The sequence below is a fragment of the Glycine max genome, chromosome 11, assembly GCF_000004515.6.
Source record: "Glycine max cultivar Williams 82 chromosome 11, Glycine_max_v4.0, whole genome shotgun sequence".
In the NCBI taxonomy this organism is placed as follows: Eukaryota; Viridiplantae; Streptophyta; class Magnoliopsida; order Fabales; family Fabaceae; genus Glycine; species Glycine max.
This window is the reverse complement of record NC_038247.2, coordinates 1,773,780-1,834,829: the sequence shown is the minus strand read 5'-3', so window position 1 is coordinate 1,834,829 and position 61,050 is coordinate 1,773,780. Positions and strand designations below refer to the sequence as shown.

The following is a 61,050-nucleotide window of genomic DNA, read 5'->3' as shown; positions in this document are numbered from 1 at the left end:
ATTGAAGTGCATGGGCCACGTCGTTCACGTGCTCAGAGTTCCCTCTGCCGAGATCGTATACTGGTATAATAAATAATACATCATAGATGCTGCACTGTTCTTCTTCTTTGTATCGTTTTTTTCTTTCTGGCGATTTCTTTATTCTCTGTGAATATTCACGGTGCTATTGTTTTTAATGAAAGTTGAACCCTGTAGAGAGGGAGAAGGGAATAGGATGTCCTCTTTATGGTAATGGTAACAAAAACTCCTCTTTATGAGGATGGTGAGCTTGTTGGTGTTATAACTGTTTCAAGTGACGCGGCTATATTAAACACTACAAATTCAGATAATCAAAGAGCTTACCAATCTGGTAACAATGGCCAACCTGGAGTACAGAGGTTAAACTTAAAAAGAATTCAGTGGCCTCCACGACCAATGATTGCACCGATGCCACATATTGCTTCATGTGTTTCCAATCTGGTTCTCATTAGTGTTATCACTACAGTTTTTTACAATTTCTTTTTTCTTTCTGTTCTTTTTTATTTGGGTTTCATTTTATCATTTGCTTAAATTAAATTATAGAACCATATTTTTTTCCATCTACAGGCATCAAAGCTTCTCCCAGTGCTGAATAGTACAGATAACACAGTTTCCAAGAATACTTCAACAGATGCAAATGATGAAAAACTAGAGAAGCGTGGCATATATGTATGTGTCTGTTCAGCTTGAAGATGTAGTATCTGAGTAGGTATTTCAGTATGAGAATATTTCAAGTTTTTGTCCCCTAATTTTGAATTTCAGGAAACAAAACCTCATTCCAGACATCACCATAAAGAAAACACAATTGTTACTGAGAAGGATGAATCTACTACAAAATTTGGTCAACCTTCTAAAATTGTAAATAAATCTCCTGTTTTTCTTTTTATTAGATACTCTAATTTCCTAGTTCGTGCTATAAATCTATACAAGGAATGCAGAAATTTAGTTAGAGACATGTCCGTATTCATTTTGGTTTGTATTAATAAAGTGATACGTCTTCTGAAATCATAAATTGGGAGGTTGAACCTTTCTGGGGGACTTCTGAAGCTTAAGTACCAAACTAATGCAATCCTCTTGTTTATGTTGCTATTTATATGTATGCTAGCAGAAACTGAGCATATACTGGAGGTTCTTACGAATTTGTGAATTCTGCATTGGTTTGGCCTGTAGTACATAATATTTGTTTAAAAATTCGTGTGTTTATGAACCTTCTGTGTAACTTTTTATCCAGTTAAGATTTATGATCATCTGTTTTATTAAATCACTTCAGGCAGCCAGAGTCCTTGCCAAGCTTCAAACTGGGGCACCTGCAAAATGTGGGAAGGATAATGGAAATATAAAAAAATAATTGTACAGCTGATAGTTCAGGAAGCAATAGAGTGAATAAGGAAAATGATTCATTTGGAGGTTTATTGCCATTAAATCAACACCAGGACGTTGCTATTGGAGCAGATAAAGAAGAAGATCTTAATAAATGCAATTCTTTATTTGCAATGAAGAGAGCAGATACAAATGTTTGTGCATGTAGAGCTTCCAATGTTGTCAAAGATAGTTAACTACTGTAAATAATATTTCTCTGTTTTATATAAAAAAGATGCATTGAGGTTTCATCTCATTTTTAGTTAACTACTGTAATTATATAATTTTGATCTCTCAAATTTCAATTACATAAACTGAATTCCTCAAATTTTCATTTAGGTATAAGTGTTAATAAATCAATCAAATCTAATAAAAAAGAAAATCGAATAAAATAAGATCAAAAAAATGGAAAAATGAAAATTTTAAAACTTTTTATTGGATTAGATGTCAGATTTTAGTTTAAAAACTCAATCAAACTTTATATATATATATCCACACATATTTATACTTTTAGTTCTTATATACCTATAAAATTATCACATAACTTTTACTTATTTATAAAAAAAAATGTTAATTAAAGATATTTTGTAGTAGACAGTAGTTATTTAAGTAAATCCATATCTTATTTAAGTTTTGACTCATTGTTTGAATAATAGATCATAAAAATCAAAGTGATTGAATTGGATAATTTTTTTCTTTAAAATCGATTTAATCTAATACAAATCACCTCTACAATCAAGTCTCTAGACCTTGGTTTAAGTCATTGTTTTGCTCAGAATAAAAACACAATTTTTTATTGTTTGTTATTATTACAAAAATAACCATTTACCATTGTTAACATAACTATTAGGTCAATGTCAGTATAATATCTTTTTAAATCATTTATTCACATATTCAAACTCTTTTTGACTTGTAGGCTTGTAGCCTAGTATATATATCATGCTCAAATGAAATTAATTATAAGCTCAATTATATTTATTTCTCTCAAATTAGAAAAATAATAATTTTAATTTCTCAAATTTTTTTAAAAAATATTTTTAGTACCTAAAGCTAAACAACATTAATAAAAATGATGTAAAGTGGATGTGATGTTAGCAATAGTTGACATGGGTTTACTTCAAGTTACCATTTTTGTTAATGTGACCTACTTTAGGGCTAAAAATATATTTTTTAAGATTTGAGAAATTAAAAATATTTATAAAATTTAAAGAAAAAATGAAGTTATTCCAAATTCTGAGAGAGTGAGAAAGCAATTAAAAACGGTGTTGGTGGACATGGTCGATTCCACGCCGCAAACCGGACAAAGAGCACCGGATGATGATTGGTCGTCATCATTCCCGTATTTAATTTATTTTCCAATTCAACTCTTGCAGATAGGTAAGCTATCTCTTCTCTTCTCTTCTTCGCAACCATGTTCTGAACCCACTCGCCGAATCGGCTTCTTTCAATCTCAACACGTAACAACATGGCCACCACAAGGTCATCGTCCGAGGACATCGTCGATTCCACGCCGCTTCTCGCCAATTCCGCCGGCTCCTCCGACGACCTCACCTCCGGCCGTCGATTCGCGCGGCGTCAGCGGCTCCGGCAGGCGGCTCAGTTCCTCAGGCAAGCGAGCGGGCGCCGGATGATGCGCGAACCGTCGATGCTGGTCCGGGAGGCCGCGGCGGAGCAACTGGAGGAGCGGCAGAGCGATTGGGCGTACTCGAAGCCGGTGGTGGTTCTTGACATCGTGTGGAACTTGGCGTTCGTGGTTGTGGCGGGGACCGTGCTGGTTTTGAGCGCGAGCGAGGCGCCTGGCATGCCTCTGAGGTTGTGGATTGTAGGGTACGCTATGCAATGCGTCCTTCACATGGTTTTCGTTTGCGTCGAATATAGGAGGCGGAGGAGGCAGCAACCCGCTGCCGCCTCGTCAGTGCAAGACAGGGTTGGGAGCAGCAGTGGGAATTTGAGTGTGTCTTCAAGAGAGGGTTCTGCTTCTGCCTCTGCCTCTGCGCAGAATGTGTTGTTGGGCCAACTCGATGACGAGAGTACTAGGTGAGTGAGTAGTTTCTTCCTCCTTTTTTTATATGGTAAATAATTTCGTGTGAACTTTTGGAATTCCGTCTTATATAAACGAAATTTAGTGAACGTGCGTGACTGTTGCCATGTTAATTTTATTTGTGAATGATAACACTAGATTAAGTGATGATGTAGTACCTGTAGCCTTCTCTTTAGTCTAGGGACAATTATTGAAAGCTTGTTGAATTTGAAGAGCTCTAAAGTCTCTCCCCAATTACTGAATGAATGAAAAGGGCTAATGATGTAAGTTTGATGGTAAAATGCAATGACGGAGATTGCCACGCGATCTAATTTTCTGTTAAAGGGGTTCTTTTGTTCAATTTCTCAAGGCACATGTGTAAGTGTGTGAGATTATGTACCAAAAGGAATCAATTTTGAACCACATGGGGTGTGACTGTGTGTATTTCAGATTTCAGCCTTGGTTTTCTTAGGCCTCGGTTGCCTATAGGCTACAGGAATTGGACTTGGAATTCAGCCTTGAAATTAGAAAATATGCCTCTTAATTTTAATTATCTTGTTTTGCATGTGTGATGAGGGCAAACGTTAGCACAGTGATAAGGTTGTTGCCTTTTGACTTGGAGGTTAATATGGACTTAAATCCTGGAAGTAGCCTCTCCGCTTGTGAGGATATGGTTGTGTATAACGACCATCCATAGATTCCATTAGAGGGGAGCTTTGCTGTAGAGATATCTCACATCAGTTCAGAATGGCCAAAGTAGCCTTTACAAGACCTGGGAAATCCTCCCCTCTTGATCTAGCTTTTGAGATTGAATTTTGCCTATTTCATTTCTTGTACTTTTGCATTGGGTCACCCTTTTGTTTAGCATGTGCATTAGATTTAGAATTCTGTTGGAAAGTCACCTTTATTGCAGTCACCCTTAGCCTGCCATTGTTGTGGCCTCTTTAGGAGCTGCTTTAATTATAACCTCAAGGGTGGTGTTTAGTTTAGTCCCATGTCAACTAGAGTTATGGTTTAAATAGAGCTTATGAAGCTTAGGCCATCCTCACATTACAAGCTGATTTTGTGGTGTTGAGTTTGGCCCTAAGTCCAAATTCTAAGATGGTATCAAAGCTTATCTTAGAATCATGTTTAGGTGTGAGGGATAGTGTTGGAAAGCCACCTTAATTGTGGTCACCCATAGCCCACCTTAGTTGCGGCCTTTGTGGTGGCTGCCTTATTTATAGCCCCAAGGGTTGTGTTTAGTTCCAATTTTTTTGGGTTGAGTTATGTCCTAAGTCGAAATTCTAAAGGCCGGTTTACTTACTTTCATTGTCTGTTTTCACTTAATTACAAAATTTACACCTTATTTTCAATTTGTCTCCTGTTTTCAAAGATTTGTACGAGAAACATTGAAGACAACTTCTTTTTTTGTTTCCAGTACAAATCTTTGAAAACAAGAAACAGAATCAAAACAAGGTGACAGTTTTGTAATTAAAAAGTGAAAAAAAATTGCAACTGAATGCCCGCTAAGTTTTTTTTAAAAAAAATTTGGACACTCATTCTAATTTTGTGTATTAATTCACTGTTTCTTGGCCAGCAGTGTTGCAAAGCATTTGGAATCAGCCAATACAATGTTTTCATTTGTTTGGTGGATTATTGGATTCTACTGGGTATCAGCTGGGGGTCAAGCATTAGCCCAAGACTCTCCTCAGCTTTACTGGTTCGTCCTCTCATTCAAATTGTTCATATATCTATTATTATTCATTATTTATTAAACATTTCACTTGTAATTTACTCATCTTTTGGAAAATTTGCTGATATTTTCTTATTTTAGTTGAATACTTTTTAGTTTTGACAGAATCTACATGCTTTGCAGGCTATGTATAATCTTCCTGGGTTTTGATGTTTTCTTTGTCGTTTTCTGTGTTGCACTGGCATGTATCATTGGAATTGCTGTTTGCTGTTGCCTTCCCTGTATCATTGCACTTCTTTATGCAGTTACAGACCAGGTAAGTCATGTTTGATTGGTCATTACCTGTTCTTGTTTTCAAGTCTGTAAAGCTATATGTATATAGTTTCTCAGAAACTCCAATTGGAAGTACTGTATTATGTATAAAATGGGTAGGAAGTTGCTGAGCAGTAATGATCTTTGAAGTAAATTTGCATATTTAACCATTTCAACATGTGTAATTTGGGCCTGTTTGTTTAAACTTATTTGTTAAAAAAAAAATACTTTTTTAAAAATAAAATAAGCAGTTTTCTGTCTTTTGGTGTGTTTGTTTGAATTGCTTTTGCTTTTAAAAAAACAGTTTTCTGCTTTTTTTAAGAAGCAAATTTTATCTACTTCCTAGAAAAGTGTTTTTTTTAAAAACACTTTTTTCACAATTGCTTTTTTAAATTTAAACAAAAGGACCCATTGTAATAATATAATTTGTAAAAAACAATGCTGGAATCTTTGCATTTGTAGAACACATGAATGGGCAGATTAAACGAGTGTTAAATTGGAATGTGTTTCGCAATCTTATCCAGTTTGACTTGTCCTACTACTGTACTAGTGTGTGCTAACATGACTCATTCTTACAGTATAACACAAACATAATGGATAGTACACACGTAATCCTAATATTAGGGTTCTCTCTCTAGGTCCTCTATTTTTGTGCACACGGGAAACCCTCAGAAGACTGTTTATAAATTTGTATTTTTCAGATTTTTCGGGGTTGAAGGTGTGTCAAATTATAGCATTAATATTATTTTATTGTAAAATGGGATCCGGAGAGAAAACCAAAATATTGTAAGTTGGATTTTTTTTTGCCAAGGATGGATTCTGCAGCCAAGACCTAATGGTACTTTTGTAGTTTGAGAAGCCAAGGAGGGAGTTGAAGAGCTTTTTTGATGTACAATTAGGAAAGATCAAGATTGGGCTTTGATTTAGGTGTCATAAAAATATAATAGCTTAGATCATGTGTGCCAGATCAAGCCATTTGCAGTAATGTTACTGGAGGAAGATTTAGGGACGAAATATGGTAGTTGCTGGGTTAGGATAGGTTAGCATAAAACTTTTTTTTTTTTTTTTGGGGGGGGGGTTGTTAGGCACCACATGTTAGAATACCGAGGTCGACACAATTCACATGTATAATTAGAAATAAAGGGGGAAATGGGGAGTGAGTTAGGACAGTTCTTGATAGATTGTGAGAGCAAGTTAGGGGACAGTCGATGTCTCTCATATACCTGGAATAGGAGTGTTAATGCAACTATTATGCTGCATTTTCTACGAGTGTTAAGGGAACTATTATCCCATTAATGCAGACCTGGAGATAGAGGTTTCTGTCAATGAACAGTTTTTTCCCCCCATATTCTGATCCAGTTCTATTACAAACTTTGCCATGTAACTTTATTTTCTGTGACTTTGTGGTTGATTGTGAACGTATCACTATGATATGGAGAATGCAATCTTGTTGGCTACAAGTTGGTTGATGACCAACATAAATGAAGTGTATATCTGAATTTGAGTTTGTGTATGATTAGTCACGGTGTCAATGTTGTGTAGCCTAGGACTATTTAATGGTAGATAAATTGTTATGTATTAATTGTCCTTGCCTGGGTAAAAAACAGGAAGGGGCATCAAAGGAAGACATTGAGCAGTTGTCAAAATTTAAATTCCGAAGAATTGAAAGCAATGAGAAACTTACCGGTACTATACAAGGACCTGTTGGAGGAATAATGACCGAATGCCAGGCTGATTCACCTATTGAACATGCTCTTGCTGAGGAGGATGCGGTATGTCATAAATTTTTGTTATGTATGGATGAACCTTTTGCTCCCTTTTCTGTTGGTTTTGTTGCTCCGTCTCTTAGTAGATATTGTTTCACTATATTCCATGTTTCAAATAGAGACTTTGTTGCATACTGTTTTTTAGTGTAACTATCACAGTTTTGATATGTAAAATACGAATTTGTCTTCTGAACACATTCTTACACTGAAGGATGGAATTTGTAAGTATATGTTTGTATGTGTGCTTGGCGTGAATGACGTATTCTCACCACCACATTATGGTTTGAATGCATGCTAGATAATTTTAATATAGTAACTCAGTGGCCTGACAATAATAGCTGCATCCTCAGTCACTCTGAACTCTGCTAATCTGAAAATTTTCACTTTTGGTGTTGTACTATAGGAATGTTGCATCTGCCTTTCTTCTTATGATGATGGGGTTGAGCTAAGAGAACTTCCTTGCGGTCACCATTTTCACTGTGTCTGTGTGGATAAATGGCTGTATATTAATGCTACATGCCCCCTCTGCAAGTATAACATCTTAAAAAGTAGCAACCTCAGTCAAGAGGAAGTGTAGAAGATCGATGTCAGGAAAGTTTTTGGCGCCCATGTTGAGGAATCTGCACACTTTCGATTCACAGCCATGTTAATATACTTTGATACAGGCCTATACAGTTGCTCCTGCTGCCGTTTGCTGTTATCATGTAATGATAGCTTTTTTGATTGTTTGTAGTTATTGTGGCTTCTTACTGGTTGTGTATATCAGTGTTGTTCAGTGCATACCGGCTATAATTATCTCAAGAGGCAATTTGGTTGTATTTTTTTTTTGGGTTTTATTGTCGTCATCATTGTTGTTGTATATGGACCCATAATGTCTTGCTTAAGCCACTGTGGAATGGTTTATCATGTCTCGGTATATGTTACCAAAATATTTAGCCCAACTGCCTCCATGCGTTTCACTTGGCAACTTACTTATACCCCCTATTGTGTTTATTTGAGTGTAAACAGAAAGAAAATGAAATTGAGAGATAGGAGTTTCCTAAGTGAGACTGCATTAGTTATTTGGTTCTGTTTTTTTATTTATTATTCTGATCTATAAAAAAAATCGAGATAGGATGTAAATATCAAATTTTTACTATTTCTGCTATAAATACAGAAAGAACTCAAAGGAGTTACTCTTTTTCTCTCGCAATTGGATAAAACCACATGTATCTTTACACATCCAAATAAATACACATAAAAATAATATTTATTTGCAAGTTTTTTCTGAAGTTTGTAAATATAATAGAAACTTCATCTATACTTTTAGTCACTTGATAGAACAACTACATGAATATGACGCGTAGTTTGGATTTTGTGAAAATTTAAAAGAACCGTGATTAATATATACCCAAGGGTGCATGAAGTAAACGATCTGTAAAAAAAAGGAAAAAGAAAAATAAATATAATGTAATATACGTGATAAATGATGTAATAAAAAAGAAAAATATATATATAAAAGAAAAATTAAGTAGACATTAAATATTTTCCATTTTAATAAAATTGTTTTATGGTGAAGATGATGAGATTGAAATCCTAATGAGATACATTTTTTTCAGATGTGTAAATATATACAGTACTCGTTTTGAAATACTCTTAATTTTATACTTTACTCGTTTTGTCAATGACTTTCAAGTTACAACATATGGGGCGGACCATACGATATTTTGTTTTGCTGAATGGAGGTCATATTATCATAGAAAATAATAATTATATATTCATCCAGTGTATATATTTAGTGAAAGATGTAAAAAGAATATAATAAATAATAAGATACAGTGAGAAGAAAAGGATAAAAATAATAGAATGAAAGAGAGATAGATTTATATTGTATAAATATATAGAATATGATTGCTATGATATCATAGTGTCCCAAATTCCCAATAGTCGGATGGAGACTTGTTTGATGTGTATATGATTATGATATGATCTAAATCTAGCAAAATTTCCAGCTTCCTGGTTACGGTGGAACTGAGAAAGTGTGTCTTTACACCTTACTGTGCCTAACTGGTTTCCAGTAAAACTTTGCGGTGTTTCAGTTTTCATGTACCAAATTTTCCACTTTGTTGCGGCGCTTACACTCCTTTATTACGGCTTTATCTTTTCCCAATTTTAGAATTAACAATTAGATTGATGTCCACGTCATCCCCTCTATATCCGCCATTTGCATCACTTTCCATTTTCCGTATGGAAAAAGCTAAACGTCCCACTCTATTTCTTCCACGCAGCATACATTCAAAATTGGGGTTAATTACTTGTATAAATATGATTAATTTATCTAATGAATTATTAAAACTAAATAAATATAATTGTATAGTATAATTTTTTTTACTTAAATAATTGCATATAATTATTGATATATGGTTAATATTTATATTTATGAAGCAAAGTTAATCATTATTAGACATTTCAATAACTTCACAATAATATTAACCACACGTTGATTATTATTTATAACCATAATCATGTTTATTAATTTTTTTTAATCTTTTATAAGACAGAGTTAATCATATACATACATATGATTAACAACTTGTGATTGTCAATAATTGCATGACACTATTAACCACTCGGAAGATATAAAGCTAATCACTATCAGACTTTTCATTAACCTCATGAACCTATTAAACACGTCAATAATTATATACAATTACGTTGATTTATTTTTAATCATTTATAAAACAGGATTAACTATATTGTGCACGTAATTAAACACAAAGGTTAGATGGACACTGGCTGTAAAATTTAAGTTATATGGATATTAATATTCTTTTTCATATTCATATGGAGAGAGAATGTAAGTAAAAAAGAGTTCATTTTAATTGTATATTCTCTTCTGTTAATTTTTTTAAAATTTAGAAAGAAAAAGACGTCCCAACTCAAGACAAATAAAATAAAGTTTTGGGACTCGAAGACTTAACGAGATAAATGGAGACTTAAACTTATGATCTGTCAAATGCTAAACTGTCTTATATTACTTGACCAATTCTTTGAGATTAATTTTAACTATATATTCATATATAAATAAACTAGTTTTGGTTTAAATAATTTTAATTATTTGAGTTATACAGTTGAATTTTAATTAACTTTTATGGTAGATATATTAAAAATTATATTAAATAAATTTTATTAAATAACGGTATAAAAATATTTATACAACGGCATAGCCATTAAAAACAAATACTATTGGCTTACATGCTGTAATTAGTAAATTATGATGATACAAGCGATTCATCACCAACACATAAGAGTATGTTTTTTAAAATTTTAATATTGTTTCAATGTTAGCTAATTTGAAGACAACCTATTGTCTATTCATAATTTGATATAGACAGAAAAAGGAACCCAAATGTTTTCCAAGAGAAAGTTAAATTTAAGTATTCACACTTATTGTATTCTATAGTTGATTTAAATATATTTTTGTTCTTTGATATATACTTGTTTTTTTATCTGGTCTCTACTAAGTTTTTTCTTTAAATCGAGTTCTTAATATTTTAAAAATTTTATCCAAGATTCTTGTTGTTAGTTAGGATCCATTAATTGCTTATATACACGAGATTATCACATTCACATGTAATCTTTGTATGAGTGAGATTACACATAAGATTTTGTTAAAAGTAACCTCTTTCTTCCACCACCCCTCTTCTTCTTCATCATCACCAGCAATCATGTCTCAACTCCTTGTCCTTCTCTCCAAGGTAATCGCCCCCACTTTTTTTTTAATGCAAAACATTTCCCTCTCTCTATTTCCCTCTTTCTCTTCCTCCATCATATTCACCCTCTTTTTTTCCTCTTTCGCATAAATAAATCTAAACACCATGAGCGTTCCTCCACCCCTTGCGGCAGTGATGTGGATGTCATTCATGGTGGCACAGTGGCCTTGGCTGGAGCACCAGGCCCTCATCTTCAAGTACCTCAAGGCAGGTCTCTCGGTTCCCCTTGACCTCCTTCTCCCCATTTACAAGAGCCTCCAATTGATGTCATCTCACCCGTCGAGTAAGTAATTTAAAAATAACATATTTTTCGCTATATTTTGTGAAAGTTTTAGTTTTTGAGTTCTGGGTTTTTTTTTCAGTGGGGTATTATGGGAAGAACTCGTGGAAGAGGTTACCAATCTAGATACTACCTTTGGAACCTATGAAGAATCCATCACCCAGTCCACTGAGAGGGAGGCTACTACATTGAAAACTACAAAGACTGAAGAAGAACAGAGCGAGACAAGTAATTCATAGGGCAAGAACCTCAAAAAACCAGACAAAATACTACCTTGTTCTCGCTGTAATAACATGGACACCAAGTTCTGCTACTACAATAATTACAATCTTAACCAACCTTGCCACTTCTATAAGAATTGCCAGAGATACTAGACTATTGGGGGGATCATGAGGAACGTTCCTGTAGGTGCTAGTCCCAGGAAGAACAAGAGCTCGACCTCTCACTGGTTCAAGGGAGGGCCAATGAGGGTGGGGGAACTCATGGAAGAGTGGGGTAGCGACGGAAGAAGCGAAGGACGAGGAAAAAGGAAGAAAGAGATGGATTTTCTGAGGAAAAAGAAATAACACTCAAATTATGTCATTTTGAATTAAAAAAAAAAAAAAAGAATTTACGTGTAATTTCACTTAGCAACGAGTACATGTGACAATACATGTCGCATGCTAATATGGCAAGATAACAGTCATGTAAGTAATTAATAAATCCAGGCTAATGACATGAATTTTAGACAAAATTTTTAAAATATTAGGAACCCAATTCGAATAACGAATTTATCAAGGATCAGATGTCAAAAACCAGTATATATAAGAGACCAAAAATATATTTAAGCCTTTATCATTTTATCAACTAAGCTTCGTCATTGTGTGAAGAAAAAAAAGGCTAAAACCTTGTTCCTTTTTTTTTTTTTCTTTTTCTTTAACTAAATACACTTTTATAAAACACGCAGGCTTAATTTATTTCGCTCATGTCGGATAATCTAACTTATTTTCACTCTAGCTATTTCATCATCCTTATTTTTTAAAGCTAAACTACTTTGTTGGTTTTTTTTTATTTTAGATTAAAATTTGATCTTTTATTTTTTTAAATGGTTTCTCATTTATTAAAAATTATAAAATAATCTCTTGAGTAATTTTTTTAGTATGTTTACCCTTAAAGTAATGTATTTTTCAGTTTTTTTAGATAAATATGCTATAAAAATTACTTGAGTAATCATTTTTAACTTTTGATAAATAAGGGTCCATTTTATAATTTTAAAAAATAAAACATCAAAGTGTAACCTAAAATAAATTCATTCTTTCACTTATAACTTCTTAAAAGTAGATTTCCTAAATTTAATCCAATTAAGTATTTTTAATTTAAAATAAAAATTTCTCTGGAATCAAATTACTAATAAAAGATATATTGTTAAAATACTTATAATACACTTTATAGGAAGTGAACAATAATTACAAGGCACACCAATCTTACTAGTTAATTTGAAGTACAACTTCCGGATCGATACGGGGAATTAAGCATACCTTTCCACAGCCCACTGGATTTAAGCCAAGTTGGCAGATAGGATTCATTGACATTGATATTGACATCCACAACAAAAACAAATTTCCAAAACATTTTTATTATTTTAAAATTGAAATTCCGTCTCCATCTTGGAGCTTGTGCTGCCCGAACTGGAATGAGCGTTGCGAAATTTGCGAACCGCGGTGACGGGTATCCCAATGACAGGTTGACACGTGTCGAGATCCGGTGATCCGTGCAACCGGATGGAAAGGTTGACGGTGAGGTGGGTCCTGGAACCGTCTTTTGCCCGTAGCCGGTAGCTGAGGTAGCGTACGGAATGATAAGGTTGGAGGGCAATGTCAGAGGGCGGAATCAGACACGAACCGAGTTGCGTGAGCCCCGCAAAGCGCCGCTTGTTGTAGAGTTGGAGGTGTAGGCGGGAATATGTGTCGGAAAAGAAGGTGGGATCCACTGGGACGCGGAACACCTGCTCCCCTGTTCCTCCTTCGTCGTAGTGGTGGTAGACCATGTGCGCTGGGAGCTTGGTGAGAGTGATGAAGGGTCTGATGCAGCTGAAATAGGAGGAGGACTGTTGCTTCAGACCTTCGGCGGACACAACACATATCTCCAACGTTGTTGTCGTCGTCGTCATCATGGAAGAAAGAAGAGAGTTAGTTGTTGTGGTGTGAGTGGGTGCGTCAATGAGTTATTTAGTGAAACTTACGGCAATTTCGTGGGTGCTACTGCTGGAATTTTAAACCGCTATGGGAACCTAACTCTCATGGAAATTTTTCATTTCCCGCTTTCACAAGTCAACTTAAGGTTCTGCTTTTATTTAATTTGGTTTACACTTCACACCACGATAATATATATATATATATATATATATATATTCAATTTCACTTTTTTTTAATGATATATAACTTTATTTTAGATAAGTTAAATTTTATAATTTCATTGTATCTTTTAGTCCATCTCATATTTATAAGTGATTTTTTTAGTTTTTATAATTTATATTTTAGTTACTGATTTTTTTAATTCTTGTATTTTAATTCTCTTTTAGTTTAAAAATGATATTTTTAATCTATGTAATTTATATTTTAATTACCTTTTAATCTTTAATAAAAAAATATATAAAAATAATTAGTTACAAATTAGTTATAAATTATAAATTATTTTTTTATTATAAATTATCTTTTCATAAATTAGTTACAAATTATTTGATAATATTTTTGTAGTTAATTATAATTGATAATATTACTCAATTTTTTTATGATAAAAATTTTAAAAAAAAAATAGGAACTAAATTTTAAATTATAGGAACTAAATTTTAAATTATAGGAACTAAAATGAAATTAAAATACAAATTATAAAGACTAAAAAACTCACTTTGAAACTACATGGACTAAAAAAGAATTAAAATGTAAATTATAAGAACTAAATAAATCACTTTAAAATTATAAAGACTAAAAAATATAAATAATAAAATTATATGAACCAAATGAATAATTAAACCTTTTACATAAAACTATTTATCTATGTTAGATGGCTATCTTAATTAAGGTTGAGAAGGAAGTTGTGGCTGAAGTCAATGTTAAGCTTGGGGTCCAGGAGCGCAAAGAAAATCAATCTAAATTCTAAAGGAAATGTTTACTATTGGATAATTCCAACAAAACACCATAAATGAGCTTGTCTATACTCAAAATGTGTTTAGTAGGTTTTGTTAAGACCAATCCAATCCGATCAAGGGTTCTTATCCTTTTATCAAGAGTTGAAGACAAAAATCAATTGTTTAGTTAACTATCATTCAAATTACTTTTGAGTCATACTAAAATTTTTCATACTTAACCAATTTCTATAAGTTAAGATGACTCTTAGATTTTTGTCCACCCATTTTTTAAGGCTATTGCCTGTTTTATAACTATGAAGTTTATAAAGGCAAAAGGAAAACGTTATTAACAGATTGTATCATTTGAAATAACTGGACATGCATGGAATGGATACATAAAAAATCCATATAGAGAAAAATATAAATACTTTTGTAATTAAGCTTAACGAAATCCCACAAAGTCTACTATTAGAATATTGTTTAGAAAGTTGCTTTGAAAGCAAAGTTTCATTTGGTTAAGCCACACAAAAAGGAGAGGATCCCAATATTTTTTCATTTAACACAATTATATTTAAGTCAAATAAAATCAAATGAAAAAAAATTATGGGTATTTTGTTGATATAATTTTTTTCATCGAGTCTGATTCATATTATTTATGAATTCCCTAAAATAGAATTCAGGAAGAAGAAGAAAACAAGTTGATCGACCGTGTCACAAAGGCATATATCATACGGAGAGGAGCATGATAAAATAAGTTAAAAAAACAAAACCAAATACATAAATATTCCCTTGTGCTTTAGTAGTGTCATATCAATTCACTAACAGTATAATATATATGTCAGTAGTCATTAGACTATTAGTACATGAATGGTTAAACTAACACACTTTTAACATTAATACTGATTTTATAAATGACATAAATCTATTGCTAATAAGATAATGTTAAATTTCACGTAGTAATAAAAAAATATTGAAAATATAATGTCAGCTTTCTTGCATTATTTTAAAAAATATTCAAGCATTTATTCGACAATAACAATACCATGAAATTTTTGCATGTTTTTATTGCAATATTGAAACTTTTGCATTGCTATTTTGTCTTAATTTATTTTACATATAAAAGAAATAAAAAAATGTACATTATTTTTTACCCTGCATTGCCCCTCTTTACACTGGGCCTTCATTATGTAACATGAATCTCATATTATTGTAATTGTGTACGTACGATGAATCAAAGTGGATAGACGAGGGCATTAGTTAATGCACCTCTTATTTACTTTGATGTATCCTAAATGCATTATGGATTAAACAATCTCTAATACAAATTACCCATAGACGATGACATTGACATGGTTGTTGCTAGGTGCACCCAACAATAATGCTGATGCACCCTGCAATTAGTTGAATGGACAAAATTGTCCTTTATTAAAAATTATTAAAAAAATATTTTTGAATTGGCAAAAGTGCACCCAACTTTCAAATTTTTTTCCTCTCCTCCTGTGTCCATTTCTTCTCCGCGCTTCCTCCATTGCCAAAGCTACCAAGGTTTTCTGTTGCATTTTCGTCACCTTTTGCCGTCTAGGTTAGTGTTCTAACCTCCTTTCTCTTTTAATCGTGTATGCAGGCTTTAGGTTAGACGACATTTGTGTTTTGGTTGTTGCGCGAGGGAGAAGACGAAGGTCGTGTGAAGCTGCGGAAGAACCTTCTTCTGCAACAACATGTTTTATTGTGTATTGCTTTTTTATTTTAAAAATTATCCCTAAACCATCATTTTATTCATATTATTAGTTAGTTTTATTTATTTATTTGGTATTACAAAGTTCATATGTATATGAGAAATGACAAATTGAATTATTAGTTAGTTCTTTAAAGTTATGATACAACTTAGATATCATGAAAAATGATAAATACTAGCAAAAACACTCCAATACTTAAGTCAATAAGAAGCCCTTCAAAGTGATGATAGACACGATATATTTAGAGGTCAGACCTTTGTCTTTACTTTGTGAGTCTGTTCAATATTTAGAGGCTTGACCTCTGTAATGTGAGTCTGTTATGTATTTAGAAGCATAGCCTTTGTCTTTATATTGTGAGTCTGTTATGTATTCAGAGAAATGGTCTGTCTTTGAGATCATTTAAATAAAACTCATTGGAAATTCTCTCATTTTAATGCTCTTGTTCAGAGACCAAGTAATACCATGCTTAAATTTTGGTACTTTTAAGCAATAAGAATCTAACACAAGATTAGAAATATAAATGAAACATATGAGCATAATAGCAATTCCAATTTAATAAAAATTGGAATTGAGTTAAAATTATAATTCTAATGCTCGGATCACACAACAATTATTTATAGGGTTTAAAGTGCAACTGTGGTCACATCATGATTTTCAAACACATGACCGACGCATATCATGTGGTGCACAGAAGAATCGGACAGTGGTTGACTTCTGAGAGGAAAAATGTGAAACTTTGTTGTTGTGACAACGATACAAGGATTACATTATATCTTGATGCAATGACATATCATATCTCCGTTATATCCACCCACTTGTCCACACTAACCTAAATCACAAAAACATACATGTGTCAGTCATGTAAACATTATTTATATAAAAAAAAGCATAAACAACATACCTTGGATAACCAGTCCACATGTAGGGACAACCTCAACTGTCCAAATCTCTCTATGCCACCAAAGAGCTTTATGTAGTCTTGCGACCATTTGCCAAGTTCTTTAATCAATTCGTTGCGCATCACTGCCCAATATTTTTCTCCCATATCTAACTAAGCGGCAACTGACCGGTATCCACAGTTACCATCCACTTTCACATACACAACGTCCTCAATGAAACCCTGTATAAATGGCACAAATTGATCCTACATCGAGATCATCCTTGCTGGCTTCGGTGGTTCAGAAGATGATGTAGTACGTCTGATTGAAGTGTTGCTGTTTTGAACTGAATGATAAGCATCAACATACTCCCAATATGACAGCTCACACTTTGTCGATCTTTGGCTTCTTTTCATCAGTTTCTTTAGTGCACCTTTGGTGTTAACCTTTGACAGAGGAGGACACATAGAGTTTTCATCGGGATACGCAAATTCTCAAAGTTTATTCTTCAAAGTAACCTTGCCACAGACATAAAGTTTCTCAAATCTTTTATATATTCTATCCATCTCTTCCTTGATGCTGACTTCGGCCTCACATAACCCCTGGTCTGAAAAACTAAGTCTCCTCCAGTACATATGAACTGCATCGAGTAGGATGTTGCCACCATCATACCTTTGTAGCTCACATGCACAAGGAAGACCTAGCGTGGTTCTCAAGACAGAACCACAAGAAGACAGATTGTTTTCGAAATAGCGTACACGCTCAAACTCATACGCAATTTCATTTGAAGCGTACCTTGAAACCATTCCCAGTAGCCTCTTGTATAAGGTTTTTTTATATACATGTCCAACGACATGCATACTTGTTTCAAATGATGTTTTAATTTGAGTGTGTTGCAGCGTGATCATGTTCTTCATGGCATCCCAAACACTATAGAGGTCTCCAAAGATATTCTGTAATACCCTTTTCAGAGTCCAATGAGCATATTCAACCCTACATTTAAAACACACAACAGACAAGACAAATTAATAACAATCATGTTTCTAACAATCATTAAAAAAACTTGACTAAAATAATAAAACATTTAAATACCTATTTGTTGTTATGTTGCCTAAGTGCATCATCTTATTTGTCCAGGCCGTGATAAATTTTTTCTTGCGTGGGACAATCCATATCTTACATACATAGTCAACGAACATTGGCCACGGGGAACACGCTACTTGAAACTTTTGAAGGCGCTCAAGGAACTGTTGTTCCGAAGGACAATCTACCAGAGTACCCCAGCTATCCATTATGTACTCCTAGGCATTTTTTTGACCAATTAGAGATTTGCACCTTGCCTTCACATTCTTGTCTATGTGAAACCTGCACAACAAGTTTGTACACTCCGGAAACACAATTTTCAGTGCATTCATGAGGACTAGATCTCTGTTTGTGACAATAACAACAGGGAGGCGATCGTTTCTTGAAAATAGGCCTCAAAACCGTTCCAATGCCCATACAATATTGTTCACACGATCACCTTTCAGGTATGCAAACCCAGCAGAAAAAGTCATTCCTGTTGGTGTCACCCCCACTAAGTCAAGCAATGGGAGTTTGTACCTATTTGTTTTGTAGGTATTGTCTATCAAAAAAACAAGATGACACGCATTACATAACTTAACTGCATCTGGGTGACACGAAAACAAATCACGCATCACAACTTCATCCTTCAATCTATGCCAATGAATGCATTGATCACATTCAAGAGGCCTCATTAGGTGTTGCATTTCAGTGTCATCTCCTTTGATTGAAGAACGATATGCACTTCTTGCATTGTAGATTTGTTTGATTGTGGTGCAATTGTTGGCGTTGTGCTCCTTCAACGTTAGCAGGATGTTTCTTGGTTTCACATTCGACTTTGTCATATCAGCAATGATATTCTTCTCATCATTTGTCAATCTCCCGGCATATGGATGGCCAACTAAGGTCTTCACCAATTCATGGTTGTGAATCCCACAGATCAACTTCACCATCCAATCTCCTCCTCCATGCACTAATTTTCCACGAAGCTTGAAGGGACAACCACATTTCCTAGTGCCTGTGTCTCTTCTAACAAATTATTTCTTCCTACACTTGTACTGACCGCTCCTTTCACACCCAATTAACACAAATGAAGTTCTTCCTCTACTACAAGTATATGTATCAGACCTCATAATTACTGCAACAAAATCATTTTCATGAGCAACCGTTCGAGCCCACTGCAAAACGTCGTCTCGGGTTACAAAGACCTACAACGCAACCCCGACATATTAATTTTTACACAAATCATACATTAAACCAAACGGCTGAAACTGATCAACATGATTACCTGAGAAGTATTAAAAGTGTCTGAACAATCAACATGTCCTTCATTCACACCACAATGTTGGTCATCTTCAAAATCCATATCAACTTCTTCAGACATCGTATTGTCATACGCCCATTGATTTTCGTCCATCTTAATTCAAACTATAATTATCACCTAATTCAACATTCAATAAATAATTTGAACAATACAACAACCTAAATAAATTGACTAAATAATTACTTCAAATTATGAATATCGACTAATTCAAGATTTAACAACCTAGTACAAATATTTTATCTACATCAATAATTTAACAAAAAACAAATTCAACTTTTAATTACCTAATTTCAACATTATAACTACATAGTTCATATCACCAAAAAACACTCAAACCTAGGCGAAAAAATCAACACTTCAACCAACTAATATAATAATATCTTACGTATTTTATGTTTGAGATACATTACAAATAGAATTAACCAATATAACATATGCATATACAAAATAATCTAAAAATTAAAAAAACCAAAAAACAAATTAACTCACGGAAGAACCTTCTTCCGCAATTGAAAATAACAACTGCGAAAGAAACTTCTTCCGTGATTAATATTACAACTGCGGAGGAACCCTTCTTCCGTGCATTCTTGCAGAAGAACTTCTTCCGCGAGAGTGCATGGAAAAACTTTATTCCGCAGCTGAAATTAACAACTGTGAAAGAACCTTCTTTCATACACTCTCATGGAAGAAGTTCTTTTGTGCCTTTGAAACAGTATTCCGACATTCACGTACCTAAAAATAAAACCATACCCACAAAAGCTATAAAATATGTACCTTGATCGAAAAATAACACATCAAAGTAGAGATATCTAACTTCACCACACCTCAAACTCTCTCAAAACTCCAAATACCATAAGCACTACCACAGAGAAACAAAGAAAGTAACAATGCAAACAAAAACAAAATAAACCAGCTTTTTTGTAGAAAAAACACGGTGATGAGTATTTTGGGAATTATAAAAAATTGTTGGGTGCACCAGCAATGTTGCTGGGTGCTCCTAGCAATACCCCATTGACATCTAGCAGGACGGACATTAGTGAGGTTTTTGTTTTCTCCCCGGACCTAGCTATTGTATCTACATGCAAGAAATCCATCAAGGGCCCAATGATCATGGGAAGGTTTTGGATTGAAAACTCAGATACAGGTTCAGAAAGGTACAGTCAAAATTAATAAGTAAAAACAAAAGCCCATCTATTCAAAATTTGAATTGACCAATTTGCACAAATGGATTTTACCTTAGCGAGAAATTCACACTTAATCGTATGCAGTAAACAATTTAAAATTCGAATTTTTCTGATCCAAGACAATGAAAGTTACTATATTTATTAAATTTTAAACTTGTAAAACATTGAATGAAGAATAAAAATAAAGTACTATATTTAAGAGAATATGAATTAATAAAGCTTTTTGGTAAAAAAAAAAATAATAGTAAAGTTTGAGCTACTAATTTTCTAATAAATTGTTATAATTCTATTCTTTATCTTATTCATTACTTTAAAGGAGTCAAACTCCATAAAAATTAGACATTTAAATCTTATACGTAACATGTTTATATTAGTTATTTTATACTCTATTAACGAAAACACACGATAAGATAATATTAGAATTTCATTTCATTAAAAGAACATACATGCTACAATTATGAAGCTTAGGAACAAACTTGGTTCAAAGGATGGAAACATTACAATACACGAATCAAATTCGAAAATTTAATGATGTCAGACACAAATATCTACACATTTTGCTGTATCCAACAAATGTTCCTTGAAATAAAAAACCGAGACGTGAGTCTTTTAGGGGTCTGTCCTTCCCTTGCTTCAGTTACTCCATTTTGACGCGATGATAATCTTTCTTTAACCCCCAGCAATCAGAAGAATACATAATTCCTTATAGTACAATGTTTCGCACTTTTCACCCCAACCGCGAGTTAAATACATGGCCAAGTCACGTGCCGGCCCAATGGCAGCGTCACAGCACTAATAGTACAGGCAGCAAGTGCGCACTGTCATTTCACCAAATTAGTAGAGAGATCAAGAAGAAGAAGGAGCATCATTTCATTTCCCTATAGCTCCAACCAATGAGGGTCATGATCCTGATAATCCGAATCATCACCATCAAGCGGTTCAGATTTCACATCTGAACCGTGATCTGGTTCTTGCGACGATTGTGATTGTGTTTGTGCTCGCGTTTGCATCTGATTCTGATCTTCTCCTTCTGGTTCGGCCTCGCACTCTGTCCTACATCGTTTCAGTCCAATCGAAACCCCAAACAGCTTCGGAACCTCTGCTTCCGCCGCGTTCCCCGTCGCGCACGCCGCGGCACCGGCGGCGCCACCGACATGCAGGGCGTCATCAGCCGATGAAACATGTTTCGCGGGCAAAAGCTCCAGCGGCGCCTTCCCGTCCGGCACCGGCACGGTCCTCACAGCGCTTGTGGAGGATTCTAACTGCTGGCGGCTAAAACCAGAAGCATAATTGGTCATCAAAGAGAGTATGTTATTACACAAACCCTTCAATTGACTCAACTCGTTACTCAGTTGTATGTTCTCTTTCCTAAGCCTTTCATTCTCTTCTAACAGCTCGGGCGCAGTGGTGCAACTTGTGGTGCGGTGTACTGTATTATTATTATTATTCCCAGCAATCGGAGATGAGTTCGAAGATAGTACCTGTTCGTCGCCGGAAGTCGTTGGAGACACAGTTCTCACCGCCGGTGCTGCCACAGCCACCGTCACCGTATTGGCTGTGACTGCTGCCGGTGCCGCGGCTGCAGGCGGAACCGGCAGTAATTTCCGGCGCTGTATGTCGCGAAGAAGAGCTCTCTCGCCTCGCCGGAAACAGTCGTTGGCGAATTCCCAACGGTCAGGGACAACCTTCCGGAACCCCTGCACACACACACACACCAACACCGGTTATTCATCTGAGAAAATATTAAAAAATAAACGAAGAAAATAAAAGGAGGTGGCGCGCGGTGGTTACATAGGTGTTAAGTTGACGGACGAAACTGGAAAAGTTGTTGTGTTTGAAGTACTTAGGAAGCAAATCCCTTGCAAATTCCGCGGGTCGCCATACAATGAAGCTGGTGCCGTCTTCGTTCCAGGAAATTAGGTCATCCGCGGAGGGATCATCGACGAGCTGGTACGTCTTGGTCAGAAACGGCGTCGGAATGGATCTCTGCAACTCCGTCGGCGCTGATTCACCGGTTTGCTCCGCCGGTAACGGCGCCATGATGAACTTCTCTACCAGATCTGGAACTCAACCTAGCTACCTAACCGCTTTTCTAAGCTTCAAAGTTTCGTTCATAACTGCTTTCTAAACAAAATCTAACCATTTCAATTTGGTACTTACACTGCTACAGATTCTTTCGAAAATGATAACAGAAAGGCTAGAACCTATCTATCCTTAGCTAACGCTGGTTCTTCTTAATATTATCCAATCCAAAAAGAAGATAAATAATATTAATAAGTGAAGAATGATAATTTATGATTATTTTGGTTACCTTGATCTATCTGATAGGGTTACTGAGAGGGCATGCACCCAGCGAACGGAGAAGCAGAAAGAGGATCGGAATCGGAAAAAAAATGAGCTGTAGGTTGTTGTTGTTTCTAGAAGTTTCCGAGAGGAGACTAAAATCATGGAGTGGATAGCAAAGGAAAAAGGGAGGCGTTTGTGGGTTCGATAATGAAAGGGAAATTAAAAAAAAAAAAAAAGGGTAGGCCCCGAAAGAGAAAGAGAAAGAGAAATTATAGAACTAAGAAGGCGCTAGAAGAAAGGTGAAGAGAGAGAGACTGTTTACTTGGAGGAGCTGTGATCCAGCCGCTGCTTCATCCGAATATGGCTTTGAACCGTTGGTTTGTTTGGTAATCCACTACTGCTTTCCAGAACCTTCCTTCTCCTTCAATTTTTTTATTATAAAATTAATGTATTTATTAATTTAATAAATAATTAATTTCCATAAAAAAATTCTAACTGATGAATGAATTTTTATTACAATTTTTCTTCTCAATTATATTTTTTCCTTTCCATTCACATCCAAAAACTTAATTTGAAGGACCGAGTCCAAATTATTAAAATGAATGACTTGTTAGTTTCCTTCCCTTCGTTCGTTTCTCACTGTTAATATTGTTATTGTTTTTCTTCTGTTCTTTTTTAATTTTGCCCAATGTTATCGTGCCTTAACCGATTAACACGTGTTGCCAATGTTTATGACGACAGGGGCCCATGTCACGCACTCCCATCCCCACCTGCATTGTGTTTTTCTCTACGTTTCAAATCGTCTACATTTTTTTTAGTGCAGTGCAGAACTGCACATGATGTTAACTATTACTAAAAGAAAATTACAAAATTAAATAGTTTAATGAATAGAAAAATGTTTCATAGAAACTCCCATTTTGTTATGACTTATGAGACACTCAGAAAAAAATATAGGCATTATAAAATTTATAATGTAAAAAAAAATATTGGTGTTGTGTTTAAAATAAGTAAATGTTTATGTATTATTACTCTAATAAATATTAGTTGCTGGATTTTGTAAAAAAAAAAGTTATTGGATTATTAAATATTATCTGTTGTAGCTCAAAATAAATTGTAAGGAATTCATATTTTTTTTCTGATGTCATGTGAAATAATTAATTCCTATTTTGATTAAAATTAAAATTAAAGATGATTGTCAAAAAATAAATAAGGTGAAAAGAACAACTTATTCATATAAAATTTAATAATAAATATTTAAAATATATAATTTTAGTTTAACTACACATGTAGTTTTTTATGCGTGAAAAAATAATTTTGATGAGTGCTTGTCTCACTCGAAAATTATAGTAGGTGTTCAAATAAATCAAATATTTATTGTAATACTTACAATAAGCCGGGAACAATACACATAGCTGGATTCAGAACATTTTTATTTTTATTTTTTAGCACAACAGATAAGGAGATATCATACTCATAACGCAAAAATTTCCAAATAAGAAAAAAAAAATCATGAAAAAAGGATTTGAAAAAAATTGCCCAATACTATTGTAGGTGGCCAATAGTATCTGTATTAGTATATGTTTGTTCAATTTTATTGCATTTTTAATTTTAATACTGGTCATGTATACATTCTTGTAATCAACCTTGTGATGATTTTTATTAATTAGTTATTTAATATTAACATTTACATGTAAAAAAAATCAAAGAAGTAAAATAGATCAATTTTTAATGAGAATATGTGCCTTATTTTTTATCCTCCAAAACTATCCTATTTAACTTTTTTTTTATATGAAAAAACACTTGACAAAAAGAATAAGTATGTTTTTCATGAATTCTATTTTAGGGAATTCATAAATAATATGAATCAAACTTTGATGAAAAAAATTATATTAACAAAATATCCATAATTCTTTTTTCATTTACAGTGATTTTATTTGACTTAAATAGAATTGTGTTAAATGAAAAAATAAAATCGGATTCTTTAACGGCGAAAGATGTGCCCAAAGCAAGGGCCAGAAAACGATAGCATAGGTCCAACTCCATCGTTGTTGGACTCGTTTTTTTTCAACCAAAGGAAGACAAACTGAACATAAGAAATTATAACATTGTCAGTCCTGGCTCAACCAAAGAGGCAACTTCTATGTCACACCCTAAGGGTGATGCATCTAATTTCTTCTTCATCGAGCAGTTCCAGTGATTTTTTATAGCATTGTCAGTCCTGGATCACCCAAAAGATACAAAAAATTATAATGGGTCATTAGCTCAGAAATGCATGTACATTTATCAATATCTTCAATATTATTGTTCCACTTTTGTAGCCTACATTGTTTCTCAAAGGAGAGGCGAACTCACATGGACAAATACAGTCACAAGAGAGAAGATGCATAAATATTGAATATACTTCTAATTTCTATTTTAGACCTTGAATTTAAATGTGTAGGTTACTTTAGTCCATATTATTAGTAGAAAATAGAATTTGAAGAGTCAGAAAACAAAGAGAACATTTTAGTCCTTAATGTCAGTGGGAAATCTAGTGAAAAAGAAGTGAGATGAATGATATTTTGTAAAGTTGGAATTAAATATTTATGACTTCACAAAACTAAAGTATGTTGAACAGGATTCAAGTTCAACGTGCATTGAAAAGTATAATTGGCTCAAAACAAACACAGAAGAAAAAAAACTATAACCAAAATTTAGTCATATTAACATGATTAGAAACATTTTTATACTTAAATATCTATGAACGTTTTGAAGCCTGTATATTAACATTCAAACAAAGTACCTTCAAGGAAGAATCCTAGCAATTTCTGCCCACTTACTGCCGTATATTTGGTAATAGTAAGCAAGTTTTAGTTCCTCCTCCTCTGTCCATGCATCCTTCTTTACAGCCGGATCAAGATGATTGTGCCACCTGAAATGATAACTAATTAACTACTAGTTCATTTAACGTAATTTATAGGAAACAAAGAAACAATGATATGCCGAATATTGAACATGAGGTTATCTAGCATATGCATAAAACATAATCAATTTGATTCAAATATGTTCTTGATGAGTCGGTGACATATGCAGAGTTAGACACCAAGCATAAAACTCTAACAGCAAAGGCTACAGAAAATGGTTCGTGAGTTGTGACATTATACACAAAAGTTGTGACGAACTTGTGACGTAACAGGAAGTACTCAGTGGGAATGTGCGATAGAATGAAAACATGCAGGTTGATTGCGATGGAGGGGAGGGATGGACTTGTGACGTAACAGGGAGGGGAAGGAGGCGTCGATGATGTGGGTGATTGGTGATGATGTATTTGATTTTTAACTAAAGAGTATTTTGGTCCTTTTATTATACTATTTGATTGTAAAAGAAGTTATGTAGGTGCAAGAAAAAATTCCAAGTAGTTAGTTTATCATTCATGGAAAGTTAGTAAGCCTAGGCCTCATTTTCAAATGAGGGTCATGATATTCACATTCCCTTTCTTATCTTCTTACCTCCACACTCTTTATGGAAGTAAAAAGAAAAATAGAGTGGACATAAATAAGATAGACAAAAATGGATAAAAAAATGTTAGAATTTTAGGTTTTCTAGTTTAAGAGAAATAAAAAAATGTCATTGTGAGGTTGTTTGGTTTGGATAAGAGGGGAGATAAATTAGATTAAATATGAAAATATTATTTTATCATTGTATACAAAGTGTAACATGTGTTGTAAAAACCATAAAAATGATACAATCGACTATATGGAAAAAAAATTGAATATCAGTTTGGCTTTTCGGTTATGAGAATCATGTTTAGGCCACTTGTATTGCCATGCTCTAGTCCCGTAGTCTGGGTGTGAAGTATAGTATTGAAAAATTACCTTAATTAAGGTCACCCCTAGCCCACCTTAATTGGGGCTATGTGGTGGCTGCCTTATTTATAGCCTCAAGGTTGATGTTTAGTTTCATTTTTTTGGGTTGAGTTAGGTCCTAAGTCAAAATTACACCTTATTTTCAATTTGTCTCATGTTTACTTGCTTTCATTGTCTATTTTCACTTAATTACAAAATTTATACCTTATTTTTAATTTGTCTCTTGTTTTCAAAGATTTGTACGAGAAACATTGAAAACAACTTTTTTTTTGTTTCCCGTGTAAATCTTTAAAAATAGAAAATAAAATAAAAACAAGGTGGCACATCATTTGAGATAGGCCCTACCACTTTTCTCTCTAATTGAATTTCTTTACTAAACAACCTCTCTTGTTTCCCTCCACTCTATTTTCATCCTCTCCTATCCATTCATATCATACTTCTTCTACACCAAATAGAGTGCCATCTTTTTTTTTTTTTTTATTGAAATTTTTATTCTACCCATTCTTTGAATATACACAATGGAAACTAATTTCCGTTATGTATCCCAAGCAGGATCGACCTATGGATAAAACAACTAAAGCTCAAGCTTTAGACACACTAAAAAAATATTTATTATTAGATTTTTTAAACAAAAAAATCACATATGTTGAAAAAATATTCTACATAGTTAGCAAAAAAAAAAAAAACTCAACATAAAACTTTCATTTAAAGTAAAATAAAAATTCTTAAAAGTTGCTTTAGATTTCAGTTTCAGTTGGACCAACCCTTGGACAGAGATGCCTATTTAACAAGCCGCAATAGAAATTAACTTTTGCTGTATATTGTAAAGCAATACCTTCTTATACAATGGACCGTTTCTGTCAAAAGTATTTTTATATGTAAGAAAACAGAAGTAGGTGGGGTGAAGATCAAACACGAAGTGTCAATAAGATAGGCCTAGATTGTCTCCACTACCTAGGCCCATGTTTTTTACTATGGCCCTCAATCATTTAACCCAAGCCTCTTCCGTGGCACTAGTGGAGGTTCTGTATGTCTTAGGGGGATCTATAGGAATCATTGGACTTTTGTAATCTCTTGTATACACGCAAGTAAAATAAGCCATGAAACTTCAAGATTCACCAACCTAGAAGATCAGGATGAAAGAATGTTGAATATTTAAGAATAAGATTTTTCAAGACTTTCGGCCATGCTTTGCTATTGACTTTTATTTTATTTCTTTTTTTGGTAGAGTGTTTTTATTTTATTTTATTTTATTTCGTACCTGTATTCAGCATTCTTTTTACAACCTTCTGCTGATCTATAAAAAAATCAAATGTGACTTTTGACTTCGAGATTTATTTTACCGCGTCCATCCTGATTAGTTTATTAATTAAGAATGAAAATGACATGTTAATATCATATCTACTACAATTACAAGGAGCAACATGAGACTTCGTGTAAACGTTTATTTGACCCCAAATATGTCGCTTCGTGTTTCCATAATTCAACTTGCGAGGGTACATTCTCAGACTATTATTTTTCAGATTATTAAATTAATGTAGGATGATTAATTTCATAAAAAGATAGAACTGAAAAGATATGCTTTGAAGATAAATATCACTCGTTCTTATTCTAAATACAAAAGAATTAAAAAATTTAGTTATTAATAACATTAAATTTTTTCGTAAAAAGACATTAAATTTATCAATCATTTTTTTTTTATTTTTAAGAACTAACTTTAAAATTATTGAGATTTTATTTTCTTGATATTTTTTCACCCAATTAATTAGGGTATTTTCAGTTAAGCGTGACTTTTTGTATTCGATAATAAGAGGGAATAAACGAGAGAGGTAATTGCAACTAATAAAAAAGAGAGGAAGTACCGTCAATTACGTTTTGATGTTTATTTACAGATGTTAGAGGACAAACTTTTTTTTTAATGTAAGAGGGCAAACTTTCTTGTGTATATACGCCTTTTTTTTGCAGACTCTTAATTTTATGTTATTATATTATAAGTATGTCGTACGTAGATAAGTTACTTCTTACGTGTTGAAATTTGTTTGCCATGATTATCGATGCTAGAACTATTTCACGTTTGCGTATTTGCATCCTTTTTAGAGGGCGTATTTCGATTTTCAACATTAATAGAGTGGATTGATTATTGTTCTCAAATTCATTTATTGTAGTGTGGGAGGAAAACTCAAACTTATTTTTTACTTCTTAAATCATCGTGTTTGTTTTTTTTTTTTGGTCGGTTCAACGGGGAAACTTAAAATAAATTTTAATGACAAATATTTTAGTTTAAAGGAGATAATTATATAATAAGTTTTTTTTTTCAATATCCATATATATTTTTTGCCAAAATATAAGGCATTTTTATTTCATAAAAAATATTTTTTATGAGCCTAAATCTTAATCTTTAATTGGTTTATCTTGGGGCCAGTCCTGATCTGGTGCAATGCAAAATCGTTTTTCTTATTCTCTTTAAATTACCAAGCTTTCCACAATCACGGCTCGAAGCACGTTTGAATATATTAACGTGACTTATTTCGCCAAGCATCTACATATTTTTCTACAAATTCAGTTATTTTGATTTCAAATGCCCGACTAGTCTCCAAGTCCAGAATTTATATGACATCAGCGGATGAATTTGTCAAAAACGAACCATGTTGCTTCCCCAACATATCGATCAATACCAAATCAACCCTATAAAAATAATACTACACACAAACTCAACCTTCTTACCCTTAATTTTTTTCTTCAACAAACGCCACAATGGCCGTCACGAAAAGCCTCTCCATCTTCCTCTTCATCGCCATAAGCTGCGTGGCCGTAGCTCAGGCAGCGAACTTCAACATCACAAACAATTGCACCTACACGGTGTGGGCCGCCGCCGTGCCCGGCGGCGGCTCAAGGCTTAACCCTGGCGAATCGTGGAACATCAGCGTGACGAACGGCACGACAGGAGGACGCATCTGGGGTCGAACAAACTGCACCTTCGACAACGCAGGACGCGGGAAGTGCCTCACCGGCGACTGCGACGGTGTTCTTGAGTGCAACAAAACAGGTACACCTCCGAACACGTTGGTGGAATTCGCGTTGAACCAGTACAACAACCTCGACTTCTACGACATCTCCCTCGTCGACGGTTTCAACATTCCCTTGCAGGTGAGCCCGACCTACAACTGCAGCTCCGTGAAATGCGCCGCCGACATCATCGGAGAGTGTCCCACTCAGCTTCAGGTTCCCGGCGGCTGCAACAACCCGTGCACGGTTTTCAATACGACTCAGTACTGTTGTAGCACCGGTGCTGCGGGTTGCGGTCCCACTGATTATTCCAAGTTCTTCAAGGAGAGGTGTCCAGATGCCTTTAGTTACCCTATGGATGACGCAAGCAGCATGTTCACTTGCATGGGAGGATCTGATTATAGGCTTGTGTTTTGCCCTTAATTAATTCATCATCAACTGCTTTTAAATTTCGTGATTCCTATTCGTCTTATTGTTGTATACTTTGGTTTGTGTGTTATTATTTTATCACCAAATAAAAGAGTTCTTGGGGGCTTTGTGCGCGCATCTCTCTGGCGGGATGTGCTCTCTTTCTCCTAAAATAACTAATAAACTTTTACATAGTTAAATTAATTCACGTGACTGTAAGCAAACGTTCTATTAGAGTCCTAGTGTGTTTTTTATTTATGATTCATTACAAAAAAATCGGATACCATGGATGATCGATCTAGATTTCGAAAGAGGAAATTAATGTTAATTTTTTCTTATCAAGTATTAATTTGAAGGTCAGATTTATGTGCGCATCCGTTAAACATTCTGTAATGGGGTGTAGCAATCCAGCACTGGTTATGATTTATGAATTATTACATTATATGAACGACTATGACTTATTATACGAGTTCCATGTACATGTCAATCACTGATTTATGAATTGCACAAAATCCATTTTCCAATGTACATCCATTATTACACTATTATATCCGATCCACATGTCAGACTTAGGCAAAAATAGTTGAATTTGAAAGCTTGATAATTGAAAGATAAAGCTATTAAACAAATATTGAATTAAAAGTATTTGGTAATTTTTTTTATAAGAGAAATTGTTTGGTAAAATTATTTATCAAATTAGTTAATTGATAAATATAAAATAATAAAAATAAATATATTTATATAATAAAGTAAATTACATTCCACTGTCTTGTCCAAACTTATTATTTGATGGTTCTCAATAATTTTTTTGGTACAGTGATGGTCCTCAAATTTATATACGACATATATATGCAATATTAGTGAGAATATATATGAGTGAAAAATCATGATATCAATGGCCCTTTGGCCGCACAATCTAGTTGAAAAATATAAAGTAACATAAGAATCTATTATCTTATAAGTTATAATTAAATTAGTTCGAGTAACTTATAGAAATAAGTTAAAAAAATATTAAAATAAACCCATATATTAAACAACTTAATTTTAATCAAACTATTTTATAAACTAGTCAATCCAACTTATATAAAAAAAAGACATAACTTATCAAACACTCATAATTTTAAAAGCCACATAGTTAGTGACGTTTATTACACCATCACTCTAATTGATTTTATTTTTCAATACAGTTACTTTTGACCTGCCCAATCTGGCCAAATAACAACTTAAAAAATACTCGTTTTTAAATATATTATTATTAAAGAGAAAGTCTATTCCTATTTAATTAATTTATAACATTAGTTTTAGATAATTAAGTGACAAATAAGAAAATAAAAAGAGAGAAATATATGATAATTAAAACTAAGTGATATGATAAAAAATAAAGAATAAATTAAAAAAATGTTAACACAGTTCACTATTAATTTTTTTAACATGCGGAACAACATATTCCATCTTTATATTATTGTGATATTATCGGTCTTTGAATTTTTGGTACAGCGACGCATTTCTTACCACCAGCTTGTTTATTTTCTTAAGTGAATTTTTTTCACGATATATTGCGTGCGTGTGTGTATATATATATATATATATATTATATGAAACCAAAAATATAAATTATTTTTTTATTGTAATAATTATTAAAACATGAAAATTATGTAAAAAAAATAAATTACATAATAATTTTTAAATATTATAGATAACAATAAATATATAATTAGATGATGAAAATTTGTCAATATCAGTATCACTTGTATATATTGTATGAAAATGAAAATAACGACAGTCCTTGAATAATACAAAGTTTACGTTGTGAAAACATCTGAAAATAACGTCAGTTATTTCGGTGCTTCAATTCGAGTTTCCTTTTGTCGAGTAGGTTCTGACTATGCTCCACGTACCCTTGTACTTTTGGAAAGTGAAGAAAACAATGAACCAATAATAATTTTAAAAAATGGAGTAAAAATAAAACAGTTTAAATTATAAAAAATAGTTTTAATACTTATTTTAAAAAAATATTAATATCGTGTTTTTTCAAGTGGACTAAGCATTCATTTATTTTAATGAAGTTTAGTCTAATATAGATGAAAAAAATGGAAATGAGTTAAGTAGGTCGTTCGGATAGCCGCCTCAATTGAACTGTGCAGGGTTCAACATTCCGATGGAGGATCGATGCAACAACCCTCAGGATGATCCAACAACTACTTTTACATTGGAAGAATCGAACCTCTTCAGATGCCTGCTAGTACCAGTAACCAGTAAAAAAATAATCGAACCAAATTAATCAAGTTTTTATGTTCGAACTTCATTTTATGAAGATAATCAATAAACTCGGACTTTGGTTGTGCTTAATTAATGTTCTGTGTGTAATGTATCATCAAAGTGAATTCATAGAGGAAAATGATTTCTCTCAACTTGTGAGAGATCTCTACAATTCGATGTTGTTTCTGACTACCATATATTCATGCTCTCAATGTCTCATTGAATCCGTATCATATATATATATATATATATATATATATATATATATATATATATATATATATATATATATATATATATATATATATATATATATATATATATATATATATATATATATATTTAAGTTTTTTAATTTATAAGAAATAATTAATAACATTTAATCATATATTAATCGTATATAAACTATTTGTGATCATGATGATGATCTTGATGAACTATCTAATAGAACGCTTTTATCTTAAATTGTGTTGAGAATACGTTAAAAAACTACAATATATAAGAGTACATTAATAACATTTTCAATTATAAACAATTTTATTTTTAATTCCTTCAGAGTGTTATCACTTGCCTCTTGTCTTGTTAGTAGCATGTGACAAAGGTATTTTAAATCAATAACGTGAGATTAATACTTTTTAATTTATAGAGAAAAATTACATTAGTATTATGCTCTCGTTTTTTTTCTACAGATATGAGTACTTTGTCGAAAATTATAACAACTTAATAATTTCCCTTATCTTTTAATAGTTACATTTTATCTAATTATATGATAAATAGTAATTATGGATTTGAATGTGTTTTGTGTTAGAATAATTAAGAGCAGATCCTTTTGAGTCACATCCTATTGCTTTAATTTAATATATCTTATAAATAGAATACATTTAATTATCAAGTGAGGTTTAAAAAACTTAACAGTTGTATAAAGAAGCAGCCGGATCATGAAAATTAATAAATGGAGAGGATGTACCGTAATCGTAATAGAAGTAACTACCAAACAATATTATATATTATTTTGAACGGGACAATTCTTTCATTGTTGGATGATACCCTAAAAACACATGACCTCGCATGGTGTCTGTCCGAATCAAATGAATGGGCTCGAGACGTGGGCTCAAAGATGGTGAAAATTGCAATATTGTCCTCATTTGCTCTTGGAGCGATTACCAATTTATGATGTTTGGCTATGGTTGGGGTATATCATTTTCGAATTAACTTTTTTTTTAATGATAGGTATCTATCATAAGGGTTCAAGAAGACTAGTGTGGATTGCTTAGGGTTACAATTGTCTCTAGATGTTTGGAACTTTGAATTCAATGAATGAGAACGAGGATGCTTTTTTGGCGTGGAAGGGAGACTATATATTAATACAGTTTGCACTTAGTTTATTGCTTGTATCACATCATATTTCATCATCAGGGGGGGTGGTTGTCTAGACTTGTGGTTGACTCCTTTGGGCCGAGCTTTTATGGTCAGGCTTGTGGTCATTCCCCCTCGCCAAACTCACAAACGACTTCTTTTAGGCCCAGTTCATGGTTAATTCCTTTCGGCCGAACTTGGACTCAAATCATATTTTTTTTATAACCCTGATAGTAGGGAAGTGTTGGGAAAGCTGTTAGTTTGGTTAATCAGTTAGTGTTGAGAAAAACTAAGGTCACACATCGGCTAGAGATAAGATCAAAATAGAGTATATAAGTGGAGCACAACTCTTATCTTATGAGTTAGATTTTGGGGTTGAGTTAGACCCAAACCCACGTTCTAATAGTTAGCTTGCTGTAAATAAAGGTAGAGAATGTAAGGGAAGCTAGTTAGGTAGTCATATTGTTTTGGGTGGGAGAGAGTAAGCTCTCAAATTCCTAGGGAAGACATCATTTTTATCATTCTTGCTCTTGTTGACCCTGGAATGGATACCAATGATCCAGAGTTGGAGGAGGAACTTTAACAAAATTTCCCTTCTTTCAGTTAATCTCTGTATTCTTAACCAGTATCCATTACATATCAACAGAATGATAACCCACTTAAAGATAGTATAGAAACTGCAAGCGTAATAGCCATGTACAGCACATGTTAAATTGAATATAGAAATTGAAATTGCAATAAAAAATGTAGTTATCACAATTTTTAAAAGAACTCAAACTTATTTATTTTTGCAGGGGAATAGATTCTTTAGATTGTATCCAAAACAAGTCTTAAATCCAATGTGATTGACAGTTTTTTTTTTTATTAATCTTCTAACAGTTAACAGTTAGAACAAATGGAAATTAAACATACTTAATAAAAGCTACCACTGTAAGAAAGTAATTCATATTAAGCAGAGAATCCTTACAGTTATTTTGTCTTCATCTTGGATTAGTTTTTTATATGGTTTAAGTACACACGTACTTATATCTCCAGACTTAACATAGCGCAGTGCATCCTTCTTGGAGCGAAATACATATCCACTCACTGGATCTATATAAAACTGTTGCAAGTATAACACAATCATAATAATTATATATATATATACAAGTACTAGACATTTGGAAAACTATCAAATGCAGTACATTACACTATGATGTAATAAACCAAACAACCAAACTGGATAATACGATTTGCTATCCACCTCCCAAAAGGAGAAATATAATTAAAATAAAACTAGATTTTACAGAAATCCATTTTTTTATATTTCAATTGTATCAAAAGGGGGCAGTTAATATACTCCCACTTGTTTTTTAGGAGTATGTTAGCACGCTACACCTTTAGGAGTATTTTAACATGTCCAAATTGTAATTTCCCAAAATACTCCATCTAAAAGCAAATAGAAGTATACTAGTCTCAGTGGGTGCTAATATACTCCCGTTAGTTTTCTAGGATTATTTTAAGAAATTCAAGTTATAACTTGGTAACATACTCTTTATAAAACACAAATAGGAGTATATTAGCAAACTCTATTGAAAGTTCCCCTTTTAGGTGGAGAGTGGCAGCAAAGCATATATCTATCAAATATAAATGAAATTTCATACCATATCTTTCCTATTGCCAGTATCACCCTTCCTAACCTTGGCTTCTGTTATCCACCCAGGTGGTAAATCCTCCACTGGAGACTTCTCAACCACATCCTAAAATAACATTTCCAAAACTATAAAAACTGCATGTTGGAAAACAATTTTATCAAGATAATTCATAACTTCCAAGTTCTAGTAGTATTCAATGGACTAAATAAAAATTCATTCAATAATCAATTTCATTAACAATATTTTGAAAAGGTAAAATACTGGATCTACCCTGTTGTCGTTACTGCCCTTCCTAATCTTGACTTCTTTAATCTGACCAGGTGGTAAATCCTCTATGGTGGACTTCTCAACTGTATCCTAAAATAACATTTCCAATACTATAAAAACTGCATATTGAAAAACAATTTTATCAAGATAACTCATAAGTTCGAAGTTCTAATTATATGCAATAAACTCAATAGAAATTTATCCAATAATTAATTTCATGAACAATATTTTTAAAAGATGTGATACATTTATAATCTTTTTACTCGATCCTTAGTTACCTTGCTAGTATAATGGATGACAAGTGACAACAAGAAAAAAAATGGAAGCTGCCAGTTTGATAATAAAGTTTACAACAAAAGAAGAATGAAAAGAAAACTAGAGATGAGAGATATAGAGACACAAACATTGCTTTTGCATATCTTTTCCTTCTTGGAAGTGTGGCTGTTGCTGTTTATGTTTACAGTATCGAGATATCGTAACACCTCTGGTTTGGAGTAGAATTTGTGTCCACTTGGAGCAATGTAACACTGCAACAAGTACGACAAGATGCATTATTAACTGAAACCAACAAATACATAACAACACACTCATCCAGATATTTTAATAATAATTTTTACTTTACCATTTTAAAAATAGTTAATAATAGAGGAGAATGAAAGTACAAAACAAAGGATAAAGCCATGTTACAGTTATGTCATTAATATGCAAAATATTTAATACTGTAACGACAGATCAAGGGAAAATAAACTACCAGGAGGTACAGAATCACATGTTCACATTAACTGAAGAGTATAGTTTTTACAGTTTTACCAATGAACATAACTGTTATAAATATTTTGAATATAGTCTTGAAATATATGTCTAAAAAAAAACAGCTCAAACCAATACAAGACAACAGTTCAAAAGCCAGACAGATCAGGAGAAAAAATTACAGTCGACCCACATGCCAATAGCCACACTTGAAATTACAAATCAAGTACATATTCTATACATATTTGTGGGTGACCCTGTGATGTTCCTGCCATGAACAACCGAAGTATTGAGCATTTAGCTAAAGGTCCCTTGGACTGCCTGCTAATATCATGATTCAGATTTCCAAGAATTCCACTACAGAAGCTTGTACGGAAATATTTATTTGTGTTTCAAATTTGGATGCCTGAGGAGTGATACAGGTTATAGATTTATACTGGCAATCATCTATTGCAAGCAGGGTTATCTCCTAACTAACAGCAAGCTGACATTTATGGAAGAACAAGAACATACACACAAAAAGATAGAAGATGGCTTAATTAAAATTGCCAAGCTCTGTAACAGTAATATTCACATCATTACTTAAAGAGGCTTTGTCTAGCACCTTATACCCATGACCCATATTTGCACCACTTTTTCGAGTTCTGAAGTCCACATTCCAGTCATCAGGTAACCATTCAGGGTGTTCATTTGATTTCTCTACAGCCCAAAATTGTCAAACATCAAACAAGTGGTAAGTGATAATAATTTAGCTAAAATGAGGAAAACAACATTCAAAAACTAAATAAATAAATATATAAAACTATGCACTCACCTGTTTAGAATTGCCTATTGTGCTGCTGCTGATATGTCAATTGGTTGCTTCAGACTTCTCGTCTCAGGGTTTTCCCATTTTCAGAAGGAAGGTGATGTTATTTAAGAGAATCTTTCAGCTTAGTTTCTAATTTGTGTCAGCTGTCAAAGCCCAAAATTTCTTCTTTGTTTCCATTATTTATTACAAGTTATTTCCTCTCCTATGTTATCTCTTTGGCAAGTGTACCAAATTGTACAAGTAGTAAAATGGAAAATTCAAGTATCGTTTCCTTAGAGACTTGCGCAATATTAGCAATTTTCATGTAAATATCAACTTAAGCTAACGAATATCACAAGAAAGCGCTAAAAACACTAACTTTAGTCGATTTTGTAAAGATTAAAACAGAACAAGTGCATAAGCAAGGTTAAAATGATCTTTTTGTGGTTTTATAATAAAAACAAAGTTGAAAATAGAAGATTTAACCGATAACAAAGGTATTGCCGCAGTTAAACTTCACCAAACTCTACTCTCTTCTAGCTTTAACGTGCAATACATATTCCATTTGCATTTCAATGTTAAAATCAGTCAATAAATGCCTTCTTAGCTCTAATCCCTTAGATGAAAAGAGTCTTAGTTTCTTTATTAAGTCTTGATCCCTCAACAACTTAAGAAAGGAACTAGCTTTAAGCTTAGTGACACAAGATAACCAATGAACTAAGCTCCATTCCTAGACATCAAATTCATTGAGTATTTTGTTTCAGCTCTAGACAATGAAGGCATTTTCCAACAACAGTCATGTCCTAAAATCATGTCATGCTTGGCCATTCCACAACAAGCATTAAACAAAGAAACAAAATACTAACATTAAACACAAACAACTGAATATATATATACCAAGGGGTACAAGAGAGTTTGAGTAAGGTTACATCTAACCCCAACAATGGAGGAACTTAGCTACTCATAGCCATGAGTAACTCCAAAATACATGAAAGGTGGAAGAGAAATGGAGAGGAGGAGCCAAGGGAAAAACTTCTCTCCAAAGGAATAGTGGGAACTTCATGCCTCCGTACAAGAGAAAAATATGGAGAGATAATGTATACTAAATAGACATCCACTTTAAATATATCAGAAAATTTTCCATTTTTGGCAATAATCTTCGCTTAGCCATAATTTTTTTTTTAATCAGTGGTTAGCCATAAACTTTGGCTTAGCCAAAGTACACAGATCTCAAATGAACACAACAGAACTCTTCCTCAGCCACCAGTTCTTGCTTAGCCAGGCTTGAATCTTTTGCTCTCTGTCTGAATTTTAGCTTAGCCTGAAATTCAGGCTTAGCAACTATCTTTAATGCATTTCCTTGCACACTTGAAGCTTTTGCTCCAAATTTCCCTTCCAACTTCAACCTCCATTTCTACAAAAAGGGATTAGAAATACTAAGATAACTAACTAAAAAGTTAAAACTTTATACAACTAGATTAAATTGAGGTTAACAAGACTCCAATTAAGAAGAAAAATGAGAAAATTGCCCCTAAATTCATTCACAAATTAAGTATCTTAAGCAATTATCACACAAAACCTAAAAAATTTACTCTAACTTGGTTCATTTTACCAAGGAGGACACAATATCAGCACATGTATTGGAAGGTGTGACTTTTCCTCCAATACAAGATAGTAGTTACCATCCAGTATTACATTTTCTGAAACGAAAAAGGCTGTCATATTACTAAAAAGCAGTAGAGAAGGAAGATTGGATAAAATACAATCAAGTGGCATCTGAACATAGAGACACATTAAATAGATGAGGTTATGAAACAGATACCTTAATATGTTTATATCATTGTCCAATGTTCCCTACTATTTTGTTCAGAAAGTAATTTCACATACAATACAGAGAGCAGTGTTCGAAACAGATTCCCCACCAAATGCAAGATTAAATAAAAAAAATTGCACAAGTCGAGAGTGGCCACAAGTAGAGACAATGAGAAATAAAATAGATAATAGAGCCAGACACAACAATTACATTAGTAAAAACAAGTTTTTGTTCATCTGATGCACTTTATCTCTACAAAACACTGCTCAAAACAAATTATTACTAGGCATTAACCACAAAACACAAAATAACCAAAACATTAAGAGGATGCTGATCGTGGAGGTTGAGCTCCTCATCCAGATCGTACAATCATAAGATCCATGTTATTTGTTTTTCATCTCAGCTCATAAAATACGTCTTTATCCATAGCAGCAAGAGAGTAAGCAGTTTCTGTAACTATGTTTCGTTCTCTCTCTCTCTCTCCCATACCTAAGAGTAAGCAGTTTCTATAACTATACTTAACCCCTCTCTCTATATATATATTTGAAAATTCATTACAACTTAAGAACATGTATGATGTATCATACCATGATGCTATAGCGAGCAAGTAAGAGAAGAAGATTTTCATTCTGCTGAGAAGAACCAGAGAACAAAATCGAATGCTAAATGAAAATTCAAAATCAGGTCGCTGGAAGCAAGTAATTAGTTACCCAAATCCATCGATTCTGGATCGGAGAATGCTCGTCAACAATTCAACTCTGAGTAGCGAGTATCTTCAGACTTGAGAGTTGAGTGTCTCGGATCGGAGAATGCTCGTCAACAATTCATTATTGAGTGTCAAAGAGATTAACTAATTTAGACGATAAAAAAAGGTACATCTACAGTGACTCTAAAATATTTAGTATCACTCGTACTGTCAAAAATGTTCTTTTCTATTTTTTTTCTTAAACAAAAACGAATTGTTTTGATCCAACTGTTACAACAACTTCAGGGTTGGTTCGTGCCAATGTGAATAGCCTCTTTGTGCCGCCAACAGGTGTACCTGGGCTCTATTACCATTAGGGAGTAATTTTTTTGGAAGTTACTATTTTTACTCTCTTTTATTACTAATACACTCTCTCAGGGCATTAGTAACAAAGCAGATTAAAAATAGCAACTTGACTAAAACATATTTAATAAGCCTTAATTTAATATAAAAACCTTCAATGGGCTCTTGGCCCACCTTTTTACAAAAATAGAAAAAAATACTTTGCTTTTTTTTTAAAAAAAAAACAAACCGTATTTAGGGGTATGACGGTGCGTACGCAGACGCATGTGCCGAAAATGAAATAAAAAGTAGTCTTGTTTGTGTGTCCGCGTTGTTTCACTTTTCTGGAGAGATTTATTCTGTCTGTCACGGTCATCTCCTCTTTCTCCCTCACAACATCCAATTCCATTTCGCTGCGATTGCTGCATCTGTTCAATCTTCCTTTTTTACTTTACCAAATTCAAAACCATCTCTTCGATCCCTTTTCCAATTTGGATCGAGGAACAATGAGATAATATATTGGATTATGCATTTTCCCCAAATAATAGGAAAAGAATAATAGATAAAACAAAATATTAGCGGTGTTGATCGATTTGCAAATCTCAGAGTAAAACCTTGTGCTGCGATTTTTATTTATTTTTATATATATCAGATGGCGTTTCAGGAAAAGCAAAACAGGTTTAAGAGGCAGCCAGAGAAGAGTGCCTCTGCTTCACAATATGGAAGAACTCCAGCTCCCATCAAATTCTCTAACGATACTGAAAGACTTCAGCATGTTAATAGCATACGCAAAGCCCCTGTTGGGGCTCAGATGAAGCGTGTTATTGATCTCCTATTTGAGGTATATATAATATAATAATTCTTGTGTTATGCTTTATTTATTATGGTTTATATATTATCACCAATCCTTGTGTTATGGTTTACGAATGCTTATTGAGTTATTGTAATGTCGAGGGCATGGATCAATTGGTATGAAGATGTTCTAACTTAATCAGTAGTCTCAAGTTTGAGTGATGAGTATATAGCTTGGTTATACTCAGAACCTCTGGGGAAAGATAAATGTGGTTTCCATAAAAGAAAAAAAAAAGGCTTAGTTTTAATATTATGTTGCTGATTAGGAAAAACATGATGTACATAATATATGCTTCGCTTTGGGCCTTCTATAAGTAATTTTGTTCCTGACGATCATTCTGAATTGTGGCTAGTGAGTGTATTGATGCTTAGTGTTTGCTTTACAGACCCGAAAGGCTTTAACGATAGAGCAAATAAATGAAGCATGTTACGTGGACATGAGAGCTAATAAAGATGTTTTTGAGAGTATGAGGAAAAACCCAAAAGTAAAATATGATGGGGAAAGATTCTCTTACAAGGTAACCTTTTATGGAGGCATATGTGTACTGTACGTACACCTTCATGTGTTCATTTTTATGCTCCTAGTTTGGTTTGTGACTTTGGCATTGCTTTTGGTCTATAGTCGAAGCATGACGTTAGGGACAAAAATCAGCTGCTTTTCCTGGTACGTAAGTTTCCAGAGGGCATTGCTGTTGTTGACCTAAAAGATTCTTACCCAACTGTGATGGAAGACTTGCAGGTAAATTGTTTTTGTCAGTTAATTCTTTTGCGTGAAAAGATTTCTTTGCATTCATTTTTCAGTAACATTGGTGGAATTTTGATTATAGATGTATGTTCATTGTTCAACTCCCAATCTCCGGTATTGCCTTCGGCTCATTGAGTAACTATTGATATCTTGCAGATTTGATTTCTTCCTGTGCATGGTGAATTTTTGGAAGTATCATGTGTGCTAAAATCACTAATCACTATACCTGTGACAGAAGCTCAACTAATCAAATGTTATTTGGCAATACCAGGGATGGATATAAGAATCAAATGTTTCAGGGGACAAAAAAAAAACAGTATAAATAAAAATTAGTTTAAAAACTAGTTATGCCTACATGTGATCTTGGCTCTTTCAAGAAAGGGTGCAAGTCCAAGTGTATATAGCACCCTTTATTCGTGCTTTCAAGGACATTCTAAATAGTTTATCTTATTTGTTTCTTCATTTATTTTAAAATTTATACTTGAAAGTTTTGGATTTTTCATGCAGTTATTCAAAGTATTGTTCTTTCTAATTTACACAAACCTTAAAATTTACATGAAGTTATGCTAGGTCAATATAACTTTAAGAGACCAAAATATGTTCAAAGGTTGTGTCTACTTTTCATACTTCAAATTTATGTATCTTAATTTGAAAGTAATGGAATGGTTGAAAGATAGAGTGTTCAAATATGGTTCACAGTTAGCACTTTCGCAGTTTTTAGTCTTTCTGTTTTCTTCACTTGCCTTCTTTGTTTTGTTGTTGTTTTTGAAAGATCATTCTCTTTGTATCTCTGCATAGAGGTTTGCATGATACTGAGATGTTAATACAAGAGTAAACTGTTTTAGTATGTTTTTATTGAAATATGCTAAAGAATAGAACTACTTAACAAATTTGATCTGCAACATCTAATGCTCAGATGACTTGTTGTGGTGAGAGGTGATTATTTTTCGAGGTAGTGAAGAGTCAAAATTTAGTTTAATAATTGGTTTCTCTTGGAAGAAGACCTTATAAATTTATTGATTTCTAGGCTTTGAAAGCTGCAAGGGAGATTTGGCTGTTATCCAACTTTGACTCACAGGAGGACATTGCCTACCCAAATGATCCTAAAGTTCCCATTAAGGTGGATGATGACCTAAAACAGCTTTTTCGGGGGATTGAATTGCCTCGTGATATGATTGACATAGAGAGGGATCTACAAAAAAATGGAATGAAACCTGCTACCAACACTGCAAAGAGGAGGAGTGCAGCGCAAATGGAAGGCATTTCATCCAAGCCTAAACCTAAGAAGAAGAAGAATGAAATCACTAAGAGGACCAAGCTGACTAATGCCCATCTTCCGGAGCTTTTTCAGAACTTAAAGTAAACAATTCCTGACTTAAGGAACTCGTGGCAATTGGTGAATGAATTCACATAGCTCATTTGTTGACATAAAGCATGTGGTTAGAAAGTCTTCATCGTTCAGATGGATATGGCCTTTTTATTGTATTAGCATACTGCTTCTGGTTTTGGATGGGTACCCAATTGGATGGTAACGGTGGCCATTGCAAATTCAGGTCATTCGTTATATCTAGGCTTCTACACGATTCTAAAGCAAAATGGGAAGGATGGCCCGAGTCCATCTTCAGATGGTTTTTCTAAACTAAAGACTAAACAAAAAGGGCAGATGGAGAACCATGTCAATGTTAGCAAACACACGATCAATTTGCTGAGTCAAAAATATTTATGAGGTTCATCATTTGGGGTTTATTGCTCAAATAGAATGTTATGACCTATTGCTACTTTTTATATACATATAAAGAGTCAAATGCATATTGCATCCCTGAAGTTTGACTCATTTTCACCTTTTAGTACACAAAAATGATCTATTATGTAGCAAAAGTGATACTTTACCATTTTATAAGAAATTTTCGTTTTAAGCAGCTGTTTCATTTGCTCCAGCACTTTTCCCCCGTCAAATATATCAATTATTATCAACTATTTCAGCAACTACAGTCATTGTTCTAGCCAACTACGTCACTTCTCAAACCATTGGACTTGGTCCTTTACAAAAGCCTCGTCCTTCAAATCGTTTGCAAGTAGTTTCCATCTCTTCATTCAGACTCTCGTTCAGTTGCGTAACTCATGCTTAATAGTTAATACTGCAGTAGTTTAGGAGGATTAATTGCAGCTGTTAATTGCGGTATATATGTTTTCTTAAATGGCTAAAAATGAAAAGGTATTGCAGACTTGCAGTGGTGCGCGCTTAAGTGCTTCGCTTACGAATTGGTAAGAAATGCACTAGTATGTATGCCATAAAATCTGTTTATTTATTATAGAGAGTTTGGACCAATGAAAACCTGGAGTGTTCTACCAGTGTTCTCTGTCACTAAGCCAAATGGAGAGAAGTATACTTTCATTTTTCGTTGATCGAAGAGTGAAGTGTATTTTCGGAACAAGTTTAGGGTGACACTGTCTTTTAAGGAAACATCAAGAGAGTGGAGTGGAATTTACTTCAGTAAAGTTTATTAGTTATTAGTGAACCAAATTGAGGATGTTCAGAGATTGACAACAGTCCAAATATGGTATGAACTAAACTTTCCAATTATCCATGCAATGGGACAGGAAACATTCTAAAAAATGAAGTAACATTTGAAGTCACGGGCGTATAATTTCCCTTCATCAAGATATCAACATGTCCCCAAAGAACAAAAGCATGTTCCTTCTCCTTCTATCATGGATTATGAAATACAAAGCGCTTTCTGCGGGAATGTCTCTAACAAAAAGCCACCACTCACTCAATCAATGGGGAACTTGAGTGAAAGTAATGGAATTGAAGTGTCCTTAAAGAAATCATGCAACGACACAAGTGAAGCTCCTAGGAAAGAAATAAAAAATAAAATTTTAAAAATAGTTATATGATTAAATAAATGCAATTATTTAAAGATAAAGTTTGGAAGGCAAGAGAATAGTTATAGTAATGAGAAGTGTTAACAACATATTATCAAACAAAAAATTAAAATGTGCTTAAAAGAATATGTTAAAAAATATGTTGCTAGTCATTTTTTTAATAGTCAATATAGAACAATTATAAGTATGTAGACAAAATTTCTTCACTTATTTATACAGAAATTTGTGCACTTCAAATCAACTGTTGAGATTTGATTCAAATAGCATATAGGAAAAAACAACACACCAAGCAAAATTTAAATGTATATGTAACAACATATAACAAATCCAGCGAGAATTTGGTCCCCGATATTCATGTAAAAGCTTAGCCACCAAAGCATGCAAAAAATTTCCTTGGCACATCTCCACGGCTACGAAACTTTGAAGCAGTCTCCTCTAGGTCGATAAATTCTTCCCTTTTCTGAGCCTCAACAATTGCTTTTTTCTCTTCTGCTAACCGGTGGATTTCAGCAATTTTATTCTTCATTTTTTCAACATATTCGGCCTTCTTTTTTTCCATGCTTTCCTGATAAAAGAATTTCTTTTTTAAAGTAACATACAGCTAATTTATAAAACCAATCATATTGATGCATTAATTGAACATAAGTCTGGTGACACAAAGAAGATCCAATTCTCTTGCCAATTGTCATGGCTAGCTAACAATCACAGTGTTCACGCAGAAAACCTTCGAGTTTAATAGTTAATCACCTCAATTTTCTTGAGTTGTGCCTCTACGGATGCTTTCTTGCTATCCTCCCACAATCCAACAGCAGAGTGCTTCTTGTATGCCCTGTGTGGCAATTTCACTTTCATCAAACTCAGTTTTCAGTATTGATAATGTAAAACGTAATTGGAGATTTTAACCAGCATCTAATATTGACACTCGTACAAGACTAAAACCTAGGTATCTTGATCAAAATTACAGCCAACTAAATGGGAAAGTTTTCATGTATACATTATAGTTAACAGTTTCATCTTGTGAGGTCCATTCCACACTTCAAAGTCATGTAAATACCAAAGAAATCTCACAAGGCACTAAACTAACAGAGAACCATGTTACTTCTTTCCAACATGTGAGAAGACTTGAAGTTAAATAATTCCATAAATTTAAAGAGAGATACCCCCAGAATTAACTTATTTGTGGGCGCCCTTCTCAATGACAAAGAATTGCAATTAACAATGGAACTAAATAACTTCAAACTACATGTCAAAATGGTAAACCAACATTTTCTTGAGAAACATGTTTCTGAATAATGAGCAAAAAGAAAGAATCTTTAATCTTTACAATTCCTAATGAATGAATATCATAGATATTTTTGGAGGTCAAAAAGTACTTGAGAATATCATGGGATATATGTAAGAGAATCATGAGATATCTGTTTTCCTATTACTGTTATTTCTATGTTTCCTTTCTTAGGCCTAAGCTTTACCCTATAATTAGTGATGATAAATACACAATCATTAATATAAAATTTCTTTTTCTTTCAAATTGGTATGAGAATTAAAACAGTTGGATCTTTCATTAGTCGATAAAAGAGTCTTTAATCTTTGACTTGGATTAGCAACAAGCAGTGTTATGTTAGATACATCAAGATTTATCATACTTAAAAATGGAGTTGTCAAGTGTAGATCCGGAAAGTAAATCTGTAAAACAGAAATGGTTTATATTCCTAGGGTATTTAACAAACTATCATATGAGCACTTGCCTGTTCTCTGCTTTTGTCTTTTCACTTTCTTCCCATGCTTTGATTAAAGCCAATCTTTTCTCCGTTAAAACTTTTGCAAGCATAGCATCTGGTAAAACAATATGGAAAATGTTACGTTTCTCTTGAACTTTCAATAACTTTAACTTATTTATCAGAGAATGACCTTTGTCGACTGACTCCTCTGTATCCTTTTTACTAGCATGATCTGCAACCTCTATGAAAAAATGAAAGAGAAAGTGAATAGAAGTAGCATAGAGTATACAAATTCTTGCGTGCCTAATGCAAAATATTCTCCATTTAGGTAAGTGTAGCAATTATATTGCCTAAAATATCAGTCGAATTCATTCACGTTGTTTAAAAGATCTATATATATTAGTTTTATGGTTTAATCTAATTATTTAAATTACCATACACATATCATAGAATATAATAAAAGCTATGAGGATGAATTTGTTTAAATTTTTTTTTAAAATGTTTATTTTAATAAAATAAGCAGTTTTGTATTTTTCTTATCTGTTTGTTTAAACTGTTTTTTGCATAAAATAATTATGCATTTATTTATTTTGAGAAACAAACTATATCTGCTTATTAAATAAGGATTTATTTTAAAATTACTAAATTTAAATTTAAACAAGCTGGCCGAAAAATAGACGAAGTAAATATGTGCTGTTTGAAAAAGTCAACCAGAAATGTTACATTAGCTAATCCCAACCATCAGAGGAAATAGAATATGTCAATACATAAATCCCAACTATCGAAGGAAATAGAAAATATGCCGATACATAAATTAGCCTTTAAGTTCTTTTTAATTTTCCAACTTCAGACTTTAGAATACTCTAAAAAGATAAATAGAGTTACGATCCCTTGAAAGCAATAATTAACAGCCTTTATCGTAGGATTGGAAACGCCAAAGAAACCTTGAAGTTAATTCCGAGGGGGAAAAAAAGCTTATGTGGCAACCAAAAGCAGAAAGTATAAACATGCTCAAACATGTACCAAAAGAGGAAGAAAAAAAATCAAACCAAATAAAATCAAAGTTATAAATGAAAAGAAACAGAGGAACCTCTGTTTTATAAACATAAGTGATGACTGAAGAATTTGGTTTCGAATAACAAAGAAATATATAACATGCAATGAAAAACTACTAAACATGAAAAGAAGTATATGCAAATACGATTTCTGAATCAAAGCAATTATTTTCCAAACTTTTACTAACTAGGAATCAAACACGTATAAAGAGAAAAGGCCAGAAAGAAAAGAGACAAAAGAGAAATTTTCATGATCGTCAATTTTGATTTTCAATATACCTGATAATCACCAAATAGAGTTTATGAAAACATTAGCAAGATGCTGTTCTTTACAATTTGAATAACCAGAAAAGAAAAAGTCATGCATGATTTTTTTTATCGATAAATATTTGTTGTTAATATTATTAATTTTTGTTATTCGGAATTCGAACTCATCACTTCTCCCTTCTCTTCTTTCTTCACTACTATATCTCATTTTGTCAAGTTTACTAAAACATTCATATTTTAATTTCCCTTGCAAGATCAACTTTGATCTGAAAAAAGGAGTGAGAGACTCACCTTGAGCAGCAACTGGAGAAGGAGGAGTGACCTTGTCGTTTGGAGGTTCAGGTTTCTCCAATTCTTTTTCCTGAGCAGAGGAATTATGCTCTTGGGGAACAGAGTGTAGCTCTGACTCTGGTTCGGTTTTGTAGGACACTTCTTCTCCCATGGCAGACAATAGCAAAGGTTCGGTTATGGAAAGAATGAATGAATATTGGGACTGTTTAAAAGTTTAATATATAGTAGCATAGAATAGAACATAGACAAAAGTTGCTCCTCGTTGAAATTTGTAAATAACAAAGTTGTGACAGGGTGGCCTCGCCTTGCACAATAACGTAAGGGAGCGGCGAAGTTTCAAGTTGGGCCCAAACAAAGATGTGCGGATATTCACGGCATTGCATTGTTATGTTCAGTAATAGTTAGCACCTATGCTATATGATGTTATCATGTCTACCATTCATTTGCAATTTTTTCCCTCGTTTTTTTCAGCACAACGGGCTTAAGCTCATGAAATGCATTCCATGGTTCATTTTTTAATGGCTAACACTACTCATAAATTAATTTTATAATATAAGAAAAAAATATAAAAAGAGAAGAGAAAATATCATATTAGATAACATGGATCATGCAACGAAAAGAGATGAAAAGAAATTAATAAAATCATGCCTAGTTGTGGTGTTAACAATTATTTCATTCTTCAAAATTTATTTGAGTTCCATTGGAAAATATATTGTAGAAAGAAAGAAATTTAAATTCCTGAGATTCAAATAGTGTTGGGAGTGTTTGAATATTATTTTTGATATGATAATTTGAAATTTCTTTCGATATAAGATTCTTGTTGTTAAAAGGGGTAGCCGGTGATTAATATTGATAATATATAATTATTAAAAGATATGTAAAAAAAGAAATAATCGAAATATATATTAGTCAATTTGATATTTATAAGGAGAATGATCAACTATAATTACCGGAAAATGTGATTCAAAAGAAAAATAAATTGAGAATGAATGAATTCGAACAATAAAATTGACGGTTAAATGACGATAAAAAAAGATTGAACGAAAATAATGTACTACAAGTAACCAGATTTGAAGAAATCGATTAAAGATAACAGACACATGTTCAAATACTAATTATTTATATATTTTTTATAAATAGGTGAGCATGTAACATTCATTATGTTAACTATGTTACACATATGATTCTCGATTTTTACAAAAAATGTATGTTGTCCATATTTTTTCTTTTTAGTAGACTAATCTTCCTATTACATCTTTTCCTTTCCATAACTTTTTCATCTATCTATAACTTCTTCCTTTATCTATGTCTCCTTTATATATATATATATATATATATATATATATATATATATATATATATATATATATATATGGTCTCATTATAAGTGTACCACTGTAATCATAAATTGTTATACTAATATAAGAAAATTGTTCATATTCGAAAGAATTAACTATTATGATCATGTTACTCGATTCATAATTAAAAATCTAACGATTAGTAATTTGAATACAAAGAATCTTAAAAGGTATTTTGATTTAATGTCATTAATCCTTAATATAAAATTTTTATTTATTAATTTATAATCGTCAAATCTAATACTAAAATTCTCCATCAAGGCATGCGTTGGGCTTGGCCATGTCCAGAAGCTTATTATATACTCTTGAGCTTTTGAACTTTGATGCGACAGCATGGCGCAAAAAGTTAAAAAATTCAGGAAATCCTTTATTCTGGAATTTGGACATGACACATGGAGCGTAGTTAATACTGTTTTTAGTAAGCTAAATAAATTATATGATAAAATGTGATTTTCCTCTCTTGAAATATTTTGGAATGTTACTGTAAATTTTTTTTTGGAATGTTGATTTTAATCCCTTTAAAAAATTAATACATTTTTAATTACCTATAAACATGTATTTCACTATCCGTGACGAAGAACTAAAATCTATTACTTTTGATAAATGCAAAGACTAAAAATATGTTAAATTTTTATAAAAACTAAATCTAATATCACAAAACAATTTGAGAGGCAATACTTATTTAATTTTATCCTAAATTATATTATGAAAATTTGACTAACTTTAACTACTCTACTCTTTAGAGAAAAAAAAAATCTATTCGATATAATAGAAAAAATAGTATCTGAGAGGAACATAGCAATAAGCTACCATTCGCAGCAGCTTATGAAATATGAACCCAACAATACAACTTAATCTTGGCACGTTGTAATCAATCATAATCCACCTTTTCCAAAATTCAGATGTATAGCACGTATAGCCTCAAGCAAGCAACCATGGCTTATTGTTTCATTGTTACTTCTATTCTATCCTGGAATGCAGTGTGAATGGATCTAAACTTATTCGATGTATTTAACTTTGACTTTGAGTCCATATCATTATGAATTTCTTCACCATATTTGATTGATACCATAATAAGCTTTGGAAGATTTCTGATCCATCTGTTGTTGGGATCACACATGTTGTCCACTCGTCCAATCAATCAACAGGCGGCAATTTGATTATGTTATCTTATTAACCGACTAAGAACTGTGTTGTTTGAATTGAGTGTTATGCTTAATTAGTCTGATTAGCTGCATCGTTATCAGGTTTTATAACTTTTGACTTTTTCCGACTCAATCTGTATTTACTATTTAGCTCTAAAATATTTTTTAAGAAAATAACTCTTAAAAATAAATTATAATCTTATTTAAATATATCTTCAAGTTTTTCAAAATACAAAATTATTTTTTAAAATTATCATAATCAGTTTTGTTAAATGTTTTTTCAATTGATATTAAATTGATACTTAATTATATTTAAAGTTTCTGATAAATAATTAAATTTTATTTTAGGTTCTTAATAATTTTTTTATTATTTTGAGTTCTTGATATATTAAAGCTTTTATTAGAGACTCAAAATTTATCTTTATTAGAAATTTTAAACATATATTTAAGCCTAATTTAATTTATTAAAATACTAATATATTATAAAGGAATGAATACATCCTGTATACTTGAATATGTCATTACTTGTATCAATTTTCACTTATTTAGTTTTTTTTAATTCTAAAATATTTTAGGGTCCATCATTGAGTAATTTAATACTGTAAAATTTCTCACTTATTATCAAATATAATAGCATTGTACTGCCAAAAAAAACATATTAATAAGCAATTACATGTTGAGAAAGAAATAGCTAAAATGTTGAGATACAAAAGAAGATTAGGTGAAAGTTATTTTAGAATTATCTTTATTAAAATTTGGAAACGTTTAGAATGTCAGTGGATTATATAAACAAGTTTCGGAATTTACTATTTGATAAAGGAATAAACTAAGCGACCTGAAAATATTAATAATATCTTCATTTAAAAACTCGAAATGAATCTTATATTCTAAATCTGAATCTTTATTCATTACCTTAAAAAAATTATTTTTATTTTTGTTACATGTAATTATACTATTATTATATTGTTACCTCCACCTCAAATTATGTATGCATCCCTTATTTTTTATATATTATTTTCAAGTCATAAAAAAAATTATCATGATTTATTATTAATTTTATGTGTTCCTTGATAATAATTTGGGGTGATGATAACATATAAGAGGTTTAAGATTACCCTTTTTACATTTAAGGTTATAATTTAGATGAGAATAATTATTCGTGTAGGTTTTGGGGTTTGACTAGTCTTCCTTATGGATATGATGCTTAATGTGTACAATTGACTAATATGATAACCTCTTTTTAGTGATAATGTAATACATGCTAATGATTTAAATGTGCTAACTTGATTTACTAATCTAATGTGTTAACGGGTTACAGGATTTGTGTAAAAAAAAAAAAGCAACTAATTGTTGAGTGCAAAAAGAAGGGTTTACCAGTTAATTAATCAACTTGCCCCCCTCCCCTATTTTTTGAGACAATTGAGCCTTTTTATTTTGGTCAGGAACATTTCTAGCATGCATATTGCCCAGTAGTAGGTTTTTTTCTTGTATTTTCTTATAGGTCCTTATGCCGCTTTTTAGTCTTGGGTACAAACAGATAAACTGGTCCTGGCCTCAACATAATGTTTGGAAAAGGGAGCCCAGTTATAACTTATGGGCTTTGTTACTTCCACCTCATTGTTTTACTAAGTTCACTCCCAGCTTTTCTAGTGTCCTTTGTGGTCAATAATATGGGATAAGGTGTGACTTATAACGGTATGTGGTAAACTAATGTTCAAATTATCATCAAGAGATGTGCTCATAACGTTTAAGTGTCCTGACTGTACTTCGAAAAAGATTGATTCAAAGAAAGAAAAAAAAGAAAATGAAGTTTTCCGCATATCCAGGCTTCTTTCTTTAGAATTGTACCCAAATATCTTACTCCCAAACTAATGACCCATTTTTGCACATACCTGTCTTGTTTAGGCCGATGGACCACCCTAATAATCCGACATGAAGTTCTATATGTGATTAGTCTATGTTTGACCACTTACCACGTATAGACCATACTATTTGGAAATAAAAATTGAAGCCATGGTAGTGTATTTATTTACAAAATACCTATAAGTACATCTTGCTAACATCTGTGAGTTGAATATGAATTTCTTGCCTCAATCCGGCCCTTGTATCATCCTCTTTCAATGCGTGATGAGATGGAGAATTTAGATGTAACCCCTAAAAATAAATATTAATTAAAGTAAACAAAGACATAGGATTTCTTTCGTCACGTGAATTCTTTATAACTTTGTGGCTAAATAATGTGATGTTTTTCTTTTTCATTTTTTCTTCTTCTTTCCCTTTATCTTTCATTCCCTTTTCTTTGTCTTCACTTTTTTACACTGGATTGGCACACGTATCTTTGCATCTATTCTTTCTTTCGGTCATTCTCTTTTGGGCGCCATATGGTGTTTAGCATTTGTCAATATTAGTTTCTACTATATGTTCTTAAAATGTGTTTGAAAGTGAAGTTTTAATTTGGAGGAAAATGAAACTAATGATATTTTTTTTTTTTAATTTCCTAGGCTGCTTGATTGAGTAAATACGTGGAAAATTTCATTTTATCCCATTGTAGTCACGTTACTGAAAGGGTTAAAGTGAAAAGCCTAAACTAAAAACCATATTCACGAGAGCATTCACAACAGTAAATCAAAGAAACAGAGATAGCCAGTTACTTCTAGGAGATATATTGATAGATGGATATTTTTGTTTCCTCATAAATGCCACTACCAGGTTATTATGTTTTTCCCTTTTAGAGATTAATTAAATTGGAAAAGTTGCACGGGACCAAAAAATTTAATAGTAATTAAGTATCATTAGAGGAGGCGCAAAAATTGGGTTAGTGTTTATGAATTTATGTGCACATGTATATATTAGTGATATATATAGTTCAGTATTCAGATTTGGAAGTTGTTTACCTAATTTTCACAGTTTAACCGCTCGAGTGGATAGGCAATATTATTTTAGAAGTTGAAATTCTTGATGTGGAAGGAAAGGATCCCAAAAATAATCAAATTAACTTTGGCATGTGATAAAACCAAAGTTTCGCATTTTACAGAATATGATTCTGCGTTCTCTTATGACAGCGAAGAAATTGCTTTAACACTTGTTAGCAGCAGGTTGCTACATTTTTGTCAGTGGTTTACTTGGATTGTTGTGCTTATTCCATTCAATCTGTAAATGCACTAGTGAATTGTTGTGAATATACCTTCCCTGACATGATGGTTAAGCGAGGCATATTATCCACACGTACGACAAAACTGAACAATGTTAATGATGCAATCCTCCCTAGGAAGGGACCAATCACTAGAACCATGAGCAAGAGGCTCCAAGAAGATTGGGCTAGAGCTGCTGAAGAAGGCCCTAGGGTTCTCATGAACCTTAGGGTAGATTTCTGAGCCCATGGGCCAAGGTTGGGTCCAATTATCTTTGTACATATTAGACTAGGATGTCATTATATTTGGTCCTTGTATATAGGACTCCATATTGTAGGTAGGGTACCCTAGAAATATAGGATTTTTCAGCCCTTGTATTTTTGGGCACCTAGACTAGTTTTTGTATTAGGGGTAGTTTTGTAATTTCACATGCACTAAGTGGATATTTGATGTGTGTAGTTGGAAATAAATTTAATTGAATTGGTAGAAGCCCAATCCAATTAAATTTTAGAGGGGGAGGTGAGCATTTGCTTACTACACCCCATTGCCACATCATATAGTCACACTTTGTGCATGTCCTTCATGCTTTTCATGCCTCATGACACCTAAGCACACTTAGTGGAGAATCTTGTAATTGATCTTGGATTAGTGGGCTGAACCATAACTAAAATTCACTAATCATAATTAGTGAAATTTTGGCTCCAAAGTTTGGCTCCACAAATTCAATTTCAAATTCAAGTGAAATTTGAATTTCCCTCCAATTTTGTGTGACACTTAGGCTATAAATAGAGGTCATGTGTGTGTATTTTTTTTCAACTTTGATCATTTGAATATTAACTTCAGATTTCAGAGCTCTTTTTGAGCACAAAATTTCGTGCTCTTCTCTCCCCCTCCCTTCATTCATCTCCTTCTTCCTCCAAGCTCTTATCCATGGCCTCCTATGGTGGTGAGCTTCTTCTAGACTTATCTTCTCCTTGAAGTGGCGTCTCCTCTCTCTCTTCCTTCTCCATTCCGCTGCCATTTATCTTCCAAGAAGCAAAGGAATCCATTGATGAAGAAGATTCTAGGCCTACAAGCTCCAATGGAGCTTGCATCAGTTAAGCAACTGGCAAATTCTTAATCTTTGTCAGAATTAGTTTACATGTCCAATTAGTTCCTACGTAGTAATGCAGTTTGGTGGAAACTGCAAAACCATATATCCTATTTCAGCCCTTCCTTTAATTTCTTTGTTTATTTTTTTTTCTGAAGATTACTTGCTAATAATAAGCCTAAAAAGGTTTCCCTTTTTTATTTGGTGGAGCTAAATGCTAATTTAGAGTTAAGATGCGAATTAGTGAACAGATAAAATATCAAATGGGATTTTGTTATAAAGCTCAAAAGTGGGAATCATGATGAACAAAGCAGATTACGCTTCATTCTCGTAGAAAATATGCAACGGGACCAACCTGCAGCCCGCGCGCAATGATTCTCCGCAAAATAAACAAATCATTGTAAGCTAGCATCTAACATCTTTATGGCTCACACTTTTGTCTCAAAAGATTGACCTATGTCTCCTATTAAGTCTTTTCTAATTACCATATATGTTGAATTGTATATCTTTGAACCTAGCTAGCTAATCACGAAAACAAGTTGCTGCTTTGGTACTTGCTGAATTAGACATTTGAAATACACTTGGGTACCTTGTCAAATTGTTGATACAAAACAGCCCGCATATATGCAGTTAGCCACGAATAACTAACAAAAATATGGGTTCCGGAAAAAAAAATGATAAAATAGATAAATAAATAAATAAAAACTAACCGGAGCAGTCAATAGATGCTATGATTTTGCTTTAATAGAATATATGCTGTGAAATTTAACGGCTAATTTAAGCAATAAACATTCAAAATAATAATAATAAAAGTTAAATATGTTTTTAGTACCAAAAAATAAGATAACGTATTCTTATAGTTCCTCAAAAGTGAATCTTCTCCTTTTAGTATTTCATTTATTGAAATGTGTCATGTCATGTGATTTATCGATAGTTAATGACTTAAGGTTGTCCCAATTGAAATTGGAAGTTTGTTTGGTCACATTATAAGAAAGTAGCCTCTTCCACTATATATGAAGCGCATGCGTTGCATTCCATCGGGCACAAAGCCAGAATTCAGCTGGTTGGGAAACAAAAACAGCAGACGCATGAAATTGTTGGCCAGAAGAAGAGACAAACACTCGAGGTCCACGTATGAATAACTTGTACTTGCATCGGCTTTATTATTTTCATTTTCAGTGTGTTCACGAATTGAGAGAGGCCAGGCCACCAACCAGAGTGGGGAACTCTATTCTGTTATGCTAAATTGAGGATTGGGACATAAATGTGGTTTGGTTTGGCAGTTGAGCAATTTAAAGGTCGTTTCGTTTTGGTTCTGAATTGTGACTCAAGTAGACGACACCGTCTCTGCTTTTTTCTTTTTCCAATTGGGAATACAACAAGAGTTTATGGTATGGTGTACTTTGTTTGTAAAGTATATATATGTTGCTTGAGTAGTGACTGCGGATGCACGCTTTGAAATTGGACTCGTGCGTGGAGATCGACTTCAGTTATTGACTCGAAGTTTTCTAGTAACCTTACACCTTGCGCATTTCCAGCTTTAAAGCCAAGTAAATTAAGATCCCAACGAAAGCAACTCCTACTCCTACCTCACTTCACCAGCACCATTCACCTATCCAAGCTTCACTACCCGCTTCTACTTTGTTGCCTTATCAAGTATCCAATTTCACTATTTTTATTCCATGCACTATTAGTTTCAATTGCAATCAGGATTATGTACAATACAATCATTTGTTGAGTGCTATTGAGTTCAAAAACACTTAGACATTATTTTATCATAACTAATGTTTTTGAATTCCTAACATTTACATGTACAGATGTAACTGCATGAAATATTTAAGTAAATTTTTTTATCATTCATAATAATTTTATTCAATTTAAATAAAATTGTCTCATGTTCTATGATTATATATATATATATATATATATATATATATATATATATATATATATAAAACATAATTATTTATTGTGGTTGGGTGTAAGCTTCTCTAAAAACACTTCTAGAAGAAAGAAAAAAAAAATGAGTTTTTCTATTAGTTAAAATGAATTTTTCATTAGTTAATTTGTAGATGTCATCTAGTCTTTTAGAGAAGTTATATTGATGAGTTTCTAAAAATTAATTATGGAAAATTTATTTTTATTTACGAAAAAACTCATCTCATCTTTCTACTTCTTATTTTTTTTTTTTTAGGAGTGTTTTTAGAAAAACTTATGCAATCAGATTCAATATTTGATTTCACATACTTTTTTTTTTTTGGCACGTATCAAACCCAATACTTCATTTATACTACCTTACTCGTCCACCGCTAGCAGTCGACCCTAATGGATTCATTTCACCAGTGGCTAATGTTAAAGTATATAATAAAAATAAAATATTTAGAATTTTTTTCTTTTAAGTAATTAAAACTATTTAATGCGCTATATTGAATGCTTCTCTTGTAGTTAAAAACTTATTAGTGTGATAAGCTAAAATATGGCTTAGAAAATTGTGGGCCCGAAATGAAACCAGATTCGTCCTCTAACGTATCTTTTGTCAACCTAACAAATAAATCAACTCGCGTAATTTAAATGAAGTCATCAGGCTGGATTGAATGCCATTTATTATGATTTAGGTGTTGCCCCCAAAGTACCACTGAGTCATTGACTAGGCTTTAACTTCTCAGTTTTATTATTTGAATAGTAATATTAAATAATTGATATGGTGTATAAGAGATTAATTTTATATATTACTATTTTTTCTAGATTTTATATATGAACATATATCTTTCCTAAAAATAATTATGTTTGAATCTTATAAGATTACTATATTATTATAGACAATAATATATTACCAGTGTAACAAAATTCAAAATTTATGCACACTTGAAAAAAAACAGAATTTATGCTATCAACTAATTAATAATAACTTTAATTATATATATATATATATATATATATATAAAATTAGATAATAATGTAGAAAAACATTTACACTATCAACTCATACTAATTAAATTCTTGTTTATAATTATATTCATCTCTTAATTGTTTTTTTAATCTTTTTCATACATACATCTCAACAATATAAGTTATTTTATTTTAATTTGGAGAAATTCTAATGTAAGCATATAGTACTCCATGTGTGTCACACACACACATACATACATACATATGAGACATGATCAATCGATATTAAATATCAAATTTTTACACACTTACATAACTTAATAAATCGCAACTTTTTATAATATATGAAACTAACTAATTTAAACATGAAATTAAAGACTCTGATAAAATAGATTAAGTTTATAAAACTATATGCAAATAAAATCAATATATATTATGTTGTTGCGTACGCATTTAGGTAAGGATTGGTTAGCAATTTTTTTGGATACACTAGACTGGTTATATAAAATTTGTTTAAGAGTCGTTTTCATATTATTATAATAGGAAACACGGTAGTGATGGTATTAATTAGACCGTTGGGTTTCTCTTTTCTACTAGTAAAGTAGTAATATGGTAATTCTCTTAACCCCAAACCCAACTCATCGTAGACTTCCGCTGGCTATCAGCATATTATGTACCCACCGACCTCTACAAAGTAAGAAAAATGCTAATTTATGCCCATCCGTGTGAAAGGGTCGTACCGGTTTTTTAGTTCTGTAATTAAACTAAGAACAAATAAGGAAATTACACAAAATTACGTACATCTGTTTTTTCTTTTTTTGTGTGTGTGAGCTAAATTACGTACATCTCTGGGTCCTGCTAATTCTAGTATTTAACCTTGGAAAATGACTATATAAACTTCTAAGAGAATCCATTTATAACACTGAGTCCGAGTTCCAATTATTATTATTACTTTATAAGTATATATGATTGAATTGTTAGAGTATTATTTGAATTCATTTTTGATGAAAATAATCTTTTATTTATCTTTTGATCCAACTTTGAATTAGTAAAAAAATTTCTTAATAAATCAGAAAGTTAAAAGTTAAGAATATATATATATATTATACATGAATTCTTGATGGATAATTGGCTAATCGTGTTAGCTTTAGTCTAATGTATTATGTACAAGTATTTTTTTGTAATTTTGATAAAACTAAAATAAATTATTTAAAATTATAAAAATATATATAATTTAAATAAATAAAAAAATAACATGACTCTTTTTTAAACATGAATCGGGTTTATGAAAAGGAATATTTAAAACATGAGTCTGAGTTGGAAGTTGTATGCCTCCTCTGACCATTGGGCAAAGCTGGCTAGAGCAAGATTTTCAAAGATGGGTTTGTTGTGCAGAGGTATGTCCAATCCTCCCTTTGGGCACTCTTAGCTTCAAAGAAGCCTTTTCTTTCCTTCGTGATACTGGTTGGGCAAAAGCCATCTAGAGAGGCTGCAAAGTCTTTTTGTGAGGAAAATACTTGTGCAAATAAATTAGTTACTCACGACATATCTGTTAGTTCTTTTTGTTTGTGGGATTTTATTCTTCACCTCATCACTAAATCTTTTGTAAATGATAGACAAGCTTTACCGAACTTACAGGTTTAGGTAGCTTCTGGTTTCCCTCCTTCCTTGGGTTTGGTTAATGCCCCCAAGTGCTTTGTTGGTTACTTTATTTTTCTATATGTTTATGTTATTCAGAATGAACTACTTTTGTCTAGTATTTGGGAGGATGCCAACATAATTGGAATTGTCCCAAATGCTAAACTATTGCTTCATCCCCTTTTGGTTAAAAGAAGAAGAAGAAGAAATTATCATTCTACAAAAGAAGTGTTCATAAGTAATGTTTGGCCATGCTTTTATAAATCTGTTTTTCATATGGAAAATAAATGTTTAGATGTTTAAAGAAATTAATTTAAAAGTATACGAAATGTGAAATTTGAGAAGAAAAAAAGACAATTTGCCATACATACCAGTACTAATTAAAAAAACATCACTTTATCTCGGGCTTTTCTTATTTTTATTTTGTTAAAAATCTTGACATTCATTTTTTATAGTTATATTTCTTATCTGTGTTTGCTTGAAACCATGAAATTCGTTTTATATATTAAGGTATTAAATTTGTGACTATAACATTTTTTATTTGAGGGTAACTTGTTATAATAAATTTCATTAATACGAAAAAACATTCTTCTGATAATTATATTAATTAATGAATACAACATCTGATAGGAGTATTATTTTTTTGGTTACATAATAGTACTTTTTTCTTTTTACATAATAGTACTATTGTTTAAATATAAGTATGAATTACATTCAATAAATATAACTTTTAATATTAAAGCGCGGTTAATTTATTTATATTCCTATGTTTCTCGTATTAATTGTTACTTAATTAAGGATTTAAATGTGAACATAAAAAGAAATAATTTATAAACATTTATTATTCTTTAATAATCAAATATTTGTAAAGCTCTTATTGTAATTTACTTAAAATCCTCTTTATTATTATTGTCGCTAAAAACAAAAAATACAGAATAACAAAACAAGTATTTTTTTGTCAACGTACTAACAATTTTTTCTTAAAAAAAAGAAAAAAAGGGCCCGTGTTAATATTTATCTCTTCAAAGTCCAAACTAATAATATATCATGTAAAATTCAAGTATTACACAGGGGATATGAGTCTTTTTAATTTTTGAATCTAAGAGCACCATGGATGATAGATAGAGCTAGAGTGAACCTTTGTAGATGCTCAGTAGTATGTCAGGTTTTAATTCTATATACTATCATTCAAGATATGATTAGTGGACCCTTTAACCCAGGATTCGAACTGCACCATCATATTTATTTATTACTACTACTAGTTTGTCTCGATTAAAATTTTTATTACTCCTTACGGTATCAACCACTTCTTAGAAACAGCCAGCAAGGATTTCAGGTTTGTAAAGAAAAGAAAAGGCCTACTAAATAAATTAAATTTTCTCTAACTTCCCTTTCACGGCCAAGACAATTTTGGTTTTCCCATGGATTACTCCTACGCCTTGTTTTCTTCGTTACTAGTATTAACCAGATACACATTTCAAATTAAAAGCATTCAACAACTCATACTATAATATAGTCCATTCTATACCATACGCACGCGAAATTGCTATTTTTCCATTCAATTAAAAAAAAGGGTATTATGGACATATTGTCAAACGAGAAAATACGTTATTGTCCGGTCCCTTTAGCCACCCATAAAAGCACAAGTCCGTGATAATATAACTAAAAAAAATACATGATCGTCTTCTTTACCAAAAATAAACATTTTTCACCGAATTATTTCTTTAATGAATTTAAAAACTATATAGTAGTATATTTTAGAAATAGAAGCTTCCACTCCAATTCAATATATAAATAAATATAAATATATGTCATCATCTGTTTCTTAAAAGCCGTTGCTGCGAACAGAACAGAGACGACGACAACAGAGGAGCAACGAAGCACAACATCAGATCCACCTGACTCTGTTTGCTTCCAATTTTCATCACCCACATCATTTTGCTTCCTTCCACGTTCTCTCTGTTTCGCTTTGATCAATGAGTTGAACCACATTGAAGGAATCCACGTGCCGTGGAGTGAGTGAGTGAACAACATGTTTCGTTCTGCAAGATGGAGAAGCGACAAGAACAGGG

The 61,050-nt window shown here is 32.6% G+C and overlaps 8 protein-coding genes across 15 annotated transcripts in view; 4 read left to right on the top strand and 4 right to left on the bottom strand.

The window, feature by feature from the left end:
* Nucleotides 1–2,627: 2,627 nt before the first annotated feature.
* On the top strand, nt 2,628–8,079 carry LOC100800429 (E3 ubiquitin-protein ligase At1g12760). 2 transcript variants are annotated; one of them, XM_003538337.5, is made up of 5 exons: nt 2,628–3,414; nt 4,980–5,099; nt 5,256–5,388; nt 6,992–7,156; nt 7,554–8,079. In XM_003538337.5, exons 1-5 carry the CDS (start codon nt 2,843–2,845, stop codon nt 7,725–7,727), a joined length of 1,164 nt encoding a protein of 387 aa, XP_003538385.1. In that variant the 5' UTR covers nt 2,628–2,842; the 3' UTR covers nt 7,728–8,079. The 2 variants fall into 2 exon arrangements, with proteins under 2 accessions (XP_003538385.1, XP_006590532.1); XM_006590469.4 differs by having other exon boundaries at nt 2,647–3,414; nt 4,977–5,099.
* A 4,516-nt stretch (nt 8,080–12,595) lies between these two features.
* Nucleotides 12,596–13,475, bottom strand: LOC100306532 (uncharacterized). Its single transcript, NM_001249442.3, has one exon. The coding sequence runs from the start codon at nt 13,332–13,334 to the stop codon at nt 12,804–12,806; it is 531 nt and encodes a 176-aa protein (NP_001236371.1). The 5' UTR covers nt 13,335–13,475; the 3' UTR covers nt 12,596–12,803.
* A 7,408-nt stretch (nt 13,476–20,883) lies between these two features.
* On the bottom strand, nt 20,884–23,352 carry HSF-26 (heat stress transcription factor 26). Of its 3 annotated transcripts, XM_041006558.1 has the most exons (4): nt 22,784–23,352; nt 22,264–22,596; nt 21,954–22,169; nt 20,884–21,744 (listed from the first exon to the last, which is right to left on the bottom strand). In XM_041006558.1, exons 2-4 carry the CDS (start codon nt 22,510–22,512, stop codon nt 21,640–21,642), a joined length of 570 nt encoding a protein of 189 aa, XP_040862492.1. In that variant the 5' UTR covers nt 22,513–22,596; nt 22,784–23,352; the 3' UTR covers nt 20,884–21,639. The 3 variants fall into 3 exon arrangements, with proteins under 3 accessions (XP_040862492.1, XP_006590530.1, XP_014619265.1); XM_006590467.4 differs by having other exon boundaries at nt 22,264–23,352; XM_014763779.3 differs by lacking the exon at nt 22,784–23,352 and having other exon boundaries at nt 20,884–22,169; nt 22,264–22,512.
* Nucleotides 23,353–29,076: 5,724 nt separating this feature from the next.
* Nucleotides 29,077–30,390, top strand: OLPa (osmotin-like protein, acidic). Its single transcript, NM_001249476.2, has one exon. It carries the CDS (start codon nt 29,358–29,360, stop codon nt 30,030–30,032), a length of 675 nt encoding a protein of 224 aa, NP_001236405.2. The 5' UTR covers nt 29,077–29,357; the 3' UTR covers nt 30,033–30,390.
* Nucleotides 30,391–34,462: 4,072 nt separating this feature from the next.
* LOC102669254 (methyl-CpG-binding domain-containing protein 13) lies at nt 34,463–39,899 on the bottom strand. 3 transcript variants are annotated; one of them, XR_005887068.1, is made up of 7 exons: nt 39,597–39,897; nt 37,098–38,487; nt 36,888–36,982; nt 35,938–36,060; nt 35,537–35,616; nt 35,276–35,371; nt 34,463–34,734 (listed from the first exon to the last, which is right to left on the bottom strand). XR_005887068.1 is itself a non-coding variant. In XM_026124353.2 (7 exons), the coding sequence occupies exons 3-7, from the start codon at nt 36,903–36,905 to the stop codon at nt 34,576–34,578; spliced, it is 492 nt and encodes a 163-aa protein (XP_025980138.1). In that variant the 5' UTR covers nt 36,906–36,982; nt 37,098–38,487; nt 39,597–39,899; the 3' UTR covers nt 34,463–34,575. The 3 variants fall into 3 exon arrangements, 2 of the variants coding, with proteins under 2 accessions (XP_025980138.1, XP_014619264.1); XM_026124353.2 differs by having other exon boundaries at nt 35,528–35,623; nt 39,597–39,899; XM_014763778.3 differs by having other exon boundaries at nt 35,537–35,623; nt 39,597–39,899.
* A 299-nt stretch (nt 39,900–40,198) lies between these two features.
* On the top strand, nt 40,199–43,429 carry LOC100788089 (transcription initiation factor IIE subunit beta-like). The gene is made up of 4 exons (NM_001253940.2): nt 40,199–40,754; nt 41,152–41,283; nt 41,388–41,504; nt 42,538–43,429. The coding sequence occupies exons 1-4, from the start codon at nt 40,566–40,568 to the stop codon at nt 42,871–42,873; spliced, it is 774 nt and encodes a 257-aa protein (NP_001240869.1). The 5' UTR covers nt 40,199–40,565; the 3' UTR covers nt 42,874–43,429.
* Nucleotides 43,430–44,526: 1,097 nt separating this feature from the next.
* Nucleotides 44,527–48,090, bottom strand: LOC100305683 (uncharacterized). Of its 3 annotated transcripts, none has more exons than XM_014763470.3 (5): nt 47,728–48,087; nt 46,305–46,346; nt 46,142–46,229; nt 45,144–45,225; nt 44,527–44,961 (listed from the first exon to the last, which is right to left on the bottom strand). In XM_014763470.3, exons 1-5 carry the CDS (start codon nt 47,876–47,878, stop codon nt 44,761–44,763), a joined length of 564 nt encoding a protein of 187 aa, XP_014618956.1. In that variant the 5' UTR covers nt 47,879–48,087; the 3' UTR covers nt 44,527–44,760.
* A 12,439-nt stretch (nt 48,091–60,529) lies between these two features.
* The window catches only part of LOC100792680 (putative leucine-rich repeat-containing protein DDB_G0290503), a 5,725-nt gene continuing 5,204 nt past the window's right edge, over nt 60,530–61,050 (top strand). The window contains exon 1 of the mRNA XM_006590464.4: nt 60,530–61,050. This exon is cut by the window's right edge and continues 38 nt beyond it. Within this exon, the coding sequence (XP_006590527.1) occupies nt 61,011–61,050 (40 nt within the window). The 5' untranslated portion in view covers nt 60,530–61,010.

Coding starts and splice junctions, on each gene's coding strand:
- LOC100800429 (XM_006590469.4), top strand. CDS start 2,843: ATGGCCACCACAAGGTCATCGTCCGAGGACATCGTCGATTCCACGCCG. Junction 5,100..5,255: donor GACTCTCCTCAGCTTTACTG/GTTCGTCCTCTC, acceptor CATGCTTTGCAG/GCTATGTATAATCTTCCTGG. Junction 5,389..6,991: donor TTTATGCAGTTACAGACCAG/GTAAGTCATGTT, acceptor GGTAAAAAACAG/GAAGGGGCATCAAAGGAAGA.
- LOC100306532 (NM_001249442.3), bottom strand. CDS start 13,334: ATGATGACGACGACGACAACAACGTTGGAGATATGTGTTGTGTCCGCC.
- HSF-26 (XM_014763779.3), bottom strand. CDS start 22,512: ATGGCGCCGTTACCGGCGGAGCAAACCGGTGAATCAGCGCCGACGGAG. Junction 22,170..22,263: donor TCCGTCAACTTAACACCTAT/GTAACCACCGCG, acceptor GTGTGTGTGCAG/GGGTTCCGGAAGGTTGTCCC.
- OLPa (NM_001249476.2), top strand. CDS start 29,358: ATGGCCGTCACGAAAAGCCTCTCCATCTTCCTCTTCATCGCCATAAGC.
- LOC102669254 (XM_026124353.2), bottom strand. Junction 35,372..35,527: donor ACGACAACAGGGTAGATCCA/GTATTTTACCTT, acceptor ATGTTATTTTAG/GATGTGGTTGAGAAGTCTCC. Junction 34,735..35,275: donor CTGGCAATAGGAAAGATATG/GTATGAAATTTC, acceptor TACTTGCAACAG/TTTTATATAGATCCAGTGAG.
- LOC100788089 (NM_001253940.2), top strand. CDS start 40,566: ATGGCGTTTCAGGAAAAGCAAAACAGGTTTAAGAGGCAGCCAGAGAAG. Junction 40,755..41,151: donor TTATTGATCTCCTATTTGAG/GTATATATAATA, acceptor TTTGCTTTACAG/ACCCGAAAGGCTTTAACGAT. Junction 41,505..42,537: donor CTGTGATGGAAGACTTGCAG/GTAAATTGTTTT, acceptor ATTGATTTCTAG/GCTTTGAAAGCTGCAAGGGA.
- LOC100305683 (XM_006590188.4), bottom strand. CDS start 47,878: ATGGGAGAAGAAGTGTCCTACAAAACCGAACCAGAGTCAGAGCTACAC. Junction 45,226..46,141: donor AAGACAAAAGCAGAGAACAG/GCAAGTGCTCAT, acceptor ATTGCCACACAG/GGCATACAAGAAGCACTCTG. Junction 44,962..45,143: donor CACAACTCAAGAAAATTGAG/GTGATTAACTAT, acceptor TTCTTTTATCAG/GAAAGCATGGAAAAAAAGAA.